This window comes from Pieris brassicae, chromosome 4 (genome assembly GCF_905147105.1).
Source record: "Pieris brassicae chromosome 4, ilPieBrab1.1, whole genome shotgun sequence".
Classification (NCBI taxonomy): Eukaryota; Metazoa; Arthropoda; class Insecta; order Lepidoptera; family Pieridae; genus Pieris; species Pieris brassicae.
This window is the reverse complement of record NC_059668.1, coordinates 14,761,825-14,833,913: the sequence shown is the minus strand read 5'-3', so window position 1 is coordinate 14,833,913 and position 72,089 is coordinate 14,761,825. Positions and strand designations below refer to the sequence as shown.

The following is a 72,089-nucleotide window of genomic DNA, read 5'->3' as shown; positions in this document are numbered from 1 at the left end:
AACTGGTAAACGATAAATAACATTTAAGTATTGCTCACAATCAGCGGTAACTATGCTTCTAGTTTTTCCACGGGCGAGAAGCGTGTGGCACTTTGTAAAAATCGACAGTACCGGGTTGGGCGAATAAATAAAATCGATCATATAACCATTCAATGTATGTAACGTTCACTGAACTTTAATGATTGAATAGGCCACTTCAAAAGGCTAAATCGCTTTTAAAGAAATTAATTCTAAAAAAAATCTACGTATATTTACGCTTATAACGATTCACCTAGTTGAATGTCTGTCTAGATAATTCCATTAGTGGGTGTTCAAACCGCTGCATAATATTTGCTATATATTATATTTTCATGAAAAAAACATCATTAACATCTTACTTGTCGTGATAAAAAGCACAGGACAATCTTAAATCCACCTTTTTAAAAGACCACTCAATTCATACTTTCTTAGTATTTCCTTACATTAATGATTGTGTTTCAGTCACTGCTTCACGTATTCTTTTTCTCCGAATTCAGGCCATGTTTGTGGCTTTAGGATAAAGTCTGTAACTTTTTTAATATCCGTAGCACTGATGTCGCAACCTAGGGATCGCGCAGACAAAAAGGTCTGTCGGATCAAGTGGGATCGGGATCGCTGTTGCTATTGAAAGTTACAGAATACGGGTGAAGGATTTAACAAAAAAATATGTACATATTAACACGAGCCAGAAAAAAAAGAAGTTCGTTCCAGATTCCGATTTCAACAAAAAAGCTAAATCACCTAATGCAAACGAATTGGTACAATATAATCTTATTTAAGTTAGTCGTACATCAATTACAATTGGACATCCAGCGTGAATACTGTTCTAACTTCGGTAATTACTGTACGGGTTAAAGTTCGAACTGAATGGATGACGCCGCGCTTGTTTATTGTTCAGGTGATGCTCCGAAAAGTTTCATTGCTTAAACGCAACAGTTGCATGTTTAAATGTTTAAGTCAAAATCTGTGCTGTTATTGTCACTGGAGTAATTATCAACTCCTCATCGGAGTATGGAGAAAACGCATTGTTGCATCAGGTTTATTGATTTTATATTTTAAAATACTTTTTCGTTAAACTCGAATTCCTCAAAAAGTATAATTTTCGAAAATTATTTAATTCACTGTACCTTCATCGCGTCAAGTTTTATAAAAATATTTATAATGAAATCAGTATTGCTATTGTAAGTTACAGGGACTATGTAGTTATATGCTGGTGTAAAAGGTATAAGTCACGATACACAGCGGTATTTTTTTTGGAAACAAGTACCAATTCATAAACCTGTACTATTGATGACCTGGTATGTACTCATTATTCTATATTTATTATTCTATATTATCATTATTGTATATTATTCAGATTTTGTAATTTGCAAACAAAAGGTCGTAGAAGGAAAGACTGTTATATTTTAGCCGTTTATTATTTTACGCCTGCTCTGCGGCCTTTTTTGCTCATCTAAGGGAGATGAGACGGGGCTAACATGTCAAATCAAATAGCATCCCATACCAAAGCCCATCCCATACTCCAGGGGATCAATGACATCCTATCCGGCCACTTGGCATCTTCTCTAGCGATACCCGTTGGCTGGAACATTAACGGATGCAAGAGAGCGGCTTATGATATGGCCTGCACTCTTTTGACTATGGAGGTCATGGTGTCCCACTTAGTTCAAAGCCACAAAGACACTTATGGGGACACAAAAGGGCCGGTGGTACTGCGAAGTGATTCAGGATCCAAAAGTGTGCCGGTATTTGTTTATACGTTTCTGTTAAGTATAGTTACGTTTTTGCTTAAAATGTTTTTAATAGTTTGGCGCCATCTGTGTATACTTATTTGAACTTTAAGAACATTTTAATTTCATACCATTTTTGTTGTTTACCTGCCATCTGTTGAGTGCTATTTGAACTGCAAAAGATAGTTTTTATAAAATAATGAAATATGTATTTACTAAAAACTAGAGGGCAATGAAATAAGCGTTGCATTTCATTGAATTGGTACAGGACGTGTACGCTTACTCTACTTCTTTATATATATACCTTATGACGTACAAACTAGCATTTTGAATGTCCAACCCCAAAATTATTTCGTAAAATCTTTATTTCTCTTTACTTATAGATTCGACACATGGCTTAAGTTTGACAGGGTGAAATAATTGTCTTCGATAAGTCAACAGAGCATATGAAAAAATATAAAGCAAAAATAAATCTGTCGCTTTCCACATTTTACATTTATAAACCATTTTGATTTTAATAAAATGCCTTATCCGATCAACTCGTGTACCAAAGTGGTGTAAAATCTGTACAATAAGCAAAATTGACCATTTTCAATCCTTTTTTTACATTTTTAGCAAAAACTGTTAACCGAATGAAATGAAATAAAACAGCAACGGATAAATGGACAGGCGTCGAACAGTGTCTAAATGAATTGAAAAGTTTGAATTGATTGGATAATACAAGGTAGAATCGTTAATGGTCTGCCTATTTCTACTACTTTTATCCAAACATAGAAGGTCACTAATGTATTTCTGTAGAAGTAACTAAACTGTTTTAAAGAACAGGGTACAAATGGGCAACAGGCTCACCTGATGTTAGTGAATTCGCCGTCCATGGCACCGGCACCGCATCCGACACTCAATGGCAGAAAGATCGCGAATGCGTTGCTGATATTTTAAGAATTCGTACTCTCTTTTCTTAAAGGGCCCTAAGCAGTGGCATAGCTAGGTAACCAAGGGTCCAGGGGCAAATAATAAAAATGGGGTGCCACTGCTATGTAAACTGATTAGTTTTCATTAAATAAAAATATGAAATATACAAATACTTTAAGCTCATTTTGGTCACTCTACGGTTCCTGGGTCATCGGGGTGCTTTAAATAATAGAGTATTTTTGGTTTACTCTATATTAACCAGTCGAGTGTAACAAGAGAATATGAGTGCAATAATGAAGTGTTAATTGCTATGTATGCAATTTAACAGTCAAAGAGAGTGCCTACGTCTATGCTCTCGGGGTGTACACGTACATGCACTGTAGGGCAGCTTATAAAAATATTAGCTCTAGTCGGTAGCGAAAGTTCCAAAAGTTCTGTCGATCGAGATTTCTGGTATGGATTCGAGGGCCCCTTGAGCTTGAGGGCCCCAGGGCACTGCCCCGCCTAGGCCCCTAGCTACGCCACTGGCCCTAAGTGGAATTAGTTGGGAAATACTTAATTGGGCGGCTGTATTCACATAGTGGTGGTGCGTATCAAACATTGTTTTAAAAACTCTCAGTTGTGGAAATACGGATCGTCCAGGTGATACGGATAAAATTACGTATTCTGCCTCGAAATCCGTAGATGAATCTCGGCTGTAAGCCGAACAACTTCTCTGAGCACTGTCCGTAGTATATGTGATAGAAGTTTTAGAATACGATTAGTAAAAATATATTAAAAATAGGTGTCATTATAATAACCATATTAATAGCGTTTTTACAAGCGCAATTGACACTTTAGAGAAAGGTTATTTTAATAAAATTTGCATATCTTAGACAGAAATCAATCAAAGACAATAATAATAATAATAATAGTAGGTACCTTATATTTTAACAAGCAGATCGCAAAAATGGATACAAACTGAGGCTAAGACCAATAATTTTTTATGACAGGATTATTATTATTATAAGACAAATTAGTTTGCAGAAGTTGGGATTGTCATGGAGTTAACCGTTGTTAGCGGTGACTAGAAACCAGTAGAAACTCATTTACAAAGTACCACAGACTTTTTTAACTGCCAAATCATTTATGGAGATATGTGTTTTTTTTCTAGCATTTTTACATTATTATATCTTATTATAGGTGAATACAAGACATTGTACAATTATACAAGTATCATTTTAAACAGGATTGACAAAAAAATTTGAATGTCGTTCTATTGTGCTGCATTTTGTAATTCCATTTTACGGATAAATATTTGTTTCTACAAATATATCCGGATCTCATTGTTCAGAATACCATACTTTGTTCTACTATACGACCGTAGCTTTGGAATGATTGCGCTGAGAATCGTTTGTGGGTGGGAGCTTATATGAAATCCAGATGGATAGAATATTATTTATGTTTCACAGTAAAAGCTTTATTTGTAATTACTTAATTGGCCTACATAACTTATAACGAAGACACAGATAATGTAGTAAACAGCTATAAGGAATATTAAATACTAAAAAAATCTTGTAAATCAATAAATAATCGGGTTTCCTTAATAACATACGAATTGTCAGTAAAATAAATTAACAGGCGTTATTAGATGTTTTATAAGGTTCGGTGAATTTCAGCTGAACTTACTATAAGTCTTTTTATGTTTAATTTACCTACTAATCCTACATATAACTGCCTTATTTACTTAAATTTTTCATGTTATATAAAAAGACGTTATGTAATATTAATTAAGATAATAATAGTAGTAGAAGAAAATCCCGTATATTCGAATCAAAGTTCGTATTGTGGTTGACCAGAAAACAGACAAACATTTTACTTTTTATGCGTAATAGTGTATATATATCCCTAAGGTCGTAGATTCGTTCCAGCTGTGCACCAATGGACTTTCTATCTATATGCCCATTCGGCTCTCGCTCATAGTAAAGAAACATCGTGAGGAATGTATGCCTTAGACCCAAAAAGACGACGGTGTGTGTCTGAAACAGAAGGTTGATCACCTTCTACGCCTATAAGCAATGATGACGGAACTGATACAGAAAATCTAAGGTTCAGACGTAAACGTTATTTGAATGTATATAGATATGTCGCAGAATTATGGTTACTCAATGGATTTTAACCGTTATAACCGGGTTTAGTTGGCGTCTAGTATATAAATTGTGAGCACTAAAGACAGGAATAATTATCGTATAATATTTAATTTAGATTAATTTATTTTAACACATTAGCTTAAGTTGAAACAACTGCGTTTAGGGCACTGATCTCACGTAGAATCACTATTTGTTAAACTCGGTCCAACTATGTTGCTATATTAATGCAACAGTTACTTTAATAACGTCATTACAAATTAGTCACAGAGTGTATAAGCATCATGAAGCCGAAAAATATCTACTCTTAATAACAATTTGTGTTCCACATACTTATTGATGTGCTCATTACTATTATAGAGAAATTAAAATAGTAGACCTAAAGCATTCATCGCAATGAGTAGTCATCAAAAAGGGTTTTATTCTCTCTGTCTCCAAGCCTGGAAAGGGTCGTTTGTTAGGATAGGCCACCCGTTACACTGCCTAGGTAACGAAATATTTAATGAGTGATAGTAGTGCCTCAATCTTCTACACTCTTGTTTTGTTCGGATAAATATAATTATCTCAAAGTAGTTCTTTTTAAATTACTGAATCTATTCGAGGAATATAAGTTGCTAGTAAAAACTTTATCTTTGGAGGATTTTACTGTCTTAGTGGCAGAGCTTAGGTTTATAAGTGCAAAATCGTTATTAATCAATTAATACTTTACGACTAGAAATCATAATGTGCTGCTTATCTTCTTTTTTGAAATCTTTCTTCGGAAATTTATATAGTAACTTATAAATCCCATTGAGAAGAAAAAATTGTTCAAGTCATTCGTAGTTCAAACCCAGTGCTGTCAATTATTCAGAGGCACATTTTGTAGATATGTTATCAACATTGTTTTAAATAGTAAAATCTGAAAAAGTGTTTAATACGACATCTGCAAGTTGGCTAAGATTTTTAAAAATTGGAACACTTTATAATCATAACAATCTAGAATTATAAAAATTATGAGATCAATTTGGAAATCACGTACACTTATCTGAAGATAGACATTTACAGTGGTACAAATAAACGTGGTATAAAATGTTATACCAAGAATAACTGTTCGCGCTAAAGCGGTGTCAATGAGAGAAGGATGACAATTGTCGATTTGACTTTGACACACGAACCGGAGATGGGAGGTGGTGTCTCGGCGTACAGGCGCAAGGCAGTTAAATTTTAACCGCTGTCGCGTGCGCACTAAATGTAGACCGCATACCGTTTAGCATTTTTTTTTAAATTCATCACTGAAGGATCCAGTGTTCTAGAGTTCTGGATATAGCTTCCGGATACCCAGGTCCATACAATAACTTAGTATAACATCGATGTAACTGTTCATACTAGCGTTATTCCAGCCGAACCAGGATGGTTTAAGTATGATATAACCTAAACTATGACTGGCGGGTTTTTAATGAGCTATTTAAACAATGTTTTGAGAGGGAACTAGTTCATGGAGACTCTGGCTATGCTTACACTTCTTATTTATTTACACCAGTACTAAATTCAACTACTCCTAAAGAAGAAGCATATAGTTATGCCCACATTAGAACTCGCAATAGTGTAGAGATATTTTGGCATATGGAACAACCGATCAGGGGATTCAGAACATCAACAGAACGAACATGTATACAGTATCATTGGCAGTCTTGCACAATATAGCCATTGAATTGAAAGAGGAACCAAAATCAAAATCAAAAGTTTTTATTTCAAATAGGCCTTTGCAGGCTCTTATGAAACGTCTAGTTGCACGGTTCCAAAAAGTTGGTCTCATGGAGAAGAACCGGCAAGAAACTCCATGGACACTCTTTTCAACAATGGTCTAGCTTACAAAGACTCGGTTACAATAGTAATAATCGGCTGAGAAGTTTATATAATGCAAGGTATACAGAGATTCTATACAATTCAAAAGAAAATTGAGTTATCCTATCTCTGATTATGATGATAGACCCTGCCTCCACCACCAACAGTACCCTAATCTCAAAACACAGCGTGTTCTCTTGCTGCGTGGAGCAGCAGTGAGGGCCATATTTATTAAAGAAAACTTTTAAGTTTGATAGGTTTTTAACAATTGAGTTATTTTAAGAAATAAAATTTTTTAATATATAGTTCTATTTATTTTTGAAACTTTTTTATTACATTATACTATTTATTTTAAAGTCTTCACTAGAATGTATGTCTGTAATTTTAGATTTATGTTTACTTAGCTGTGTATCTGGGCCATATTCTTAATTCTTTGTTTGTGTTCCTTTTGAAGACGCAAATTTTCAAGATTTAGGTTTTACTAACAATTAAGTTATTTAAACAAATAAAACATTATTATATCTATTTTTAAGTGACTACTAAAGTCTTCAATTGAATATCTGTCTGTAATTTTAAATTTATCTTTTTTTAGCTGTGTATCTTGGCCATATTCTTAATTATTTGTTTGTGTTCCTTTGGAAGGCACTAATTTTCAAGATTTAGGTTTTGTTAACAATTAAGTTATTTAAACAAATAAAACATTATTCTATTTATTTTTAAAACATTTTTATTACATTATTCTATTTATTTTTAAGTGATTACTAAAGTCTTCACTAGAATGTCTGTCTTAGTGTTATCAGAGACAAATTTCTGGTTTTTTCTTAAGTTTATCAATGAAATGCGACGTTGCCGTCTTGTGCCTATTAAGAAATTATGATCTCCTTATTCTTAGCTTATTCTTAATTCAAACCAAACAATACCTTTAACAATAGCGCTGTAGACCGGAACACAAATTTGATGCAATTTGTAGTAAGCGAACTGTAATCTAGTCTAACTTGTAGTTACTCGGTCGAGTCGCAAATCATCTGTTCGACTCTTCCAATTTGTAAGTTTGTCTCTTGACTTACAACTTGGCAACTGACGAATAATGCTTTCTGTAGGGAATTTATCGTAAGAATTTATTAAGCATATTAGACAGTTCAATATATAACATCGTAAATAGAATTATGCTGTAGCAGCAGCAGTAATATTTTTATTTATTAATCACTTTATGCTGGCTACATTTTTTGTGAGGACCCACAACCATCTAGTGGGCAAACTCATATAAGTTATAAATATAATATTTGAAAAACCTAATCTTTTTAACAATGAAAGATCGATGTATTTGGCATGTTTGTTATTTTATGTAATATATTCTAAACATCCTGAATATCCTTTAAAAGTAATGGCAACAAGAATAAAGTTAGGGGTTGAACTTAGGAGCTCGCCATTCCCTAGCATCGGAGGTCATCATTTCGTGGGAGTGGTAAATATAACGCAACGAAACGTTGGAATGATATCCCTCCTTCGTTGAAAAATCTTCAACTAAAATAAAAGTTTCGTTTCGTTCACGTAATCTGGTTTTATATCCGCCCAAAAATTTTTTTTTTATCTATTTCTCAACAATTACACTTATTTTTAATTTAGTTTGATTTACTATATACTTTTACACATGACTTCATTACTTTCTGTTAACTTTTATTAATATATTTTTTTCTAAGTTATTATTACTGAGTAATGAAATCATTATAACATTATTTTTATTATTTTGCGACTGAGGCGCAAACTAGCTGCTGGAATCTTTGGCGGAATGACCAGCGCTGAGGAACAATCTGCTCCTCAGCATAATGCTGAGCCAGAGCCAATTACAACCACAGCACACACACATTACATTATTAAAACGTACCTTGTTCGTAGAAAAAAAATGGTTATGTTTCATTATTTTTTTATTTTTTTTATTTTGTGTGTTAAAGTAAAATGTTATGTCTATGACTAATATTTTTCGTCCATCAATTCTGAAACAATTTATATTTTTACTGGAATAGAATGCAATTTCATAAATGTGTTTTACGTTGCAGTCTAACACGGGGAGACAGTTGATATTTTATAAGTATATTAAGCGTTTCACTATTGAATCATATTACATAGGGACCACAAAGTTTTCAGTTACTAAACTGCAAAATTATACTTAGTATTAGTATAAGCACTTTAGGCATCAATATAAAAAAAAACTCATTACCGTCCATTAATATCGAATTTGACGAAATTTTGCATTCGATACATTAAATAGAAAGAAGTTTTTAATGTTGTTTTGAAATTAGGTTCGCTTTCAGCAAATTTGCTTCCAAACCAAACAATTTAGTCACATAAAGACAAACTGAAGTGCGAAATCTAAAATAGACGTTAATGGTCTGATCACATCTTAATCTATATCAATTAACCCAGAAAACAAATTATACAATCTAAATATAACCTTATTGCGAATACCAAAGGCTTATATTTCCATAATGTGCAGAATTGTTGCATTGCATGACTAATGTCTATTTAAAATCATACGCTTTGCAATTCAGCTAAAGTTTAAAATCGTTTGTCTTGTCGATGTGGATTAAATATCGAAGTTTATGCTATATTTTGCTCATACATCGGTGTAAAGTTCTAGATATTTTTTTCTTTATATTAATTATTTTTTATCACTTACGTACGTGAGTATTTTTTCTAATTCATATAGCACGAAATATTTAAATAGACATGAAACAAAAAAATGTAATAAATATTATGTGTGTTGTTTGCGTATCTTGCATTCTCCTCTAGTTGGCATAATAATTATGTCGGGCGGTACATATAGATTGTCTTGATATAAAAAGTGCCATGAAACAAAATAAATATGTTTATGGAGCAAAGTCCAGGGTAGTGACTGATATGTAATGTAAAGAAAAGATGACAAGTTGTGTTAGATGGTGATTGGTCAACCGCATATAATCACAAGAGACATGATGCATTATACTAGACCTGTGCGTATTGCACTAACAAAACGCCAATTGCATGAGTAACTGCATGAATAATATAGAATACTAAGAACTTTCATACAACAAATACTTCTTCCGATTTTGAGAGAACATTTATGAAAACGTAACGACAATGTAATTTCTATACAGAGGTAATTTGCACATCAGATCACGGAAAAGATTATCGCTTTAGGCCCCAAGATTGATCACAGGGAGATCGAGATAAGATGGAACTTCCATAAGCTTACGGAATTGGCAACTTCGTATTCAAAATCGAGTTAGATTAAATTTTAAGAACAAATATAATTTACACTTAAGACCGTTATCACAAGAAAATATTATTTAGCCGCTTATTTTAACAACCATACCATTATAACAAGTGAATACTATTTAGTCGTGTATTTTGGCAACTATACCGTTATAACAAGTAAATACTATTTAGCCATTTAATTTGGCAACCAATTATTTGTAATTATTACTGGCCTTTTTCACATTTACTTTTTTATAATATTTTTTAATGGTAGAACATAGTATAATTATTTAAAACGTAGAGTGCGGTTATGAACCCATACATCAAAAGTTTGTGAATTACACGCAGGAATGTTTTTTAAATGTGCTCTTGACTTAGATGACTTATCGATCTTTACACAATAAAATCTTAATCCGATTCTTAACGTTATATAGAAATTTTAAGTTTAAGAGCTTTGCACCTAAGCTTCTGGCTTTTTAAAGTTCTAAGATATACTTATTAACATCGTCGTATCGAGTAACTTACGCTTGGTTCAAAGAAAAATTGTATAGCAAACCAACTGAGGCCAAACCCGTACTAAGAATTATTTAATATTGAAAGTTCGTTTCCATATAATTTCTACATCGTTGTTAGATTAGGAAATAGTGTCGAGCTATAGTTTGAATTCAGATAAGCTGCGTGACAGACGGATTCAGAGCTCAGCTTGAAGCGATGATAGCAAATATTGTGCATTGTATTATATTGCTAATTAATGAATATAGGTAGAAGTTAGGGAACGGTTATTAAATAATAACTAATCTAACTCTTGTATAACTGAGTAACTAAATAAGTGTCTTATATAAGAGTTGTAATAGTTGCAAAAAACATGTGTACAAGGCAAACGGGCAGGAGGCTTACCTGATGGTAAGTGATACCGCCACCCATGGACATTAACATTGCCAGAAAGCTCGCTAATGCGTTGCCAGCCTTTCAAGAATTGGTACGCTCTTTTCTTGAAGGACCCTAAGTCGAATCGATTCGGAAATACTTCATAGGGCAGCTGGTTCCACATAGTGTTGGCAGTGTTGCTACAATAGTTGATACTCTGATTTGTATACCTGCTAGATATTTTTATAGGCTACTGATAAGCCTTCTATGCCTCACATACTGTCGACGAAAGCATGGCCGTTTCTTCACTATACGTTCCTTCACTGTACGAGACTGTTAAATGTACATAGGTTCGAACCTACGACTTCTCGGATGCCGCACGCTCAAATCACTAGATCAACACTATTCAAAACAACGCAATAATACATTAAATGGAATACTAAATTTTTTATGACGTAGGGCTCTTCCGTGTGCATATAATAAATAAAATAAAAATATGTATACAGTCTAATTACCCATTAAATAAGAAACTCTGTATTAAACACACTGCTTTACAACGCCAATACAACAATTACAACGTCAGTACAATTTTATATAATTTTATGTATTAAGTATACTATATAAACTTAAATGGAAGAAATTCAAAGCGCCAGCGTAAAAGGGACTGCTCATAAATTCTACTGAAATCCACACATTCACCATACATAAAAGGCTCGCGAAAATAGTCTAGATTTATGCACTGACTACGCGAAAATATTTCATAATGTATTTAACTTAGAAGTGCATTTTGAATAATTTAATTTTGAAAATATTTATATTACTCGTATTCATTGAAATGTATAATTAAATTTATTTACAGTTCACGGGGAGTTCTTTTATATCATCTTGTTCGAAATTCAAATTTAAAATAATATAATTTCAATTACAACCTGGCACGTCATTAATATACATCGTATTAGTATTTGTGTGGTTTTCATGTATACGATGCGGTGGTTCTATTATCGATGCATAGATTTTTTATCGAAAAATGCAACATTTTACGATAAGGTTGATCCATCATTATCATGACTACAAAAACATGACAGTGTTTCTATAATATTTATTAATTCGTCAAATTATTTTTCAGAGTGCACTATCATTTGATTTCCAAATGGCAATAGCGCACGATCACCTCATCCCTGAGGTTGTTATTTCGATTACCGACTGAACATCAATAGATTTTCTGACACATTTAACACACGCTTATGAAAGATGGGCAACATCGAGAGGAAACCGGCCTTGCCTTAGACCAAAAATCCAACGGCGTGTACAGACTACTAAAAAAACTAATGATCATTACATTCATAATAAAAACGTAAACTATATAAACAAATAACAGAATCTGTAGACAACATAATTCTACGTTTCAACTATTCATATACCTAATACCTGACAAGGAATGCCTGCGATGTCGAGGAAGGATTATTCTTGTTTGTATAATTCAGTCCTTATTTTTAAGGCATAAGATTCAATTTCGTAAAGATATATTTAGTTTGTAAGGCATAAGTCGTGATCTGAGATCTGATAGAACTAAAACATCTGAGCCTCGCGTTGTATGTGAATCCAAATAATATTATTGGAAGCTTGTTTTCTTAAGTTAAAAATAGTAGGTCATATTCAAACCAATATTACAAGATAAAAAAATGACATATTGGTGTTTGTAGAGGTTAAACCTCTAACTTCCAATTTTCTATAGAATGTTCTATAGAGTTACGTGTCAACGTACCTGACGTACATCAACTGAAAAATTCACAAATAGTTTTATACAATTATTGTTTTATTTTATAAATATATACAATGATTAAATTATATTATTTATAATGTGTATGTTATAATCATGAGCCATGAGATATATAAGAAGCACAATATCATAATACACCTTTTTTATGAAGGAGGTAAAAATGCATAACTGCAGGCCCGCGAGCGCATGCAGTTGCTATCGCGGGGTCTGTGGGGATGGTTAACTCTTATCCCTCTGCTATTCAGAGGGGAGAAACCCGATCCACTAAAATTTCCTCCTGGCCCTCTATATCGCCTGCTATACCGCATTGAGTTCCCCGGGGGTCGCACTAGGCATTCAACCCAGGGAACTCAGGCGAATATGTCTGCATACGGGCTCAGCGACGGCGCAGCGGAACGCTGTTGGGCAAAAGCTCCTCGCGTCTTGCACCCGCGCCCCCGCCTCGCCGCCGCCGAGCACAAACCCTCTGGCCATCACCACGCACCTCCCGCTGACGCTCGGCAGCCTCACAGAAGAAGGCGACCGCACGCCATGCCTCTTGGCTACTAAGCATTGCTGCAACAACGCTCGGTAGCGAGAGGTCCGTCCCGACGACCGACACTAGGTCATGGCGTTGCCTCGACCAAGTGGCACAATCGGCTAGGGTGTGCCCCACCGCGTCCTCTGGGGCACCACAATGGTGGCAGATGGGAAGGGTTTCCCGCCTCACCACCTTGTGCAGATACCGCCCAAAGCACCCATGCCCAGACAGTATCTGCGCCATCCGAAAGGAAAGGCGATTCACCCATTCCTGTAGGCATCGGCGAATCGCCTCCACGGTGCGTACTCCCGCCCTAGGCATAGCGAGATCATGGGCCCATCTATCCCTGGCTTGCCTCCTTGCCGGTCCGACCAGTTCAGTCCATCGGTCACCTGCCCTAGTCTCACACTTGAGACGATACAGGTCGCCTAGGGCCAACGCCTCTAACTCCCAGGGGGGAGTGCCAACAGGCACGCCGCCTCGAACGAGACGGTTCGGTAGCATCGAGCCACCCAAACCGCCATCACTCGCTGCGGCCTCCTGAGTAGGGTGCGGTTCCTCGCCCCCAGCCTATCGTCCCATACTGGGTCCCCATACAAGGCCATATTGCGTATGATTCCGCAGTACAGCCTCATCATAATACACCTAGGTAGGCTTATCGTAGCCTTGCCTAGCTTGACATGATAAAGCTTTTGATAGGCAACTGATGACGGCTTAACCGTGACACTCCTGAACTTTAAGAACTATTCTATCGACAAGAACTGCCAAGCCTTAAGAGCTACGACCTGGAAGTAAAGAGCTCAAAATGAAAACTGAAAGTAGCATTAGCACAATAATGTATAGGGATAGTGAATGTGATAAAATTATTATAAAATGCATAACGGGCTCTGACAAAATTGAACACTGTGACCACTTATCAATTAAATCTAGTGCTGAAATGGACGCTCATTTTTGACGTTCAGTGGTGAGTAGTACTCAAAGTGCAAATAACTTCAAATTTCAAAGTATTTCCGGCGCTTTAAAAGGCTGTCTGTGTTCGTAGCTTCGTCACTTTATCTCTACTATTTTCGCGCTATTTTTCAGAACGGGATCTTTATAAATTGCAGGATTTCGAGGCGCTGTAAATAAGACGAATATAAAGAAAGAAAGTGTTTTTATATCTACGTGCTTAATATGCTACGCTTAATAATCTAAATGTTTATAAAATTCTCGTCTCACAATGTTCGTTCCCATACTCCTCCGAAACGGCTCAACCAATTCTTATAATTTATGCATTATTCAGTAAGTCTGAGGATCGGCTACTATATATATTTCAAACCCCTCAGTGATAAGGGGTGTCCACCCCAAAAAAAAAAAAAAATTTTAGCCAAAATTTTTGTTTTTACCTTTTTTTCCTACCTAATTCATACAAAAATACATACAAAGCTTAATTGTCACCCCTCTACGATCAACCCCAATATGTTATTTTTATTGAACTATAAAAAATGTTTCCTGGAAATAATATACATGGCAAAACGACGTTTTCCGAGTCAGCTTATCTTATAAAGTAATCATTCATATCGAATTTACTAACAAATTACCTATGTTAGGAAGTAAGTCAATCTGTCGAGAAAGGCTTATATTAAATTGGCTACGACTATATTCACGCAGGTGGAAACACAATTAGTTATATATTATATGTAATATGTCTGTAATGCCTCAATTTGTTTGGTTACAAATGAAGGGTGAAGAAGGATGTATGTAGTGTTTATTAAAGTTTATACAGCGTTTAATACACTCTGAATTAACTAATTTCTCTTGGATACAAACGCCTTCAATATCTTTACCAAAGAAGATGTTTTAATTTAGTTTATAATAAGGTTTTCTTTTATTCTAAAGTGTACGAGAGATCGGAATCAAAAGTCATTAAATACTACCAAAGAGAACAATTTTCAAACAAAACGTGAAAAACGATCTCAATTTGCATTCCAAAGGGCACCCCCGTAACAACAAAAGGTGTCTAATTCTTAATTATTGCTGAAGGTGTTGCTATAAAAATAATGAGTTTAATTTTTTTTTCATACTTCTTGTTTTAGTACGTTAAATTTTAATGTCAAGCAGAGTTCTGTGGTTTATATTATTAAAATAGTTTATAAAAATAATTTTCTAATTTTAAAATTAAAATATTATTTTAATAAATCTATTGCATAGCTGGTATTTTTAATTTATCGTTAAATTAGTAGCAGAAAAGTTCTTGGATATTTTATCTAACCATACGTTCATTTTTATAAAATGAAATTTATTTGTTAAAATATAAATGTGCAAAGCGCCATCTTCCACATAGGAAAGGTATTATCATCTAAGGGCGCAATCCAGCCACCGATATTAAACCCCTACAGTGAAATTAGGTTCATGTTACGTATCGCGTAACGGCGTACGTACGTAACGCGTTTATGACTTCAGTCGCGCCTTAGCTACGGTTGGGAGCAGTTCTATCAGCTTCTATGTACGGTCAATTGCGAAATTTTACTCCACGCTCGAAATTTTTTAAATCGAAAGACGATTCAATTATTCCTCTGAGAGTAAAAAGTGTAATTGTGACCTTGTGTGACTTTAATTTGTGAAAAATTTAGGTGTCGGATGTTCCCGTAAAACAAAATGTTTGCAAGGTAATTATGTATTGCGAAAAGAAAAGGTCGCTTAGAGTAAATTGCAGCTGTATTCACAGTTGCCCTTTGTAATTGCTTGTTGACTTTTGTGAAGCTCTTTTGATACTATCTAGACCCCTTTGAAAAAAAATTAATTAGAAAGTTTGCCGACTTAGCCTGGAGCAATTGTGTAGGGAGTTCGTCTTTTAATTAAGAAATGGGCAACGCAATCTTTAAAAGGTAATCAAGCAGCCTTTCACGTTCTTGACTTTGTTTTAGCGTAACCAATCATATTTTTCTTAAGGCATTTTTGTCTAATACGCAATAATTTAATTAAAATATGTGTTCTTCGATATATCTTGTTTATATTAAAGGGCAACTGGGGTGTACAATTTATAGGCACTAAAAAAGCCTCGAATTTTCCTTTCTAGAGACAGATTGACAAAGTGACGTCGTTTCCGTGTTACATTTCGCTAACCCTCTCATTGAATTTTACCCCTTATGGAATTCACACACGACATCTTCTTTTCTTACGTTTTACTACAAATTTCAACGTTTAGTACGTATCATAATCTACATCATGTTATCGTTGTAATTTTAGTCGTAAAATCATATAATTCTTGTCGTAATCAAATTGTATACCTGTACTTTATAATTCGTGTGAATATTACTAAGACTGATTTAAACATAGCAATGCGATTCTGGGGTGATAAGATTCCGATATACGATTGCTATTTAATTGTAAAAAATTATAAGATTTGGATTAAGGCAAAGTTTCCGTATTAAATAATATTGATTAGAATTAAATATTATCCTTAAAATCTTAATTACCGAATAACTGAATGTATTTTTTAAAATATATGAGCAACTACTTGCTCTATGAGCAACCAGAATCTAAATAAAATCCAAACAGTAATAAATCGAGGACCCACATAACATAGTCAATTCCGAAATGAAATGAGGGTAGTTGGATAATATTTCCGCGTCATAAGAAAGGGGTCAAACGCGCGCTAATGGCACAAATCATGAAAACGTCAGATTATTTCAATCCTTCGTGAGTTATGCCTCCGCCATGGGAGCTTTTATAGAAATTGTTCATTTTTTAAATTATGAAATTATAACAGTAGCGACATATTCAGTTTAACACTCGAAAGAATCCTGAAAAGATGAAGGTTATTTTATTTTCTATCAAATTAGTGTTAAATTTCTGTAGAAAATAAGTTTAAAATAAATATTGATAATTGAAATAAATTCTTAATTGTTCTGTATATATACGCAGTGCAATCCAAGGCTTTATTCTATTACATTATATTAAGCTGTTTTTATTGCTAATTATTTACGTACCTATGCAATACTAATGAATGCACTAGCACTATTATAAAGTTTACAGGTTTTTTAAAGACGTTTGTTGATTTAAGACATGATGTTGCAAGACATCCGCAAGGATTTGATACACGTAAATGCTAAATGCTATGTCAAAATCTTTACTTTTTTCCAAGATATGCATAAACTAACTATCCATTGTAAAGTGCTGATACTCTATCCATTGTACATTAAACAGTTTTTATTATGGAAAGCTGCAAAACAATGGCAAAATACGAAGAACGGAAAAGTTTTGCCATAAATATCGCGAGTCATTCTTAAATGCTTTATCGCATTCAGGGTGTCGGATGTAAACAGGATAGTCACCCCCTCGTAATAGATTGTAACGTGGGAAATTCAAATTACGCTTACATATCTGATAATATATCTACCATACATGCACAATATGTCCCAGCAACAAAGTTTCCTAATAAATAAGATTTCCTAATATGAAGAAAGTTACTTTAGTTGATAATTGGGATGAATATTTTCGGAATTTTATAATAAAATCAAGAAGAAGATCATAAAGCAATAGGTGTATAAAAACGGAAAATAGAGATGGATAAAACAGCCTGGAGGACGACCTACCCTCCAAGGGGTAGTTCATGCGAGAAAAACGTAACAAACAAAGCTGACATGGCATACTATAAATTTGGACTTAATTCGTAAAAAATACTAGACTTATAAATTAAATAGACGAATAATTGTTATTAATTTATATTTATAATGTATCAATTTTAAAGCTTTTTTATTTTTATTTATCTCAAAATGAAGTTGTAACGGCATAGCGTTGGCCTAAAGGGAAAACTATAATTCTCGACCTCGGTCCTCTGTTTGACCCCCAATTCAAGCGTATTTTTCTTGTGTTTGCTAAATCAACATTGTTTTGTACGGTTAAAAAAAACATCATATCAACAATGTATGACGGCAGAAGAAATATAAATTATACAGATACCGATATCTGAGGCTTTATAAGGATTGGAGCGCCGTTATTATTAAAATTCACAAATGCTCTGTTTTTGGATTAAGCATTTCAAAATCATAAACACGTACCTACTTCATACCTACTTCTACTATTCGTAAACATAACGGTCACCTCTCAAACTATTTTTTTAAAATTGGTTACATATTCTTAATTTATATTTTACTTGAAGTGATTCTATATTCCAAATTGGAATTTCTATTCTAACACATCCTAGTTTATATAGTTTACATATTCGGCATCTCATTTACTGCATTTTAAATAATGAAAAAGTCATAAAGTGAATTCCTACACCGGAATGAAACGCACAATCAACACTTTACGGCTTTTTCATCAAGAATTTAAAACCGAACGGAAACTAGATGTTGTTCTACGCTACCACTACGCTGACCACTTTGATAGCATGTTTGGGTACACACTGATTTATTCAATGCGATTTATTTTCCCTTTTCCTGCTATTTTTCTTTTTAATTTGTTGGGAAGATGGTATACTATACTTTCATCAGTTTATGTACGTCAGTCTAAGAAAAAACTTATTAGGGTACGGCGGATTTGTAATAAACCAGACCATCGATAAATATGATCTCTGTTGTCATGGTCATTGCGTCAAATCCCGGAGTCGTGCGTTCATAACACTGCTATGTACCAAACGATTATTTTTATTAGGGCAATTGACACTTATTCTTAGAAGAAAGATGAAGGTCTCAAAGAATCCTACCAAAAATGTAAGATTTGTGTTAGGTACAGATTGTGAATCGCTTATAAAGAATGAAGATAAAAACCACAACTCTGAAGCCAATATTAACACGTGTTGTTTTAAACAAAAATGTATTTATCAATTGCCATATGCGAGCATCTTCAGAGCCGAATCTTATAATGTATAGTATCTTTTTTGTTTTCTTTTTAATTATCAGTAGAAGGTTTAAATTATGAAGTGGTCAAGACACTTAAAACTACCCTATTATATGGGTTTTATTAATTCAGGTATAATTAAAATGAAACGCCGTTTAATATTAAAACGGTTATGTATAATCATAATAAAGAGCAGTTTTATAATTTATATTTCATACCGATATTTCTGAGACTATCAACGCGTTTCAATGTTACATTAGTTTTAAGTATGTTTCAATATTACTAAGAAATAAAGTGGCCTTAGTAATAATCTAGCTAGCAAATATATAAAATGTTTAGTTTTTCTTATCAAGCCCTCTTGTCTAAACAACAATAAGTCTACTGATAATATAAATTCAAAACCAATTCAAGTTTTCTTAACCCCGAACAATACAAAGCTAAGAATATATAACAACTATTATGCTATTTAAAATTTCCCGTGCTATTGTTGACATTTCGCTCGCGGCAATTTTCCACTCGACTCAGTTCAGAACAAGCCATCAAAACTGATTCTAGACCCGGGTCGTTGACACAAAGAACATTCACAGTAGTCTGGAAAATATTTGGAAATTCGGTGATGTTTTAAGATGGGCCACTTAGACTTTTCATTTCTCTCAATTGAAAAATCTTGCTTTCCAAGGTGTGTGCTTAAGGCGACGTCAAAAGGATTTTGACGCAACGTTTGAGTTAAGTTTCGTCTAGTTATGACTTTTTTAAACAAATACAGCATTTACATATTGTAACTCTTTGGAATATGGCGTTTGCTTGAAAAGTGCATCCCGTGTGTGATGTTCATTCCAACAGAAAATTAAGAGCGGTATAAAATGGAATTTATTCTCGTCGCTGGATTGGATATTACAATATTAATTGATATAATGTACACAGATTCTTGAACTATCACTTATTGCATATTGAGGAACCGTTTCAATCCTAGTCACACACAGAATTTTAATGTTAAGTCAAAATATACCTTACTATATATATTACTAGCTATGTAGCCCTGTAGTTGCACCAGTGTTATTCGGTCGTAAGATAATATAGGCTGCATTATAACTTAACATTGTATATAATTTGTATAGATTAAAGCTACCCATTTTATTTCTGTATTTGCACTTCATATTTGTAAAATATTAGCATACATTTTCCTCCACATATTTGTACATTTCGGTATGTAGTCGAACTTCTAAAACATACTATTCTGTTTTTAAATATTCATAATTAATATTTTTATTAAAGTGATTCATTATTGCAAATTGCAAAAAAAACAAGCGAATTACGTAGTCATAATTCGATGTGTTATTTGAAGTCAATAAAAAAGAACAATGACTGTATCAAACAGGCGCAAAATGTTTAATAACATACAAACCAGGCCGTTTCCCATATTGTGTATTTAATTTATGAAACGTTTGATTTGTCTTGGCAATTTCTTGCACTAAATAGTAATATGCTTACTAGTCCTTGAAGAATCTCTTATACATTCCCGGAAAATGGCTAAGACGTCTTATGAGGCAGCATAACTCTTCATTGTTTCGAAACAATTTCTAATTCAAACGTATTCAAAGACATTTCTATCTAGTAGGATAGACCTTTTCATCAGGTTCCTAACAAAGTTGTATTATGTTTCATTACATTCGCTTCTTGCTTAGTTTGCTCGCAATCTCCGTATTGTGCAAGTTTTCAACTCTATTATGAACTTTAACAGAATAAATGTGAATAGATAAGATATAGGGCAACGCGTTTAGTGAAATTGTTTTTATTAAATGAAGGCTCCGCTTTTTATAGATTTTGAAATTTATACTGTCTTCAATTCACACGAGTGTACCTATAGTTAAGCTAAGTAAAATAAAATAGTTGACTACCCTTACCTACCTAGTCATGGAGTCCCGCGTTATCATACCCTATGACACAATCGTCAGCAGAATATGGAAAGATGGTTCTTCATATTCATTAATATACATTAATTTTATGGTTAAGGTTTATGACATTTTGGTTGGATAGGATTAAACTCAAATTCAAAATAGCTTTATTCATATAGGTATACAAAAACACTTGTGAACATCAGAACAGAAGTTAAATTAATTGTAAATTTACATTTACTACCAGTTCGCAAGTGAAAGGCGTAGAGCAGGCAGTCAAAAAGAACCGGCAAGAAACTTTCCGCCACTCTATTACTATGCTAGGTCTAAAAGTTGTTGTCAATAAAACCGATACCCTCTAATTAGATCAGTTGTTAGATTAGAAATTCTTGTAGCTGTGTATCAACTTCAGGTACTAACGAAAGGTAGTAGGAAATGTGGTTGGAAGACATGGCTATTTCTTCATTTGGGTATAAAACCGTGCCGTATCTTTCGTAAGATTCTCGACTATTGCAAAACATGAAACCACCACAGTCGTTTTATTAAATAATAATGTCCCACAAATCATAATGTTTCTCAAGAAATCAAATCGAGCTGGAAGGGTATGACGACGTAGGATAAGGAATGCCCATCTTCTACCAACTCCATATAGCCCGCGAAAGCGGTAGGGCAAAATGTATTCGATAAGTGTTTTAGTGGTTTTTGTTCAGTTATCTATGAGGATCAGAGAGCATGTCTGGTGAGAGTCGTGTCCCACAAATCCCCCAAAAGCTAGGGAATGCACAAATAGCATTACCTCCTTGGTCATGTCATAAAATGCGTAAAACTTCCTAATGAGATAAGAAATATATAGAACACAAATAAATTGAATATATCAAAATAATATTTTCTCGTAACAAAAATCAATCCGGAAAATATTGCGAAACAGAAACTAATTAATTATGTAAACGGAGTAAGTTCCGAATCGGAAGTTATCATATTGGCTCTGATATTAATATTAAATATATATTTAATAATGATTTTTGTATGTTATAAGATATATATAGTAAATCCGATATTAACAACAAAAACATACACTTCAAATAAAAACTAAATATTTAAAAGCTTTGAAAGCTTTAATGAAGCTTTTGTTTCACTGAATTCATAATGAAGATCCTTAGTTAGGTTTGGTTAGGTCACAATGAAACTCCATATAAAATAGAAAATAAATAATAATAACAATTATATACCATCGTAATGTGTAATAGACCTACTTCGTAAAGATAAGATCAAATGTTTATATAATTACGTCACGTCATTTTTCATTGAGGCGTTAGGCAAAAACTATTAGTTTTCTGATACTATTAATATTTATTTCGTTCGTATACCTGGAAATTAGGGTAGTATAATGCATTAATGATGTCTTAAGCTGTCTAATAAAAGCGATTCCTATATTTTTCTCTAAGGGACAGAAGGCAAACGAGACACCCGCAACGCCCCGGGCCAGCAGGTATCTTACCGACTTATCAACCTATCAGTCAGTCGTATCGTTTCGTAAATACCCCTACTGCTAGGTAGAGACGGACTGGAAAAGCCTTAAAATGTGCTGTGTTGAGGAACGCCAGGCGTCGAGGTGGAAAAGACGCAATTTCGCATTCTGCCTCGATGTCCGATGATGGAATTCAGCCACATGTATTAGTCCGACCAATTCCATGATAAATGCGGTAGAATGTGCTAAAGAACTAACATCCCATCACAGAGACAAAGGATCAAGCTGATCAGCAAGAGAGCAGGGTTTTCGAACATTTGAGCTGCCCTGCATGGGATGCAAGAAAAAGTAGTAGTATTTGGGAGCCGCCCCCTAGACCTGACAACCGTACTCCATGTGTATGGTAACGCAAGTAATAACCCTGAGTGAAGACTTACTGAACACACCAAGTATTTTGGAGGCAAATTTAGCCTTACCCAAACAAACTCATGTCTTCGTTTGGTTAAATTTAGATTAAGTCGACTCCAGCCCGAAACTCGACATAGTAGTTTCGACTTCAGAGTCCAGTTTGTTCTAGTACTGGTTGACAGCTGCCCGAGAAATATTAGCACAGCTGGTATAAAGGGTGTACGCATAGCAACAAACGTTGCTTGACTGCAACGTAACATTGATCTCTACGAGAGACAGTAATGTTCTCTAAATTCTCTAAAGGCTGTGTATGTACACAGCCTTGGGGAACTCCTGTTTTTATGGGTTATGGGTTTTACCCTTCAGTTGAAATATGCACTATGAACAACCTGATGTTCCAATCGGCTCAAAAGCTAGAAATCTATTCAGATAATTTCACTGATAGTCCATAGCTGGAAGTTTTGAAACTGTGGCGGATTTACAAATTTTCAAGGTACATACTGTGAAGTTTTCCCTTGCCTCTAGAATCCAACAATTTCGTTGAAATGGCACGTTACATAATTTTGGGTTTGATTTTTAAGCACACAATCCAACCAGTAGCAGGACTGTGATGTATGGGTCGACAGGGGGAGGAGAGAATCTAAATTTTCGCTCTTTTCACTCATACAAAGTGAGAACTGAGGACGCAGACGTCGTTTACTGGTTGGGGGGTACACTAGCCTTTTTTACTCTGAATGTACAATGAGAACTGAGACGGGAAAGTCATTAGCAAATTTTGTTGCCGACAACAATTCTACCTGTAAAACATCGAAACACCGTCATGCAGAACTCTTTTTGATTTCTAAGAAGCAGCGTAAAAGTTTCGGTTCTCAAATGCCGCCCCAAAAATCGGCCACCCGAGGCTCCAACCTACTGAGAGCTGGTAACTCCGCCACTGGTAAGTGCCGACCCCGATCGAAGGTTTAAAATCACACATACAATATGAGAGTTAAAAAAATCCATTTTAATATTCTGTGATAGCTAAACACAATTTTATCCAGTTATAACCTTTTGGCGTATGATTTATGTGTAAAGAAATAACTGTATTTTTTCCATAAAGATAAAATAATAATTTAAGCAACTTGATGCAGTCGAGTAATGTTTAACTCACACAAACACACCCTCACATACACCCCTACAACTTTATTTCTGTAGTAATTTGCCTTATATATGTCCTTTTTTGTTATGACTCAGTATAAATACTGTGGAATGCAAGCCTGGTTATCAATATCGCAAGCTCTTACCTAGCTTGGAAACTAGTCACTCAATACCTTCTTAATTAAAATAGTTTGTTTCAAATTTATTGATTATTATTATTATTAACTCTTCTAACTAGTTTTTAAGATGACTTTGAAAGGGAAGGATCATCCATTTAAAAATCCCCCTCATTCTCCTTCCCCTCAAAGAACAAAGCGTGGGCGTATCACGATAATCAAATTATATATACATCGTAATATTTTAATGATAAATAGCTATGCCAAGAATTAAATTACATAACGTTATAACGGAACTAACGTCGTTATAGCAATTACTATAGCCGTATTTACATTATATAACTACGTTATGTAACTTGTTAACTGAATCAACAAGCTGCCATATTACTCAGCGAAGTCGGAATTGTTTGAATAGTTTTGTGTAATTTGACGTTCGGCCTAAAGTTTTCAATTTGAATCGAGTGTGGAGCGAGTGATGCTCGTTTGACATAAGCATTATTTAGGATTAGCGTAGCATACAAGATGACAAAAAAAAATATTTTATTGTAAAATATTGCTAAGCTACCAAGCCATGTCCTCGTGCCTAAAGTGGCAACACTTAAGTAGAATAAATAATTAATTGCTTTAATACGACGGAGTGAACGCGAAAATGGCTTCATTGCGTCAGCAGTTTTGGGTGTTAATTAGAATTAAGCCACAATTTTCGCCGCTCGATTGCTTTACATTAAAAATAATGCAAATTGCTTATTGCTTATAATGAGATAATTCTGAATATAAACATTTATTGTAACCGTATCGTAACCTCAAGCAATAAGTAGATTTACATCAAAAACATCATAATATTGTACATGTGAGGTAGGTACACGTCTATACTAAAATGTTGATATAATGATAATTTAAAAGTACATTTACACTTTTAATCATGCCTGTTAAAATAAAAATAAATCAGCAATTATTTAAGAAAACAAAGTATATAACCGACAACTATATTTTTTATTTATTTAGTTATTTTAAGGGCGTAGCTATTAACCCTGAAGTTGTGCGTTCTTGCCTCAGCTATGCACTTGCTTTTATGGTTAAAATTTCCTGAGAAAACTAACACGACTTACATCCAAAATACACCAGCGTGCGTCATCCACAGAATCAAAAACTTTTCTGTAAACACCTAAATCCCAACTAAAAACTAACGAACAAAGTATACAGATCTTAACTTAAAGAAATCTGACTGAGGAGTTGTACAATCCCTGTTTTTTTTTTGAAATTACTCGTCTTATCACACACGAGAAGAGATAAAACAAGATAACACTTAAACACGCTTTAAGAATACGTTTTCTAAACAACAAAACAACAAGCCTAGCTGAGTGTCCAATCTTGAGATCTTTTCCTTGTCAGGAAAACAGAAAACAATAGCTAGTCTATTGTCTCGCGATTTTTAATTAAGAGGAACAATGACGACAAAATACTTTTTTAAATATCGACGCATATAACTTACAGGAAATCGAAAATCCGGGGATTAATTCCTGTCAACGGTGCGGTGACGCTGGTACAAGGTGTGCATTAATAATTATTGGATGCAAATATTGTTTTACATTACACGTTGTTGAATGAAAGCGCACATGCGCAGTCTTCCTTACGATTAATACTATTTTTTATGTAACCTAGGTCGTTTCTTTATAAGCACTTCATCCCGGTACCGGAAGATGATTGAATGAATTATGAGATTCAGCGCTATCTATAAAAACCGATACGAAGTACTTTAAAGCCTCTAACCTTTATTATGAATAATCTAGAGTCCTCTAAAGCCTCATTTTTCGAATGTCTAATCTCAAAGTCATACAACTATTAAACTATTGAGGAGTCTTTGAGACACACCATAAAACAGAAATTCTTACTTGAGGTATGTTCAGATATTATTTTACGCGATGTAAGATGACATTAAATTATTATAACATCGATGTGTATAACTATAGTGTAAATGTCAATATCGAACGTTAAAGTTCCTTCAAGATCGTAATGATTTATCGCTTATATGGACGTCCCATTGCATCTACATTTATATTATTAAGAGGAATGATCAGTATTTGTAACGGATACGTAAACCAAAACCGTAATGATTTCGAAAATTCATTCGCCAATAGCTTTTATTCCGAAGTAATATGTGTAATATTTATTTCTTAAATATTATAAGCTGAGCTAAGATAGGCCGCTAGTAATATATAAAACAGCAAATAATCCCAAAGCAATGTTATATACAACATTTATTAAAATATCACGGGTTTAAAGTTCGCATCAACAATATAGGTGATAAATGGTACGTGAAACAGTATACAAACTTAACAAAGGACTATAATAACAACTAGAAATACAAACTAGTGACATGTGATGATAATTTATGGAAACATATAGCTAATGGCAGACTTTTGTTTATACACTCAGTGAAAGTAAATAAACAATACCCCAAATCACGAAAGGGCTTCGCACCAAGTTATTTGGTACATAATTAATACGGAACAATATTTTCGATACAATTTTTTTAATTAGTGATTTCTGTTTTTAAATGTTTTTACAAAAATAAAAAAATCCAACAATTTAAGTACGTAAACATTGTATATTGTTTAATCAATATATCTCCTTCAATGGATTCAACTATTTAATTTTATATTACGGTATTTATATAACATATTAGATCTATATAAAATAAAATCTGATTGCCATTAAAAACTTCATCGTAATACAATAGAAACAAAAAGAGTTAAAAATATATTTTAATATTTACAACCAACATTCGCAGTGCAATCATTTCTGAAGCTCTAACTTAGTTTTCATAGCTTATAAAAATATCAGAGTTTTTGACGTTGACTACTATGACTACTACGACTATTGATTAAATTCGTTTGTATCAAAGATTAAATCAGAATTAAACTAATGTGCAATGAAATATAGAAAAGAATAATATAAAGAAATATACCGTAGTGGTTATGTTCCTCTACAAACTTTACTTAGATGTCCAAAGCCTAACTAAGAAACCAGGATATATTGTATTTATAAGTTATCTCTACTTATTCAGCTAACGTTTCGAAATTTCTGAGTAATAGCTTTTGTGACAAAGACATTGTCTCGGGGATTTCACCCTGGTATTATTATAATTGACAATTTTCTTCGCCTGCTTAAGATACGCCCTATTTTTAAACTCAATAAAGTTAATAAACTGAAAATGGGGAAAATACATTGCTAAAAATAAATTTTCTTTGGTAGAAAATGTTTATCGATTGCTAAAAGTCCCAATATTCTGTCAACTAATTTTTATGCGATATCGCGGTCATTTTATATAAACTAAAAATCTTATTTTTGGACTGTTCAATAAAACAAATATTTTTTATTGGAGATCATTCAATCGAATAACTTTTTAGTTGTATAACATTATTATAATGTATTGTAATTGCTCACTAAAATTATTTATCGTAAAGTTTCATGACACATGCACTGCTACAATTGCTGTTTGCTTCATAGAGAATAAATGTTATTCAGTTATTAATTTAAGAGTTTAAAAACTATTTTATATTTTAATCAGCACAATAGGCGCTGAAGCAATAACTACCCCAAACAGTATAAAGATAAATCTCTTAGAGACACAGAATGTGAAAAATCTAATTAATTAATTAATGATCACACAGCATTACATAGAATCTATGAACTTGTACCCTAAGTGTGTGCTTATTATTTCATGCTAGGGTTGCAAGGAATAAAGCGCTTGTTAGGGATAAGGCCGCTCGTTGCCTCATAATTTTGGTAACTGGTTTTTGTTTATATATACATATATGTTTTAAGTATTGAATTCATAAAGACTTGTTACAGAAGCAATGAATAAATTATGTTCTACGCTTTCTTAAGTCAGTAATTCGCTAATCAGACTTTGTATGTTTTAAAGAGAGTTACGGTTTATCAAAGTATAACTTAAGGTATATATATGATTTTAATCATATTGTAACTCAGGGTCTGTCAAATATTCCTGTCAGGTAATAAATCCCCCAAGGGCTCGTCTGAAAACCCTGAAAATAATAAAATCGAATTCCGAACTCTTGTGTCACAAACACCTACGAACCGAAAAATATTCAATCCAAATACCTTTTTAAGCCTCTAAAATTGGAAAAGGGCAGAGGTGTTTATTTCATTGTTATGTTTAATTAGTCAAAATATCTTCTTATAAAATCGTGTATGTATTTACTGATTAAATTACTATATTACTTGACATAAGTGTACTAATAAAACATTCAGGATGGATAACTATTATAAGCTATGCTACACAAAATGGGGAAAAAATTATATGCTTTGCCTCGATACCATAAATAAAGCAATACTTATATTTATGTATAATACTAGCTGACCCGGCGAAACGTCGTTTTTCCATGTATATTATTTCCAGGAAACATTTTTTTTTTGTTCACTAAATATAACCTATCTACTATAATAAAAAATAGGGGATGATTGTAGAGAGGCAATTAAGGGTTGTATGTATTATTGAATTCTGTATCATAAAAAAAATAAAAGCAAACAAATCGTCTAAAGAATATAAAAATTGTCTTTTTTTAGTATAGCTTTTACACATATAGAAAACACTTTTAAAACGGATTGAAGCTATGTTTTATTATTATAAACTTATAATTTTACATAATTTTAAATTAAAATTTTTCCGACATTTCGCGTGCTTTGCAGCGTGCGTGGTCACGGCGACTGAAAAATTATGTAAATAATTATTAGTTTATAATAATAATACATAGCTTCAATCCGTTTAAAAAGTGTTTTCTTAAATATGTAATTTTTTTTGGGCACCCCTTATCACTTAGGGGTCTGAAAGATAGAAAGTAGCCGATTCTCAGACTTACTGAATATGCATAAAAAGTTCATAAGCGTCGGTCAAGCCGTTTCGGGGAAGTATGGGAAAAACATTGTGACACGAGAATTATATATATATATATATATATAGATAATATAATATAAACAACTAAATAATCACAACAAAGACATTTTGAAAAATTACTTTACGAAAAAGGTACTTCAAAATTTTACAAAATAACTCAATCAAAAAGTTATAACTCAAAACCGTAGGTAAGACTCCATAAAGTGAGATTTGAAGGTATGCCCTGGCCCTGATCTGGTCACGGAAAAGCATCAATCAAGTTCACACGACACATTTGGAGCTTATCTACCACAGGATACCAGAAACAGTAAACAGGTACCTGAACGAAATGAAAAGCTATTATCCGTTTTTCACATTATGTATCTCCATAAAATATACTTTCCATTAATTTCAAAATATATAATTTTAGATATATCTATATGAAGATGCTTATTAAAAATTAAATAAAATATCAGACAATACTAAGATATAAGTATATGTTTAACTATATAAGATGTATAAGAATTTCAAGGCAATGTTAATAATGTAATTTTTACCATACCTACTACTCATATAGTAATAAAATGTTGTGTTTATATCCGTTAATGTAGTTTTATTTTTATGAAATCATTGTTACTATTGGCAATTTGAATATAACAAATATATATATTATATAAAAATTAAAATTAAATGTAATGCTTTGAGGCATCTCAGTAACTGAAAACTATCAACAAGATTATAATTGGTTTTATAAGCACATTTCTCGACTGAACTAAGTAGTTGTTGTTGGTCCAATTCTAAACCTGATGTTTTTAAGATTTAACTCGCAACTGTTCCCAATACTCTGGCATTGTTTACGATAAAATCTGTGCCGTGTTGTCGTAAAACCGCCGGTGTTTTATATGTGTCACGGATTTGCCATAAATCTCTGTTTTTATACCTAAAGCCGACATGGTATTAAAAAACTTCAGAGTTCAATGCAATTTAATTTTTTTATGTTAGTTGTATTATGTTGTAACGTTACCTCTATTGCTTGCGCGACTTTTTTCTCTTGACAAGAGTAAAATGGTATTATTATTTTTACAAACAACCATTTAAAATATTAAATAAAGCAAATATTTGTTTAATTATGTTCAGCATGTTTTCAAATATTTCGTTGGAGTTTCGTAAACCATTGCAAAACGTAACACTTTAGTATTATATACATTAATATTAAATTGCTTCGGTAATTAAGAATCTTTGATAAATTCAGCCAGCATTAAAGGTATGCTCCTGTACGTTTTAAATTTATTTTAGTTTCCCTATTATTCCATTATATATTATTATTATAATTACTATGTAGTTTACGACAGTTAGATAAATTAGAGTATTTTGTTGTGTAATGTAGTGATATGTAATAAAATATGAAAATATGTACAATACAATATTTTATTGAGGAGTTATTAAAATACAAAGAAAGAGAAAGCTCAATTCATTGATAAAATATTTTCAGGGCATTCACCCATGATGTTAATAAAATAACATTTCATAAAATTGTGTTTTTATTCAGAATATTATTTCCGTTCAGCGAGCCAGGAAGCCATAAAACATTACATATAGGATGTATTTTTCTGCGCTGTTACATTTTGTTTGCTGTATTTTAATATGGCAAGTGTTTCATTTCCCTTTTAATATAATAAACTAATTCTAATTCTTCTAAAATAAAATCTTCGGATATATTTGTTATATTGAAATATATGTGGTTATTCAATATTAAAAATCTACGTCAATATTAAAAGTTATGTTACTGCCTTCGATAAAAACTTTGTTCGTTTTCATCTGCTAATAATTTAAGAAGAAATAACTCTGACAAGCTCCGGAAAAACTGGAGACTTCCACCACTACTTGTCCCGTTTCAATCTCCACAAGTTGCTGGCTTTCAGAAGCTGAAGATCGCTTCTATGTCGATCCAACGATACCTGGGCAGGCCTACTGGCCACTTAAGCTTTCAATTTCAGTAAAACGGGTACATTCATTCGTTACCGTACCCTGAATATTGTATGTTGTATTACACTTGAGAAATATTGAAAATATATAAACATGACAGCGCTAATATTTTTTAATATCTTATTATGATTACCAAGCTTACAATTTTACTATCATTTATGTTTCGGTTTATAATAATAGAAAAGAAAAACACAAGTAACCAGCTTAGTATAATATATAAGTTCTTTATATATATATATAAAGCATAGTATAGTGCATAACATTACGTATTACATTAACTTGAAAACGAATTAAGCGATCCCGGCCGTAGTAGTCCCCTGAGGCACTCCTGAAAATTGCCCATCGTCCGAGGGGTTTGACGGCTCCCTTTAATTATATAATCGTACATCTTCGTTACCTTTTTTATTGTTTCATCTTCATTTACCCTTTGTCCTCTAGGGCATTATTGATTAAAACTTCAATTCAAATTGGACGTATAATGGTTAAAACACACTGTATCTAAATGTAATGAAACGATAATAATTTCCTTTTACCACTTACGTATGTCCGTTATTTCAATATTGAGATATCTTTTATTTATAGGAAGTTAATTATATAATACCATATTTAAAGTCTATAATGATATTTCAAAAATGTTCCCACCAATTGTAATAATGAAAAGTTTGCGCCATTGTAACTTCATGGTTACGAAAATCAATGGTCATCTGATACATAAAATATTTTGTATCACATTAGAGGCTTTATTTATTGTGGTATTTTTTACAATATTGATGACTTATACCTTAGTTATGATAGTTATAAACGTCTGATGATTTATAAACGTAAATAGGTTGATATCAACTAGCTCAATCTGTCTATCTGCACAATCATGTTAGTAGAGTTGAATTTATTTATTTATTTAATTCGCACTTAAGCCTACGCTAAGGCCAATGCGCTTATCCCAGGAACTACTAGTTTGAATTTCGTTTTTTATGTTAAATATTGCGATTATTGCGTGAGACTATTGATAATTACAGCATTATGTTCGTTATCATACTCCTCCGAACTGGCTCGACCGATTCTTAAGAATTTTTTATGCATATTCAGAAAGTCTGAGAATCGGCTCTTATCTATATTTCAAACCCCTAAGTGATAATGGGTCAAACCTCAATTTTTTTATTTTTTAGACAATTTTTTTTCAAAACAAAAATACATACAACCCTTAATTGTCACCCCTCCACGATCAACCTCTATTTTTATTACAGTAGATAGTTATTTTTATTGAACTAAAAAATGTTTCCTATAAAATAATATACATGGCAAAACGACGTTTGCCGGGTCGGCTAATCTACGTATATAATTCGTATTTTTGATAAGGATTTGAAGAAGATAACTATTAAATATAAAAAAACACTATGTCTTTAAAAATGTATTAATTTTACAACAAAATATTGTTAAAATTCGATTTATCACCCCGTTCCCTATTTGTACCTCATATCTCTTTGTTAAGATTTACCAATAAAAACTTTTAATAGCCTAACGTCGCACTACTGCGACATCATTTGCGCTCATGCAATGACCCATCGAAAACGATTCGGGGACCTCTGGGAGGTTAACGGTGAATAAATTCCCACTTCCCATTCACCCCATTACCCTTTTTCAGTTTCACTTAACCGCTTGAAAACGTTTTTTCTCCGCAATTTTGGCCACTTTCAATTTCGACGATGATTTAGCGGTTTCGTGACAGTTTTCTACGGAACTTGGTGGAAATGTAATCATATTTTGCTAAAAATATTAAAAAATTGTAAATATAGTGTGTATTATTATCACAGCGAAGTAAATTTAACATATCCAATTAGGGAAATGGTAGGAGTGAGAAGAAGTGAAGTGGGAAAATGAGTAGGGACTCATTCTAACTGAGAAAAACTTAATGACGGCGTGAAATCTTAAGGAAATTCTCTCATTATAATATCAATCAAGTTGCAGTGACGTTGCCATGAAGATTATGTGTTTGTTAAGATTTTTGAATTGTGAGGTAATAAGCATGCATAATTACACCCACCACACACCACACCACATAACCCTTTACAATAAGCAGTAGTACAACCACTACTGCTGATCTGTGCATAGCTATCATATCCACGGCGCCACCAACACTCAACAATTCTGAACGTGTTTAAAATTGCTGAAGAAGATAATGTTTATAAACGATGAAACGCTGAATCACGTGATTTTACGATTGGATGAAAAACGTTCTAAAACCCTATTTATCAATCTGATAAAAATACCGTTCCTAAAAATACATATTAAAAATAGATAATGCAAGTTATTCCCGGAAGCATTTTAACAGCGACAATATTTGTTCAAAGTCAAAGTAAAGAGAAAATAAAACTCGTACAAATTCCCTCGGTTAGCCTCAAATTGTTTAGTTTTTTGCTGAAATTTTAATTCGGCTCTGAGTGGAGAACTTTACGTCCAACTTTTACGAACTTTAGTTTTCTTCTGAATTTTTTAACTTTATATTTTTTTATTCTTTTTACGCTTACAAAACTGGATAAATTGTACCTATTTTGAAGTTTGTACTGTTATGAAGTAAGTTTGTAGTTTTTGCTTAGTGTTCTTGAAGTTTTATAACCCCTAGCATATATTGTAAGCTGACGACCGAACACAACTTTTTGTTTATACTTAAAATATACACCAAGTATCTATTTGTTTAGTATATATAAGTTTTCTTGTATTTTTCTCATTAATGTGTTTTTTATTAATTAAGGTATAGCTCTTTTATGCTCACCATTGGTTAATCTATATAATAATAGCAAATCTTCGTAATATCATCAAAATCAAAACGCATTGTAATTGTTAAAAATGGATAATTTTAGATGGAAAATATTCTTAACCAGATATAAAATAATAATCTCACGTAATATTAATAATTATATTATTCATAAAGGAAAATGTAAAGGTGACACGCAAACAGTGACTAGCAGTAAAATAAAGTGAGTATATCGGAAAAAAACCGCTCCAGCTATTATCAATCAAATGTAAAACCGTATTCGTACTAAATAGATTATAGCACCCCTCCTCGAAAAACTTATAAGCAATAACTAATTATTTTGTATTTATTTTTTTTTAAAATCACCTTTATAAATTTCAAATCATGTAGTTGTATATATTATATATTGTATATATTATAGGAAAACGAACAACTACGTTCTTAAAGTTTCCAGAAATTGAGCGCAGGTGCTCATTAGTCAAGGGAGAAATATGTTGAAAATATAAGAAAGTATTGCAAGAATCGATTCATATTGGAAATGCAGTTGGTCCCAATGGCATCGAAGCCGGGATATTTGCATACAAATACAATTTTTGCTACCGCTCCGCGGATATTCTTTTATTTGACAATTCCATATTTAATACTTTCTTCAGAATAACGCTTTTAAAAACATACTTCGACTCGTCGGCTCGTCATACTTCTTCTTATTCTTCGCCAAGCGCATCAGCTGTTGTTGTTCTACGCCGGTTATTCCCGTCCATTCTCTGTTATTGCGGAGCCACGACTTCCTCATTCTGCCAGCGCGTCTTTTTCTCTCGACCATGCCCGTCATGATGTCTTAAAGAAGTCGATACCGTTGGTATCGAAGCACATGGCCCAAGTAACTTATCTTCTTCTTTTTAATGGTCAAAGTGAGTTCTCGGGATCGTTTGGCGCAACTTCTTCGTTCGTGACTCTATGGATCCTCAGTATTCTTCAGTAACACCACATTTCAAAGGCGTAATATTTCTTAATGGTTTCAAGGTCTAAACTTCTTATATTCATTTTATAATAATTCTTAATTCCATCAAGCAATAATTTGACTTCTTGCGATAAAAGTTAAGAGAGAAACTTCAATTTCCTTATCGTAATAAAATTTTTATAAAAGTGCATTAGGTTATGCACGATGTTCGCATAAAACAAATTTAACCGCGCACTATCAATTAAAGCAGCCATTACTTGAATGCATTCATAACTCCGACTTTGGAATATAAAATTAAAATCTTTCCTATTAGTATTCAAACGCTGTGCAAAATGATAATTTACTATGGAAAATCGTAGATTTTCTTCCAATTGAATTTATCAGCTGCTGCGTGGAAATAGTAGAGTAGGGTTTTCTCTTGCAATATTACTGTTTCATATTTATATTTTTTACTTTATTTTTTTTAATTATTTTAGAATTCCATTTATCTATTATTATTAAGCTATAATATTCAGTTTTAAAATATATTTAAAATTAATTAGTTGTAAGAATTTAATGTATACATTTGAATGAATTCATAACCTCGTTTTATACGCCACGAGTACCAAGTAACTAGTCTTGCTAAAAAATACTGTTATATAAAAACTTTTCTTTTTTTCAACTTTGTAATTATTTTGAATTTGGAACAGGATATATTATTTGAAAAACTTCTTTTGATTTTGCGCCTTTTTCGTGTTCTTTATCAAATTACAATATGGAATGGTGTGTTTAAGAAAATATGATTGCAGTGATCGCCTTGCACAATTAATGGATCCGTCAGGCATATTCCAAAAACTTCAAGAGTTGGTATCAGGCGTATATTCGTATATCGTAGTATCATCAGTTACAAGAACACTTTGTCGAAAACCAGAAAATATCGGGGCGGCCAAGTGCTGTTAGAACTACAAAGGCTGTTAATGCTGTTAAAGCCAGAATACATATTTTAAACTAAATAATATTATAGTTCTTTCAATATACGTCAATGTGATGTCGTCAACTAGGAAAGACTTGGTGCGAAAATTCGATATTACATACATTCTTAATTACGTAGAATCTCTATTTTATATGATGGTGATATAAGAGCTTGTTTAGGGCCTTTTGAGCTGAACACTGCTAAGAAGAGTCATTATTAAGTCTATAAACATTATACTAAGCCATTTAAATAAGTAGCGCCTGTTCTCAGAAGATAGCAGGTTAAATTTGAGGTCAGGTTTAGTCTTTACAGATAAACATAATCATTTATTGTCTATTAATTTGTACATTTATTATGAAGCTCTTCGAAATTTCTCTTCTAAAAAAAATCTTTTATGAGATCGCTCAAAGGTTAATTTAGATTATTTATGTGTTCTACTTTTGACGTCACTTCTAAGTAATCAGGAAATATTATTAAATAAACAAGCTATTAGAGGGTGTATTTATAAACCTATTTTAAGACATAAATAGAAATTCAATATGTCGCCTCTATAACACTGCCCCACCCACATTTGGATGATAACTTGTTGAAAATTGTACTGGATAAGTTATTTTTTTATATAAACAGAAACCCCTACATCATAGCCTAGCCATGCATCAGGTGGATGTATGACCGAGAAGCTAGACAGCAGAGGAGTGTCGAAATCTCCCCTTTCAACTTCCATTATTAACTTAGAGGGTTGGCATCTCCCGTCGGGCCCGGATGACAACTACTCCGGAAACATCCTCATAATATTTATGGGCAAGTCGGGGCCCGCTACATATTTGACAATTTTGCAGCAGAACTTTTCCAGCTGCGATCTGTGCTCAAGCAACTTGTCGGATAGCCCATCCCGGGATACCCGGATGCCAGTCAGGAGCTCCAGATCGCACCTTTCATCGTTCATAATCGTACCACCCTTTCAAAAGTCGCACAGTCAACAAATGGTCGATTCTGTCGTCACAGTCTCACGCGGGGCTTGTCTTTAGTTTGAGTAAATAGTGTCCAAAAGCCCCGTGGCCAGTCAGGATCTGCGCCATGTGAGGTACGAAATGCCTCGTCTTGATTTGTTTGTATGCCGGGTTTGCATGTTTAAAAATCATTTTTGTGACTGATGTTGTTTGGCCCCCCACATAGCGCTCGTTCCAGGTGTCTTGAGTCTTGTCAGACGTCGCAACAAGGACAGCGGATACGCATGGCATCCTATTTGCGTCCCCATCTCACCGACGGCATCCCCCGCGAGAGCTCGCTCGTTTCCCTATGCCGACGTGCGTATTCACCCAAAACAGTTAAATTTTAATGCCATTTTTATGGCACTCTTCCACGTTCTGGCAAATCCTGGCAATATGGGGATCAAGAGAGCGTCCACCATCGATGGCATTCGGTGAAGAGCGAGAGGCGCTTATTACAGCTGATCTGCCTCCCCTTTGTCAAATATGTTACTTCGTCCGTCAGTGCGGCTGGCTTGGTACACGTACAGTACGGATCTTGCGTCACCTTTTTATTTCTAGTCTCGGTCGCGTCATGCCACTTAATCCATGCCGCTCTCACTCCCGAGGCCGTATTGCTCCCGTTTGTAAATAATTTTGTCATAGAAATGTTATCGATTTCTGACGGGTCATCCAGTTTTTAAAGTTATTTTAAGTCAAATTGGCTGGGTGTGGAAGCTCAGTGTATGGCAGTCGCGTCTCTATTGTCTTAGCATATGTTACGTGCGGTGACACCCCCTTCCGCGCAAGGTATGCGGCCACGGCCTCTTTACCGCGAAGGTCCAGAGGAAGGACCCCTGCAAGCAAGGCCGTTGAGTTGAGTAATGTCGTTTTGTGTGTTTTTGCTAGTTTTTGTGCGAAGTCATGCGATCTTGCTTCTTTTTAATATAAACTTTTTCTACTGCTTGCGCAAATACAGCCGCGTCGTATAGGACTATAGGTTCAATCACCGCATTGTATAGGGCTGCAGTGACTGGTTTAAGTTTACGTATACCATATAATTTTCATAGTAATAAAATGTAAGACATTAGTTTTAACTGTATGATTTAGTTTCGTTTATTAATAAGCACATATTTTTTCTACTATGTTATCTTTGGTATAATACTTAAAACAGATATTCTTTTCATAGACAAAGCTGCGGACGTGTACTACTAATGTCAAATGACATTGTTATAGTATGATATATTATTCCTTTGTACCAATATAAGGCATCTCAATTAATCAGACGCTTAACCCGTATAAGCCTGTTACTAAATAATATTAATTGCCGTCTTAGTACATAATAGATCTTTATTGGGTACAAAATAGAGCCTTTGATTTAAATTCGCCGTTTAAGCGCTGACTTCTTAGGTCTGCGATTTGATAATGAGACCTATACAGAGATTTTATTATATTAAAACATTTTCTGATGTCGGTTCTATATAGCTGGCTATATCTGTATATCTAGCTGGCATGGAAAGCTGAAAACATAAAATGTTTCGCCATAAAAAAATTATAACATAATTAATATCGCTATAAAAATGAAAAGTAGGTATTTATTAGTAAAAGGGTAAAAACGAAAATCTAAGTCAAAGTCTAATCATTTATTTCAATTAGGCCTTCAAAAACGGTACTTTTAAAAGTTACAATTACAAATGAATTGCTCTAGCTGCCCCTTCAAAGGGTTATAATTAGTCTTATGGAGAATAATAGGAAGAAACTGCATACTTACTATTTCAAAAAAGTTTTTACAATATTTTGTATACATTGATTTGATAATTATATGTTAAGACCATGTAATCTAATAGGCAAGTCGGCAATCAGCCTTCTGAGCCTGATGCACGCTGTTGACTTTTTGGATCTAAGGCAAGCTGGTTTCCTCACAATGTATTACTTCACCGTTCGAGCGAATATTAAGTGCGCACATAGAAAGAAAGTCCATTGGTGCATGGCCGGCGAACGAACCTACGAACTCATGATTGAGTATCGCACGCTGAAGTCACTAGCTCAACACTGTGAAGACCGTATACCCAGAATAAAAAAACGTTATGTTTTTTAATAGCAGAAGAATAAAAAAATTGTCCAAAAAATATGGAGTATAAAATAACATTACGAGCTATTCCCAGATCTACAAATACAGAAAAAATCATAAGAAACAGTACCGTTTGAACGAAGAGTTTAGTTACAAACACTGAACACGATAATTTTATATAATATATAGATTGAGCCATGTGTGTTCAATTACATACACTCATCTTTAATAATTTTCTATAACTCCCCCACTTACATTACACTGCACATAGAACTAATTTCTTATATATGATATTAGTCTGAGTTGATATAGCTTAATGAGAACGTTATAGACGAATTATTTATATTATTATAAAATTACAAAATGTATCTTAGTCCTCTTATCGACAAACTTCCAGCGCTCCATATCCCGCCATTCCTGGTGGATACACAGATAACTTATAAAACAACTACTGTGTAAATATAACTAGGCTACCTGCAAGGAATGACTTATAAGGCCTATTATTTCATACAATCGCGATGCTTGCTGCAGCCATTAAGTATTTTTTATATGTCATCTTAGAAAGGTCTAAATTCGCAATATCAGTCATGTAAATACAAAAAACATATAACGGACAACGTTACATAGCCATATGGGGTCTTAGGGAATTAATCGCAAATACGATCCATTGTTTACTCGGTTAATACGATGTATAGGATACGTGTTCCCTTATATTGAGATATTCGTAAGTGAAGCATTACAATAATGATGGAGTGCAGTGTTACGGAGATCAATCAGTCTTTAGTAAATTGGTACAAAGAAATCTTCTACGGTATCATCCTGTTTCATAAATGGTTATAAAAGTATTTTTATTATAATTGTAATAAATACATATCTAATGCGGGTGATGCATTTATTTTTAAAGAGGAAATTTGATCTGCCCAAACCCAAAGTGAGACTTACATACGTTTTAATATTGATTTGGATATGAAATTAATTGGAATGGACGTATGGTTTCTTGTTATTCAATTTTTTTACGTGATAAGTAAACAAGCCTACGAAACAGCCATAAAAGGCAGCTAGCCCATGGACAGTTACGTTAGTGCGTAACCGGCCTTTCAGCGAGGAGTATACTTTTTTGTTTACTATGAGTATAATATGAGATCATGTCTCCCAGGGACTTCCTCCTCAAGATTTCAGCCACGGAGGTGATGAACTTGAATATTTCGGATTTTAAATATTCATTATCATTACCACAATAAATATACAGTTCAAATATCAGTCTAAATTTAATTTATAACTTTATTCATTTTCAAACATTACAAGACTAAAGAAACTAGTACGAAAGAATTAACGAATAAACTAGTTAAATTATGTGATAAATAAAGCAAAGCTTATTTTCTGTAACCCTAATTAATGTAAAATAGAAGAATTAATGACAGTAGTTACCATCAGCAGTTTTAGCGTCTGGCTCAACACCAAATAACATTGGAGACCTTCCAAGGGTTCTTGTAATTAAGTTAATTTCATTTGAAAATTATGTTTTCTTTGTAACTCGGAAATTGGTCTCTATTGAGAAGATTGCTTTAATAATAAAGCTAGTTCAAAACAATTTGACTATGTGACTACAAAGATTTTTTTGAGCTCTTTTAGTTTTGTCATCTCTCTTTTGGAAATGATGGAATGTATCCGTTTTACTTCCATACCATACCACCGTATTAACTATCGCTAAACCTGGCTAACTTGCCATTATATGTAGATACATATTTCATAATGTGCAAGTTCACCTTCGCACATTACAAAATAAAACAAAAAATATTATATTGGCTATAACCATGAAAGCAACACGTTCTGATAAATATCGGTTTTTAATTTAATATACTTTATTTATATACAGGATCAGTAATAGCTTGGTGTGACTTTACCTTGAGATTGTACGCTTTATAGGATTTTTTTTGTTAAAAATCTGCATCTCCTCAAACAAAAACAACACTAGGTTATTTCTGTAATCTTGGCCAACTTTTGGAAGAAGCTCCTTATTATTTTTACTTAATAATATAGCCATCACTTTTAAAATATACTTCGTTTAATATGAGAAACTCGCACATTTTGATTTATGATCCACGCAAAGTGCATGGTAACATGTTTAAAACTAACTTTTACTTACTAACTTGTAACGTAAATTTTCCCGTAGCAACGTGCTACGAATAAATGCATTTCAGAAAGTTTTGGAATATTTGAAGTTATTTTAGCGGCCGCAACTTTTTTTCGTACTATTTACATATGAGCCTAGCTCGAACTAGTATTATTATACTATACTATAGAAAGAATTGCTTTCGGTGTTTTATTTTATTCCTAATGTCGTCAGAGACTTTAGTGCCTAGGTTTCATGATTGTTTTGTCGTATTAGACAGCGTCGCCCTGGTGTCTTACGTTCTATTATCCGGATATTGCAAGTATTTAAAGTTATCAGAGTAACGAGTTTTGTATCTGATGCGATGAAGTACTTTATATAAATTCGTAATTCTTATACGTTACAGATTTAATAAATAAGTGCGTGTTAAGAGGATCCAATAATAGTCAAATAAAATAACGCTTACAATTATAGTTATTAGTTGAATACCTATTCTTAATATCAGTGTGTAAACTCGTCAAAATTATACGCTACCACGTTTCACAAATTGTACAATGACGGTTTAATATCCGAGACTTGGCCAGTACGGGCTCCGAATACTAAAGCAAATATACTCATATTTGAGTGCTATTTCCTAAGCATACTTTACATTGTCATTGCCTTACCTACTATTAATACCTATTTATTATTACTACCTATATAATTTTGCTAGTTTTTATAAAATAAATATACCTTGCTAAGTCTTATAAGAATACATTAAAATTCTTCATAATTTTAAGTCCTTTTGAGGCGAAAATTCCCTTATTAATTTTCCTATCGATTGTACAATGAGCCTAGCCAAAGCCAAAATATAGAAATAATTATTATATAATTTAATGAATAAAATGTAACAAATTGGCAGGATATCTGACCTATATATCTGACCTTTAATTTTAACTAATTTATACGGTATTTTTATTTTATAGGTTGGCAATTAATGTAAATGTTTAGAATACATAAAAGGGTCATTGTCAGTATTATAAAAAAATATAAAAATTCTGATGCTGTTTGGTACCCTACCTAAATATTTTCATAGTAATTGCTTAGCCTTTCCACACTGGGTAGTTACGCATTTAATTAAGAATTATTTTCAACTTTTGCGCATTGAGAAAGGCAAAACTTAGTTTTCTGGAATTTACATATTTCTTTTATATCTCAGACTGTAATTTGCAGTGCAAATTACAAACAAAGTTTGCGATATTGAAAATAGATTTGAGACTATTAAATTGTAATCTTACGTACCTTATTCCATCTACACTTTTTTGCATAAATTACTGGAAAATAATAAACAAATGACAGTCAGCTAACGGTTCATACAATCATATCTAATAAACTTTTAGATATTTGTTTACGGCTCTTATAATACAATGTTATAAATTTTGTAATATGGGCCGACAATTTCATAAACGATCACGTCTCCAAACAGGCTAGTGACAGTATTATCGGCCTTGAAGTAATTGATACTCTGCTTTTTGTAACGATCCGTGTTCAGTACACACGTAGCTACGAATAGGTCCGTAGTGAAACGATTGACTAACTATATTATACAAAATATTGAAAGTGCATATTAATTATTCATATTATATCGGTCGCATTGAAAAACTTATCTTAATTCACAATTATGTATTCAGCTATACATATTTATTGATTTATATTATATGATAATGCTTATTAGAGTTTGAAACAATTATATTAGATAAGATAAATTACATGGTATACCACACAGGTTGTATGGAAATTTAGAAACCAAAGTCTTCTTTTATCCAATTAGAGATTTCGAATGGTTTTCACCTGCTATCGGCACCGCAATTCGAACTGCCTAATGCCAGCAATGATTATATGTGTGGTCCTTAAAATTAGAGAATTTAGTTCGAGATATTTTAGTAGATAACATTTTTGACGCTATGGCACGATGTTAGATCCTATATTTGAGCCCGATTTATAATTAGTTGAAGAGTTTTTTATCGAGTCATCTATTTCTCTGCTAATCATTGTCAAAAAAATATTCAACAGTCAAATAATCGTTGTACATTTCAATAAATTGAAAGACTTAGAATTATTTATGGTATTACTTAGGTATGTAGATTCTGTCAAGATATTACGCTGTATTATGCATACAAATGAAGGGAAAATCGTGATAACGCTTACATAATAGATGATGTGACGTCAGTTCCAAATACGTCCTGAAATTGCAAAGATTGTGATGTCATTTTAGATTTATTGTTTAAAAACGAATCTTCGATACACTTTTAGTATTAAATCAGTGTCGTAAAATAAAATAGGTTGGCTGTTGCTGAATTATTTCAAATATTAGGGTGGCATAAACTTAGTCTTGCGTGATTTATAATACAAAAATGTAGTTTTAATAGGTTTATAGATTAGTTACAAAATTTATTTATTAATTAAATTTATTTTGAAATTAGAAAACTATCTGATAGTTGAAGTATGAGAACCACACGCGCGTGCTTATATTTTGAGATGACTGTTATAACTAATTTATGGAAAATGCAGATAATCGTTTTTAATTCGGTTGATTTATTTTCTTTGTGTGTAAAAAATATAGCTTGTATTTGTATCTTTTGTATAAAAGAAATAAGAAAATCTTTACTTCGGTATCGCTGCTACTTAGATATTCAGGTAGGATATTAATGCTGTCGAATATCAACTATCTATTACTAAAAATACGACCTCATCTCCTTCCGATAATTTTTTCTAGTGTTAACTTAAATATGACATAAAATATTCTCGCTATATTGGAAAAATAAAATCTACTGGTATATTAAATTACCCTCTACGTGCGAATGCACGGGCAACATATTACGTTCTAAGATTAGTTTTCGATTGGTCCAGTTTTGTACAGAGATAGACTTTTATAAATAAAAATGCTTTCGTGACAGATATTCAGAAATTACTACCAAAATGTTCGTGTTATAAAAATATTAATTATTAGTCTATCCAAGTAATTAGTTATAATCAAATCTTACTGTCATTCAAAAAAGTAAATTAATTTTGTTCAACTTGTGATGTTTTATCTATTATTGTATACATGAGACCGTGTTAAAAAAAAAATGTTTAATGCGATGTTGGTGGTGTAACACAATTGTTTTTTACAAAGACTTTTTTTTTAAATTTTCGGGGGTTAACCACTATCGGCCCTATCACCCGACATAATTTGCTTACATATGTATATACACACATATATATATATATATATATACATATATATATCCCGGCAATGAAGGTGTCCGTGGGCCTCACCTTGCCTCGCGTTACATAAAAAGAATGGGTTATAGATGTTACAGAGCAGTGTCGGCCTAGTAGTTTCAGGGTGACTGTCTTCACTGAGGTCGTAGATTCGACCCCCGGCTCCAAGCACCAATGGACTTTCTTTCTACGTGCGCATTTAACATTCGCTCGAACGGTGAAGGAAAACATTGTGACGAAACCTACTTGCGAAAAAGTCGACGGCGTGCGTCAGGCACAGAAGGCTGATCACCTACTTGCCTATTAGATTAACAAATGGTCATGAAACAGATACAGAAATCTGAGGCCCAAACCGAAAAAAAGGAATTGTAATTTGGAATGTTCCTTACCCATTTTGCATCGCTTTTTGTAAATCCCGACAATAAAATATAAAAAAAAAACTGATCTAAAGGCGCTTAATTGACTATGACTTCGTTACATTGTTAAAAAAAATCCTAACTGGCTTTAAAGGAATTAGGCCCGATAATTTTCTACAACATGGCAAAGTGTTTTTATTTTATTCAAATACATTTACAAGGATTTACAAAAATCGCAGCTTTGAACACACGTCTGTCATGATCAAATCAGTAAATCAGATAAAATCTACCACCTAGTACAAGTCAATGAAACATTATTCATACAATTTCGAAATACAATTAGCGAAATTACTGCATTTCCGTTTATAATGAAAATTATTATATTAGTGATTTAATGGACCATTAAATTCTGAGTATAAAATTTAATATTCTATGTACGGCATAATATAAAAGGCTGCATATTTAATTTTATATTTATTATGTATAACTTGTAGTAATAGTTTAATAGACGTATTCAGTCCTAGATAAGACAAAGAAAATAACTTTAAAAAATACTCTTTAAGAAACTTTTGCAATATATTTATATACATGAGTAATACTGGCATGAAAATAAATACAATCACCGGACACAGGATATCACCTAAACAATGACTCATTCGTTGTTTCCATTTCGGTTAGAAACGTCGCGTATTAATTATTGTGACCGAAAAAGTGCAACGCGCTGACGCAGCGCCGCGATCGCGTTACGATGAATCGTTGACCTAATATTTGTTATTGTGTAATAAATAAAGGCGAGGTTTTGTCTTTATAATTTTAATTATTATATTAAATTTATGATGTCATCTCCAAGTGTTTTTGAAATTATAACCCAAAACGAGCAATTTCTAGTGGCTGAACTGAAAAAGGAAAGAGCCCGATGCTCGGACCTGGAAACTATTGTCTATCAACTGAAGGAACGAATAGCTCAGCTCGAGAAAAAAATAGAGCAGCCCTTAACACAAAGGGACGAGGCAGCCGCTGAATCAATTCAGTATGCGACGGACGAAGAAGAACTGGCTAAAGAAACGGAATGGGTGCGACAAAAAACCAGAAAGAAAAGGAAACTAAACACCTCCCCTTCCCCCATGAAAGAAGTTACTTGTAATAAAGTAACCAAAGAAAAGCCTAAAAAAGAACCCCTTCCACCCCCGATTATTGTCGAAAATGTAATTGAATACCAATCATTCTACGATTCCTTACTTAAAAAAGAATTGAATAAAGACTCGTTCACAGTAAAAATGATTAGAAATGGATCGGTGAAGATTAACACTAATAGTGAAGCTACCTACAGAGTGATCACAAAACATCTTAAAGAAGAAGATGCCTCGTGGTTCTCTTACGAAAACAAGCAGAGCAGGCCAATAAGAGTAATGGCAAAAAATCTCCATGCTTCTTGCAAGCCTGAAAGGATAGTTGAAGACCTTACTCGCCAAGGATTTAAAATTTTAGACGCAGCCGTCAAATACAGCTGGAAAACCAAAGAACCGCTTAACATGTTTATTCTGTCTTTCCACCATCAGGAAAACATAAAAAATATCTACGAAATAAAATCCATACTTGGCTGCAAAATTGATGTACAGCCACTGAAATCACCGAAATTGATTCCCCAATGCAAGAGGTGTCAGGCTTATGGGCATACACAGAAATACTGCTCCAAGGAGCCGAGGTGTGTGAAATGCACTGCAAAGCATCTCACAGTCGATTGTAACAAGCCACAAGACGTGAAACCGAAGTGTGTTCACTGTGGTGAGTCACATCCAGCTAATTACAGAGGCTGTGTAGTAGCAAAAGAATTACAGAAAATGAGAAATGTCTTAAAATCAAAATCAATGATAGAAACGGACAAATCGGTAAAACCAGCAAAATTAGTTTCCAAAACTGTTTCCTTTGCCCAGGTAACTAAAGGTCCTAAGACTCCATCCCCAACACAACAAAATGAGATAGCTAGCACAGGCATGGATGAAAAGATTAACACCATACTTTCATTATTGACATCCTTTGATGAAAGACTTAAAAAACTAGAAAGCGGCACCAAAATAGCTGCTCCCAAACGTCTTAAGCAATAATGGCTTTAAAAATAATGGCATGGAATGCTAATGGGCTTTTAAAACACCAAAGAGAACTTCAGATAATTCTTAAACATGAAAACATTGACATCTGCTTGGTATCGGAAACACATTTTACCAGGGAGTCATACATTCAATTTAAAGGATATAATGCCTACCATGCCCTTCACCCAAGTAATAAATCCAGTGGGGGAAGTACAGTTATAATAAAGGATAGCTTAAAACACCATGAGGTCTTTAAATATGAAAAAGAGCATATACAGGCTGTGGCTGTGAGCCTATCAATGAAGCGGTATCCATTAACAATATCATCTATTTACTGCCCACCAAGACATGCACTTAAGTACGACCAGTACAAAACCCTGCTAGAAAGTCTTGGAAATAGATTTGTGTTGGGAGGCGACTTCAATGCAAAACATACCTACTGGGGATCAAGATTAATATCGACCAAAGGAAAAGAACTGTTCAATGCTATGAAAAATTTGAGATGTGATGCAATTTCCACAGGAAGGCCCACATACTGGCCAACAGACAAGAATAAAATACCAGATCTTATAGATTTCTTCATATTTAGAGAAGTATCACCAAATGTTCTCCAAATAGAGGAAGCCTATGATATGAACTCAGATCACTCACCAATCTTACTCACAATTGGCGAAGACCCTATAAAGCGAAAACTGAATCCATCTCTCGTGAACACGCATACGGACTGGGACAGCTTCAAAATTTATCTTGTCAATATGGTAGACCTTAGAGTACCTTTAAAGACTGAGGAACAATTAGATTTAGAAGTCAATAGATTTACAAAGAACATCCAACAAGCTGCTTGGAGTAATACTCCAAAATTTAAGAAAAAGGTATAAAACAACTACTTCCCAGAAGAGATTAAAAATTTGATAAAGACAAAACGAACTCAAAGAAAAAGATGGCATTCCACAAGATGTCCAGAAGACAAAAAATATCTGAATAACCTCACTAAACAACTGAGGAGAGAGATTAAAATACATAAAGATACTTCAATAAAGAGATACCTAAACCAATTAACTTCTGATGGTTCCACCGATTACTCCATCTGGAAAGCGATAAGAAATATCAAAAAACCTACAACACATATTCCTCCCTTACGAGAGTCTAATGGGAATTGGGCTGCAAGTAACATACAAAAAGTTAAGAGGTTCGCTGATCATCTAGAAAATATATTTCAAATCGATGAAGAAGATTTACTTAACTTCGAAGAAATAACGTCAGAAGAGCTGAACATCCGTCTAGTCACACCAAAAGAGGTCTTAAGTGAAATTAAATGTCTAACTAAAAAGAAGGCACCAGGTTTTGATCTAATTACGGGTGAAGTCCTTCAGCATCTCCCCCGTAAAGCCGTAGTTAAATTGACAACCTTAATTAATGCCTCATTTCGACTTCAATATGTTCCCAATATGTGGAAAGTTGCGGAAGTTATAATGATTCCCAAGCCAGGAAAACCTCCACACGAAGTCACGTCTTACAGGCCAATCTCACTGTTACCTGTTATAGCAAAGCTATTTGAGAAAATCTTTCTCAAACGTCTTAACCCTATTATTGTCAAAAAGCAGCTCATACCAGATTACCAATTCGGTTTTAGAGAACAAACATTCTACCATAGAGCAAGTTCATAGAATCACAAATAATATTGAAAAAGCACTAGAAGAACAAAAAGTCTGCTCCACTGTCTTTCTGGATGTAGCTCAAGCATTTGATAAAGTGTGGCATCGAGGACTTGTTCATAAATTAAGGAAATTACTGCCTCGTCAATTTTCAAATATCCTTGAGTCATATTTAACACAAAGAATGTTTAGAGTACGACAAGATGATGATTATTCAGAACTAAAAGAAATAAAAGCTGGGGTGCCGCAAGGGAGTGTATTAGGTCCGGTCCTGTACCTCTTATACACATGCGATATTCCTGATCTAAAAGATAACGTTATCGCGACCTTTGCCGATGATACTGCTATCATGTCTACGGCGACTACTGAAAAGGAAGCGGTAGTAAAATTACAAAAAGCCATAAATATTGTTGGCTTGTGGACCAAAAAATGGCGGATAAAACTAAATCAGTCTAAATCAGTTCACATAAACTTTTCCAACAAAACATCAAATTACCTGCCAGTATATATTGATAACGTCAAAGTGCCGTTCCAAAATTCAGCTAAGTACCTAGGTATGACGCTAGACACCAAACTCCGATGGAAGGTCCATGTTAAAAAGAAACGCGAAGAGTTGGATCTCCGTTACTCTAAATTGTACTGGTTGCTCGGAAGGCATTCCACGTTATCAGTACAAAATAAATTATTGATCTACAAACAAGTCCTGACACCTGTATGGACTTATGGTTGCCAGCTGTGGGGCTGTACCAGTAATAGTAATATCCAAGTAATCCAACGATTCCAAAACAAAGTGCTCAGGGGAATAGTCAATGCTCCCTGGTACATTCGCAATTACGACCTCCATCGGGACCTTAATGTAGAGGACGTCACCACATTAATAAAAAAGGCTGCTGGAGCACACGAACATAGGCTCCACCATCACGTGAATGTCGAGGCTATTCAACTCCTTGATACCACTGACCTAGTGAGAAGATTGAAAAGGATAAAACCATTCGAACTAGTGAATTAGTGTTAGTGTACTTTAATATTAAGTGCTAAACAGTGAATGAAAAAATGAAAACACAAGAACAGAGTGTCTTCCCTTTAATAGAGACTATAAGTAGCGTTATTGGACACTTACTTATTACAATCCTTTTTAGTAAATTAGGTTAGACTTAAATTACTTATTAGTCTTAAATTAGGCTAGATCGTAATGTTCCATGATGTCGTAGTAAAGACACATGTATATTAAAAAAAAAAAACCTAAACAATGACGGAGTAGGAACTCTAATGCAGAAATTTGGTATGAATTGACGTCTAAAGACGGGAAGGCACAGTCAGGTACCGATTATTGACTAGAAAGATGAACATTGACTAGATAGCACGACCTAAATATTAAAATTGGTGATCATAATTTGGTCAATCATTTAATTTCGACTTTGAGTCTATTTTGTAAAGCCTTTTGCTTGGTCGGCCGAACGGTCGACAGTTTAATCAAACTGAAGATCGCACCAACCCTTGCCTGTATGTTTACCCGAATTTCAAGTTCCGTGACATTTCTTGTACTCTTTCCTCAACCGAACCTAAACCGAATACAAAGTCGAATGTCTTTAATGTTGATGGTCTTTGATATTAAAGTACTAGTAAATTACTTTTAATAATGTTCATTAATATGGAATCACTATTTACTATCGTTAATTTATAAATCAAATTTACTTTAGCATAAACCAATTTTCAACCAATTTGACTTTGACGCAGTTAATTTATAAGCCCTATGACATATAATGACAATGACAGCTGACAGGAAGTACAGTGCTCCGACATATCTAAATTCAATAATTCTTCTTCTACTGTCTCAGAGAACAATTTATTAGTCATAAAGACATATTAATATTATAATATATTATATATATATATAAGGTTTAGGCTATAGATATATAAGGCTAAACCTTATATTAGGTCCTTACTTATGAAATTGGCGTTTTGTATGGGTGGAACAAAAAGTCGAATATTTTTAAATATAATATATTTAATTAATCAAAGTATGAACCATTGTTTTCTATGCACTTTTGCTACTCATAGGTAGTTCATTGATCCCTTTACTAAAAAAACCAGTCGGACGGGAATCAATAAAATCTGCGAAGGCGATTTGGACTGCCCCATCAGAAAATTTTATTAAATTATTTCCCTTGCAAGAAGTTGTCCAAATTTCGAAAAAAAATGGTAATCTGTTGGAGCAAGGTCCGGGGAGTACGGAGGATGTCTTAGACATTTCAATTGAAGCTCTTCTAATTTGGTAGCCGTCTGTTGTGCAGTGTGTGGTCTAACGTTGTCGTGAAGTAGCAGTGGCGTGGAGAGATTGACCAGCCTAGGTTGTTTAGCCGCTAGCTTTTCCATCATGGTTTGCAATTGCTGACAATAGACATTAGTTGTAATAGTCTGGTCAGTTTTGAGAAAACTGCAATAAACAATACCGGCACTAGTCCACCAAACGCTTACAAGTTACTTTTTTGGGGTTAATTTTCGCTTAGGGTAGGATTTGGCTGGCTGGCCAGGATCCAACCATTGCGCTGAGCGCTTCCGATTATCGTAAAGAATCCATTTTTCATCACAGGTAATGATTCGGTTTAAAATACCTTCATTGTTGTGCCGGTTCAGTAACGTAACGCAGCAGTCGACGCGCGTTTGCCAGTTTGCTTCAGTCAATTCGTGAGGTTTTTTCCCACCTTTCAAGCTTTTTAATCTTCCCAATTTGCTTCAAGTGAATTAAAACAGTTTTATCACTATTATCACACCGCCATACACATTATTCACCCTTCGAGTCGTTTCCGCAGCACTAGTGCCACGGCGGAACTCGTACTCGTAAATAATGCGATACTTTAAGTTTTCAATTTTGTAAAATGAGTGACGCAAACAGAAAAAAACAGAAGAAAAAACAAATGAATGACGGTCATCGAAGCACAAATACATGAGTAAATAGCTGTACTGTAAATTTGAATTTGAAATTCCTAACCAAAGAGGAGGTATTTGAGGTCAAAGTGGCCAGTACGACAAAACGCCAATTTTATATGTAAGGACCTAATATGTCGATCGCTTATATACAGATATAAAGCCTAAACAATTATAATAAATTAATAAGAAATATTAATATGTGTCCCGTGACCAATTCGGGGGTTTATATATTTCGAAGCATATTTTTTTTATAGTTTATTAAAGATCAAAGTAAAATATTTACTGGAACGTAAAAAATAAGTATAAAAGTATAAAAAAGATATTATAACAATGGAAAGAATTTTACGGCAACATTCTAGTGTTGGAATTGTCTCAAAGAAAATTTTCAACAAATTGACTTCTTTCCATTTAGATTTTCTTGCAAAGTGATATAATAAGAAAACTGGAAGAGTGATTGTCTAACTTATTCTTGTATTCCTCAAAATATTTGCTCGATTCCGAAATGGTACTTTATTAAAAATGGTAAAATACTCTATTTGAACTGGGATCGTTTTGTTACAAACCTTTCGTTTAATTGGATAATAAAAGAGTTTGATGTAGTGAATAAACAGGAAAATAAGCATATGGATCATTATCATATGCTTAGAGGCGAGAAACTACGTTACCGATTTATAAGTACGGTATTTCCCTTAGTCAATCTGCCTTAATGGAGAAACTATCCTCAGTTATTACAATTTATGTTGCAAATATATAACGTATATCTCTTATATTATGTTACATAACAAGTACACATTATAACCCTATCTAACAATTCTCGGACCTGAAGTGGGATCACGTTACACAGTTGAAGATCCTGTAACATTTGATCCAACATCTCTACTAAGAATTACTGAAGGATTTGCGTAATGAGATACCTTTCGTTTTGTTTTAAACTATCATTTGTTTTACATTATTATTCAAGGTTAACTAAGTAAAATTTTAGTTAGTTTTATGCGGTTTATACGTGTTTTATAATTTTATATCATTTTTCGAGTTTAACATCATTACAGTAATTTTTTTTACAAATATAGTTAAATATTACTCAATCTGAAATTGTACCATTCATACATGAAATTCTATTATACTTTCAACGACTATTATTTCAACGAACAATATATTTAAAGAAACCAAAAATTTTAACCTCATTATTTTCATTTAATGAAACGAATACTTGATCCAAAAATATAATAGCTTTTCATACAATTTTGTTCACAATTTATTCAATAGCCCGAACAAAATCTTTTAAAATATTCATTTGTTTCAGATGACGGCGAAAGCTGAATCAATAGGGATTCTAGTGGCAAATCAAATACAAAAAATGAAAATATGACAAAATATGTTCCCGCCAAGACCGTTTCATAGGGCGCGGACTAAATTTAGTGAAATGTGTAGTGATAAAAAACATACTAAGACAAAAACAGAACTTTCCAATGCCTATTACCTCATTATCATATTTCTAATACAATCAGTTAACTCAAACACAACAAATATGAACGGTCAAGGTGAACAAAACGACGCACCGAGTGACTATGATCAAACAATGTATAAAGTCAATTTTGATAATCCATATTACAATAGTGAAGACTTCCTAGATAAATTTTATGGACACGAAAATTCGTATAGCAACTATGGTGATTATAAACGGTATTACTTGAATCCATCAAACCCGATCCCTAAAGCGAAGGTTAAGTTTAAAATTAGCAGTAGAATAGTTCAGACTAAATACGGAAAGTTACAGGGCATAGTGCTTGCAATGGATGAACATAGATATTTGAGTCCAGTTGAAGTTTTCTTAGGTGTTCCGTACGCTACTCCGCCTGTGGGTTCAAATCGGTAAGTCTAATTAAAAATATTAACTAAAGCTAGATAAACTGTTAGCAAGCTATACTTCAGTTACGAACATGTAACTGTAGTGCAATTTTTCATACAATATTAAGTTATAATGTGTAGCGTAGAAGTTTACTTACTTAGTCATAAAAATCAATCAAATATTACCTTTTAAACTAAAATACTAGTTTATCTCTAATCATCACAGCGTAAATGCAATTTGACAGAAAAAGACGAAAGTAGACTTATTTTATTGAACTCCTAAATCGCTAACACGGAAGTATCATATCACACCAACTTACCTCTTAAAACTTAGATATTTATCGAAGGCTTAACGATTGAAGAAGTTCCGAGTTAAGCCTTCTTAATAATTAACAATCCATTAATGTTTACCAGGTTTAGTCCAACAAGAACGCCGTCTCCCTGGGAGGGTGTCCGTGTCTCTGACAGGCCTGGGGCGGCTTGCCCACAGAAGTTGCCCGACTTCGAAGATGAAAGAATTCTCTTAGAGAAGATGCCAAAGGGAAGACTAGAATATATAAAAAGACTGATGCCGTATCTTAAGAACCAAAGTGAAGATTGTCTGTATTTAAATATATTTGCCCCATTACAAAGTAAGTACTCAACCCACGTTGAACTCATATTTTGAAAATATTATAAATTCTATTACTTATATATGTAGGAATTGTGTATGCTTGGAAACAGGCAAGCTCAATTTGAGTTAAAGGTGAGATTTTGTACCGGTACTTACCGCGAGCTATGACTCCCCTTATTTCAAATCCAATTCACTTTTATGTACTGGAATCAAGCTTAACGTTGAACCTCGCTTCTGAATCTTACCCTAAGCGGATAGTCAGGGTGGAGATGTTTTTAACACTATGTCGAGATTAAAAATAAAACTTCCCCTTTCAAACGCTATTGATAAAATTGAAATCCTTTACGTTCCTTTGGTTTAAAAGGGCTCAGTCTACAGACATAAAGAACTCAAAACTCAAATTGTCACCGCAATTTAATTAATTTTACATATATTATGTACATTAATAAATCTGTTAAACCTTTTAAAGTAGCCTTTAGAACCTTTTAATTATAAAATATGATTGAGTAAAACATTCCGTTACTAATTACTACCAATGAAAATGTATGCAAACATGTTGAAAGTAGTTTTTTTCGTACGTTTAGATTAATGAAACTTTACAGTATTTTTAATATGATCTAATAATTTTAAATTAAAGTGCCCTAACTTGTTTTATTTTTAATTAGAATTTGTAAACTTTGTTCGTGTATTTAATAAACGGAAAACACGTAAAATATCGTTTCTATTATGTAAGTTCAACAAATAAAAAATCGCGTAATTATTTTTAAATACATTTTAAAGAATAACGTTGTTTGGCTTTAGCTTATGTTGATTTTTTTAAAATCCTCATAGTACTAAATTAAAATCTACATTAAGTTAACCAGTTTTCGAATGGTTTCATAATTAAAAGTAAAATAGATTATGTGATTTTTAAAATATAATGATAAATATTAGCTGTATTATATTTTTATTTAGTATATGAAATGTAGCAAACATATATGAGTGTAACACAGTTTTATGTATTCATCATCGACTGTTCTATATACTTTCAGTATTTTGTATCTGACACACAAAGTTGATTATTGCGTCACAATACTGGTTACTGCTTGCTTGACTTAAACCACACGAAATACTATATAATATTTATTAAGCAATTTTGTTTATTGTTTTAGTGGACGAAACAAAATTAGCACTGCCAGTTCTAGTGTATATACATGGAGAGAGTTATTCTTGGAGCTCAAGTAACCCATATGATGGCGCAGTCCTGGCCAGTTACACCGATCTAGTTGTTGTTACACTTAACTATAGACTCGGAGTTCTTGGTAAGTTGGCCATTGTTAGCTTTTATTTAACAATTAACTCACTCACATGTTAAATATGGCTTTGATTGATAAATTAATGAATCCCATCCCAACGACAAATAATTTTATAGCCTATATTGTTTCCTTTATTAGCCACGCTTTTGATGATGAATTAATTTGACAGTTTTATTCAGTAAAAAAATACTAAATTACCTTTATTTATTAGCTTGTGGTGCATTATTACTTCATTATATATGAATGAAGTGGTGGCTACTGTAAGTGCTACGTAAATAAATGAACATCGACGCTGATGCTCGAACAAAATTGGATCAAATTACCTTATAATTTTATTTAGGCAACCTGGTATAAAATTGTGCAGAACAGAAGAGGGAAGAAGCCGCAGTCATCTCCAAAACAAATCAATGGCACTTCAACCTTTTTAAGTCTGGGCCTCAGATTTCTGTATCTGTTTTATGATTATTTGTAAATGCAATAGGCAAGTAGGTGATTAGCCTTCAGTGCCTAACATACGCCGTCGACTTTTTGGGTCTAAGGCAAGACGGTTACCTCACAATGTTTTCCTTCACCGTTCGAGGTAATATTAAATGCAGACATAAAATAAAATCCATTGGTGCACAGCCAGGGATCGAACCTACTACCTCTGGGATGAGAGTCGCACGCTGAAGCCACTAGGCTAACACTGCTCTTACAGCCGTCTCTATATCATGTGAAAATATATAAATGTGTGGATTAATACATCTACATAATAACTTTATATAGAATACCTACCTACTTATATATAAAGTCGGTCAAATCAACAATACCGTAAAATCATCATTGATTTTGTCACCGATGATAAACAATTTCACCCAATAAAATAGCTTACAATATCCAGATCATGAAACGAATAGCCGGAAGGAAAAAAAACAGAACTGACAAGCGCGTTAACTATCACAAGATTGTCCGAACTATTTACCATTACTTACGTCCTTTCAGTAAGATTTATCTTCGTCTAAGTAAGGTTTCATTATAATACACGATTTGCGGGATCAGTTAAGTTGGCAGGATTCCCAATACCCCAGAAAGTATTACGTTAGGTATCGATCGATCGAAGCGTATAGCTAGGCGACTCCTCAGTGATTTTCGTTAAATATGAGAGAACTGCCAATGCGTTTAACACCGAATTTAAATATTATTAATGCATTATACATAAAATATATATTAGTAAAGCCTATATGCTTTCTATATGAGTCCATGTTATGAGACAATATAGTTAGAATATTAATTAACACGATAAAAAGTAGGAAGTGTGTTAGCCGAGGCGTGGGTGAATTACATTGTTTGTTAAGCCAATGAAAATAAAATCTCATTTGAGAATTTCACTAAAGGAGAATGTGAAACTACCTTTTGTAATGCAAGAACACGTTACAGGTTTCCTAAATGCGAATCCAGCTCCGCACCTGAAGGCGCGGGTCGCCAACTACGGCCTAATGGACCAAATAGCAGCGTTGCACTGGGTCCAACAAAACATCGCATTGTTCGGCGGTGACCCGACCAACATTACACTAATGGGCCACGGGTCAGGCGCAGCTTGTATTAACTTTCTGATGATTTCACCAACTGTCATGCCAGGTATGTCGTTTTATTCGAATCAGTGTTGCTTTTGGTATGTAAAAACAGTCTCATTGCAACCTGAAAGTATTTTTTAGTAGACAAATAAACCTTGAACATCTGAAAGTAGCAATGAAATGTTTGTAAATTATTTTTTTCATCTAACAAATATTTTTTCAAAGATTTCATTTTAATTAACAGTTAATAAATACTCATGAATAATATCAATCTATTATAGCGCCAAATGAGTTGTCACGAGCAATAAACATATAAACATAAAGTTCTATAGCTACAAATAGTCTGATGAATGTAGCATTTTTTTCACCGACAGGTTTATTTCACCGTGCAATACTTCTCTCTGGTTCGGCACTAAGCTCTTGGGCAATCGTAGATGATCCAGTCTACTATTCCCTAAAACTAGCTAAATACATGAATTGCTCCATACCAGAAGATCTTGCAAGAGACCATGAAATCATTGTAGATTGCTTACGAGAAGCGCCAATAGAAGAACTCTTATCAATAGACATATCAGCACCAAATTTCCTCACGGCGTTCGGACCATCGGTAGATGGCGTTGTGATAAAAACAGATTTTTCGAAAGATTTTCTAACTGTGCATGGATCAGGTGATTTTCCTAGTTTTGGCCCGCTCAATAACATGTTACCTAACGTGCATAGTAAGAGAAGTGATAGTGGAAGAAGGCTCTTTCAAAATAAATATGATTTGATGTTTGGAGTGGTCACTTGTGAGGCGTTATGGAAGTTTTCAGCGAATAATATTCAGAACGGTATTGAACCGGAAAAAAGGGATCGAATGTTGAGGTAAATATTTAATTTTATTACGGTTTTTCTACAGTATTCTCCGTATTTTTTACCAATTTTAGATTCTTGAGACATTTCGGATAATATAAGATTTTCCTCCTTGGATCACGTCCAAGATATCACTCCATAATTTTATTAAAATCAAAAGTGCAGTTTACCTACTTTCGTATGCACTATAAATCTAGTGTCAATTTCTAGAAAATTATTTAAATAATGAATTGCTTTGAAGCTGGTCCCAAGTTAGCTTGTATAGGAGATAAATAGGAAAATAGTACTATGAATAAAATCATTTACTCATTTCTTTACAGGACATACGTGAGAAACTCCTACACATATCATTTGAGCGAGATCTTCTATACCATAGTCAACGAGTATACGGACTGGGAACGAACGGTAGAGGTTTGTTTATTTGTAGACGCAAAGTGTATAGTACATTAGGAATACGTAATCACTTTGCAATCGATTTGGTACTGATTGGTTAGAACTCACGAAGACCTCAAATAGAAACAATAATCAATTACCTGTCTGGGACTATTTAAACTCAATCAACGGATGCACATAGGCTACGTTATTTTATTTGTTAAAGTACTCTCTCCGATCTTATTCATAAACGATGAGGCCTGAAAAGAGGTTTTCATGTTTATTTACTTTTAAAATGACGCGAGAGTGATAAACATACAATACCCATTAGCGCCTTATTTAATTTCTAGTTCTTTTAATATACAGTTAAGTGATAAAACTGATTTCATACATATTCAAACAAAGAATATGAGTATTTTGCAGGTAATTTTACATTCAAAAAAACGAATTGTCAAGATGCATGTTATGCATGCAAGTTAGAGAGAGGGTTTGAGATTTGTAAATCTCAAGAAATATATTATTTACATCTGTTCATACGCCATAGCTTAAAAGATTTATGTGCAATTCATTGCTCCGTACAAAACATGTTTTAATTACAACAGTGAATGTTATCGTTATTGAAAATTCAGCAAGCGGAAAAGTGTTTTAAATTTTCTTCATTATAAAATGACAGATTTAAGCAAACCTTAATTACAATCTGAATTAAAATTCAAAGCCGTGAAACGCCATCAATATCTATGAAGCTGTTATGAAGAGTCCGGAGACGAATTATAAGAGATGAATGAATATTATCCCGTAACATAGTCTTGTCTTGATAAATTTTCAAGCATTTCTGTATTTCCCTCGGTAATATTTTAAATTACCTCATTAAGAGAGTTTACAGTTGTTTACAAGAAAATTGAGACTTTCGGTTAATTAAGAGTAATTAGTCAGTGATCTCGAGCTGTTAGCCATAATATTATTACAAGAAATTAATAATTTCCGCGTAGAAATGCGGTAAAAACTTCGCTATTTCTTCGTAACTGAACCTTAATTTTGCGTAAAATATAGGTCAAACTTATTTCATGTCGAACTTAACAAATATACTTAAAAGCTCGCTTGTATTGAACTTTCAAATATTTCAGTTTTTAGTTTCGGTAGCTTGTTGTATATAGAATTTAATGAAATGGGGATTGTTGGGTTTTTAAATTCTAAATAATCAATATAGTACATAAAGTACTTGCTTGAAATGATATTTCCTTAAGTGTATCCAAATTACCTATATGTCGAAATAATTTTAAAATTTAGAAAACTAGAATAACTTAATGTATATCTCTACATACGATACTTCTCGTATCATATTCAAGTTGATATCCTGTTTTAACATGAAGTAGACGACTAACATTATCTCATATTACAGTATGAACTAAATCCATTATGGTATTGATTTAAGTTGCCATATATTTTGTGAAACTTAATACAATAACATAAGGTGAGCATCGTTTACGAAGTACTGATTCTTTTAATTGCGACTGGTTTAACAGAATAATGGTTTCTGACTGTAATTGCATCAACCACAATCAAACAAAAATGTTTCTTCATTTGTTTTATTTTGAGTAAGCTTAATTAGTGAAGAATATTTATAATTTTTATAAGAATACGACGAACATCACCTTACATAGTAGCTAGCGATGGTAGAAAAATATTAACAATTTACGTAGCACAGATGACACATTCGTTCCCATCTATCGCCGTTCATACGGCTACCATTAATATCCGAGCCTTAATACCTGCTGAAGCCCAGACCAATTTTCTCCCACATTCGCCGTAAAAAAATAAACGGGATTTTTCTTGATCAAATATAATCTGTGGCAATATCAGAATGTTTACAAGATTCGTTTATTTCAGTAAATAGATGTTAGGGTTAGACCTTTTCCCATGGAATTGAAAAAATATACTTATATTAGATATAAGTTAAAAAAATGAATCCAGCGAGTTTTATCTCATACCTTTTTAGGCACAAATTTAACGAATAAAACAAATTAATATATTTCTTAAATTAATTAATGTATATTTTATGGTCGAATCGGTCATTTTATGAAATTAGCATTGAATGATTAACATTTACTTCTATGATATAATCAGATAAAGGCAACTTTTAAAATGGGTAAACGTTGCTAATTAAATCGCAAAATAGATATTTGCTTTATATCGCGCTAAATTTAAGTTTATTTAGCTTATTTTAATCTTACGAATTACCAGTACCAGGGATTAAGCTCACATCAACCATAGATGTTGATGTGAACTTGACAAACTGAATTAAACAAAAGACTTAATGTTATGAAAGACCTGGCATTTTAAAATGGTAATATTTTTATATTTCAAATATGAGGCATTTCATGTGACATATTCACATCAAACTGTTACATGACCTTATCCATGAACAGTATGTCAGTCTAATTACACCATTTTAATTGAAGTACTCTTTCAAAACGTATTAAAATAAATTTTAAGAAGATATTCAAAAATCATAGAAATAGAAATAATAAATCCATACGAACTGACATACATTGTACATTCGAGTACACTTTTTATCGATATGTAGGTGCGAAACGATTTGTTTTGTTTGAACGTTTTGTTTCACAGTATGTTTGCAACGGTTTAAATGTAATTTACATATTTAAACTTATTCATATTTCTACTACATATTCTTTGAAATTTCTATTTTGTCTTACTGGCTGATACTGTTTATTTTTACTAGTAAAACAAAATTTTAAATTGCTTCACGACTTTGTAAATTTATACACTACAAACAACAACAAAACAAATATCTTTATAATATTACACTATTTGAATGAATTCCGAGTCATCGCTCTTTCAAACTTATTTGTTTGTATATAAATTAGCTGTTAAAGCATCATAAATGAACGTACTACTTCAGTATTAGCTCCAAAATATTACAGCCACTTTCCAACGACCAGATGAAATTCTGCCTAATTTTCATTCACATTCAGTTAAGCCATAAAAAATAAACACGCTTTTTCTTGAACAAATATTGTTTGAGAATATCAAAGTGCTTACGGGATTTCTCTATTTTGCAAATATGACATGTTTTAGTTATTTTTTCTCTGTTTTATTGTTTACGACGTGATCCTTATGTTTATTGAGAATGTAGGAAACTAAATTATTGTAATTTTTTATTATTCAATAAATCGAAATATTATAAGTGGAATATCTATCTCCACGCAAGTGGTATGCGTTTAAAAATATAGGTTTACCTTTATCTATTACTATGCAAAAGTTGATATGATTCAATGCAGTTTTACTTGCTGAATAAGAAATGTGCCAATTTAATATTATTTATTAAATTGTGATAAATGGAAAAATTCACGTATTTTTTACAGAATCCAATAAACACTCGCGATGCCACCGTATCAGCGTTATCTGATGCACAGTATGTGGCACCACTTGTACAGAGCGGAGACCTGCTCAGCGGAGGTCCCAAGCCTTCACCAAGCGATGAAGATGGTCCTCGAAGACCTACGAAAACATACTTCTACGTGTTCGACTATCAGACGAAGGATGGTTACTATCCCCAGGTGAGAATTGTTATGAAAATGTAATCCAATTTTAATAGAAACAAAAACAATGCCACCGCGGCTTTAAATGATAAAAAACAACATCAAACAAGTACAGCAGAAATATCTTCTCGTTTACCAAGAAAATAATCTAAAATAATTTCTCTGTAATCACAAAAATGATGGTGTATCGCTCAATTTCAGGCTAGAAAAAAATATTTTATAAGCTTACAGGCTGTAAAAATAAATTAATTCTTAAGAGGCTAATGAAAATTCAACCAGCTCTGAAACAACTGATATTAAACTCTTATTTTGCAATTTGCTTTTACGGTTCATTACGTTTTGATATTACAGTAGTTCATTCTTTAATTCTGTCCTAATTAAATAAATATTACATGAATTTTTGATAAATAAACCTTTTTTATTTAATGCTGCTGCTTTTTGTTGTTTTTACACGTAACTTCTAGTGAAAGTAACAAATATATATATTTTTTATTTGTTTACAATAAATATTGTTGTTACCTCAAAATTTTTAATAAGACAATTTTTTTAAAGTGTAAATATGATTTTGGTTTCTTTTTACAAACAATATCCTCTTATGTAAATTAATTCATGAACTTAACTTTATTTATGTATACTTTGTTACCATAATATACATAATTATACAAACAAAAGAACAAAAAGTAAGTAGGTTACATAAGTTATTAGGCAACAGGAGGCCTTATCGCTAACAAGCGATTTCTTCCAGGCAACCCTAATATGGGACAATAAAAAAGGAACACCTACAGAGGGTAAAGTACAAGAAGTGCATAATTATTTAACAAAAAAAATCAAAATAACATGCAACTACAACTAAAATAAAATAAAATCCAAAGAAAACATATAAATAGTAATATCTATAAAAAGACATGTAAAAGCTTCGCCAAAGATTAATTGACTCACTATTAATATATATAAGTAGTAGTTAATTACGAGCCAGAAGAAAAATGATCAAAAAGAAGATTTTTAAATAAATTTAGAGACTGAGCTCGTCTGATATAAATTGGTAAGGAATTCCAAACTTTGCACAGTGAAGGAGGAGTGATATAAATCAATTTTATGAATAGGAGTTTCAAGAATTAGATTATCTAAGCAACGCAAATCAGAACATTAAATGTTGCTTTGAGTAACTAGGAATTTTAGGATTAAAAAGAACATTATAGAGAAGTTGTAAAATGTGCATCTTTAAGCTTTCTTCGAAACTCCGAAATATGATCAAATTTACGAAGTCCAAATATGAATCTGATGCAAACATTCACATACGTTGCTATGTTGAAGAAAAGAAAAATATTTTATTAATATTATATTGCAAGGTTAAGCCGTCCATGAAAGTTTATTTTATTAAGAGTCAATTGTTTTTATTTCATCTGTATTTTTACTTGCTGGTAAATAATCCAATTCCTATGTATCAAAATAAGATGACAAATATATCTTATTACAAATTACGATGTTTGTTCTTCAAATAATTAAGATGTCCATATCAATTCGAATACATTTATTCATATACGATTTATGTACGTCAATATTTTTTAAATCAAATTACTCTAAATTTACATTTAGTGTCAGCTTCTTAGGGTATAGAAAAAACAAGCACAAATGATGCAAGACGCTTTTCGTCACTCGTTTAATCGCCGTTTTATTTTACTAGAGGGGCTTCAATCATGACATGCTCCACATGTCATGGAGTGAAATAATACGTTTACAAACACATTTATAAATTGATTAAAGTTATATACTCATTGCCTTGAACATACAAAATTGCGTAATTGGTTGTAAAGTTGGACAAAACTTGCATTTCGTTGTACAGTGGTTGTTGAAACTAATTTAAAAGCGGTAACGGCGTTCGGATTAATTTTAATGTCTGGCTTTGCTTTGCATTTTGATTGTCTCATTTTGAAATTAAACGAAATAGTTAACACGTGTTTTCGTGTTTAATAGAATTTAAATGTGGTGTAATTTCATGATTATTTTATTATAGGTAAATTAGACAATTTTCATTCATAATTCATTCAATCAAATCAAAATTTTGCCTTTGGTTTAATTTATTTTGAGTTTTATATCTCTTTTTATACATGTCTGTTTATTTTATTTTGTAGTGTGAGACCAATTTAATCATTATTATTATATTACATTTTTATACTATTGAAGTTATACTTCTTATAGAGTAAATTTTTACGATGCGCGCGCACCGTATTAAAAAAACCGACATCCTGAAGTTAGCTATAGTAGACATTTTTTTTTGCAGTTATACTTCTTTTGGCGCGTTATGGAAAAATGATTAGAGTAATTTCTTCTACGTTCCCCGATGCAAAATAGTTCGTCTAGTGAGAAATTTACTCTGTGAGATATTTTCTAACTTAATTATTTTTGTATATCTATATAAAATATAAAGCTGTTCTACTATCACATGTCGCGTTACTTATGTTTTATATTTTAATAATGAACCAATAAACTATTTTAGCTTTTTAAATTTATACACATGCTGTTTTAAATTCTAAGAAGTTATCAGCAAAACAGTTCGTCTAATTTGTCTTGACCTCTAACTCATGTAATGTGAATATGATGAGCCTTCTGTGTCTAATATCCGGTGTCAATGTACGGTCTTAGACTGGTTTCAAGTCTTGATTTGGAACAAAAAAATCCATAGCTTCACACCGGCAGTAAAACGCACGAGCAAGATTGAGAACCTTTACCAACCAAAATACTAACTGAAGTACTATTATTTAATTTAATTAATGAAAACTCAGTAAACAGATACAAAAATCTGGGCATCAGACCTCTCTCAAATCTAACTAAAAACGACGATACAATATGCATTATATATATATATTATGTCATGATAGGTATAAGGAAAAACTCAACTCCTACTTGATAGTATAGGTAATTTTAAATAAGACCTTGTTATTAATAATAGTATTTCTAATTAAAGCGACATGGAAATCTTTTTAACCAGTCATTTTAAAAACACCTCGCAATGTATGTCTGCTTTGGTTTACCATGGAAAAATAATGAGTATTTATCTTTAATATAATATAAAGTTAAAACACTAGTAAAATGTTACTACAAAATGACACCTTAATTACTTTGAGTTTAGTAAAACTTGAAACCCGACTAATTAATAGCAAAATATTTAAATTTTCTTATAATCAAAGGTACAAAGTGAAAATGACTGGTAAAATCTTGTAAATTTATAGAGCTAATTTATGAAAACTCTTGGATAGAATCTTTGATGCTTGTTCCAATTTACACGAAGTGCTGTTACTTGCATAAACATACATTACAGAAAATTATTTGTAACATTATCAATACTTATGGTAACTAAAGCTTTACTGTCAAGGTAAAGCGTACATAAGTCTTTCAACCTCGTTGACGTCATTCGTCAGAAATTCTATTATGAATCAAGTACAAAAAAGAAAAAAACATACATTTAAACAAACATTGTTTTCGTATTGAATCGGGTTAAATGGTAATAATAGAATAATGTTACCAACCACTACATTAGTAATTTTCATCAATTAAATGCTTATAATAAGTTTAAAACAAGTATTATATTCTCTATTGTTTTGGCCTAGTGGCAACAGCGTGCGACTCTCATCCCTGAGGTCGTAGGTTCGATCCCCAGCTGTGCACCAATGGACTTTCTTTCCATGTGCGCATTTAACATTCGCTCGAACGGTGAAGGAAAACATCGTGAGGAAACCAGCTTGCCTTAGATCCAAAAAGTCGCGTGCCTCAGACACAGAAGGCTGATCACCTACTTGCCTATTAGATTAACAAGATCATAAAACAGAAATATGAGGCCAAGACGTAAAAAGGTTGTAGCGCCATTGATTTATTTTATTTATTGTATTCCCTAACATTACTTATGTAGATTTATTAAACTTGCCTATTATTGTCTGAAAACATAATTCTTAGTACTGGTGATGCCAGAGCTGATTGCATCGCTCAACGATTAAGTAGCGCAATGCAGCGAGGAAATGTAGCCAGCATTAAAGGTACACTGCCCCAGGGACCAAACTTTATAAATTTATTTTAGTTTTGTATTTATTAATATTACGTTATTATTATTATTATGTAGGTAAAGTTACTATTTATAAAAATGAAAACAGAATATTATTTTACGATTATCACGTCATTTCAATTGTTACGAGGTTTCGCTATGTGTCTGCGTCTATTTTTATGCATGATGACCGCACATAACGGCAGCAAGATACAATGTTTTGTAACTCAATTATGTCGCCATTGTTAGTATGATACGTGTATTAGTTTTGTCTAATTTAGGAATACTGACCGTGGTCTATGTACTAAACTAGTATTATTCTTATTATTATTCTATTATTCTATTATTCTATTTATATTTTATTAAGACTCCGTTGTATTCCAATATAAGAATTAAACATAATTATGTGAAAAGGATGGCAACTGGCGGCCTTATCCCTTTCAAGCGATCTCTTCCAGACAACCACTGCAAACCAGGCAAAAGGCAAAAATACATATTACACATAGTTATTAAAACTAAACAAAAAAAACAAACTTACTTAAAAAAAGGATACATGAAAAAGGAAAAGTGCACATTTATCATCTTAGTATTCACTTTAGTTTTTTCACATTCAATTTAGTTCACAATTTTTTTTCTAATATTTCACAGAATCTCTCACTCATGTGTGTTCACGTTTACAATATTATCTAAAGCTAGCGTCTCCGCCTCGAGGAAAAGCTAAGAAAATGGGAAATGTATGTAAACATCCCGTCAAAGCGGTTATGGAATGTTTTATATCATAATTTACTGAGTATGATACTGAAAACATATCACTGAAGGCTAAATTGTAATGTAAGAGAGATAATATTGTTAATACCATTTAAATTAGCTTTGTCTATATAGTATGGACTTTTCATAGGAAACTAAATATTTAATTCTTTTGAATCGGATCTCGGAACTTTGATAAGATTGATAAAATTGACTCTAAAGAAATAAGTTAATAATCGCGTTTAAATGGTGCTTTGACTTTGTATGATAAAAAGAAGTAAAGGATTCTTATATAATGTGTTATATTTACTGCTAATGTTCCATATTGAGGCATATAATTTTGATTAATTAATAATTATTTAAAATTAAGTGTAGGTACTGATCTGTATAATTATATGCGTTAAATGTATTTTCATTTCTTGCTTAAAATTATTTAAGACAACCTATAATATCTAATATATTTTCTTAGATTTATGATTTAACTTATTATTAAAATCAGTTTCAATCAAAATTGTAATCCTGAATTGGTAATACAACTGATATAGATTTTAATCACGTAAACAAACTTTTTAAAATACAGTTGATATATGTAATATACTTAGAAAAATAACATTTGTAGAATAAATAGGTTATTTCCTTCTGAATTCCTGCTCTAGCGGTTAGGAAGATATTATGTGATAATAAAATTTTAATTTTCCTTATAGAGTTTTCATCTAATACATAAATTCTAACACTACAAACAACATTGGGACAGCTTTACAACTTTTAGTTGAAAATAATTTATTATAAAATTGTGATATTCATGCATCTATATTGATTTTATTGCAGAGAATGGGTGCAGTACACGGTGAAGAGTTGCCATATATCTTCGGTGCTCCTATAGTTCAGGGATTTGGGCATTTTCCGCAAAATTACACCAAGTCTGAAGTAGCACTATCTGAGTCTATGCTGATGTTTATCGCCAGCTTTGTGAAAAATGGGTAAGTTTGAAGTGAGGATAGTTAATATAATAGATTGATAATTCGGGATATAATTAATGTACAGTAGAGATCCATTTCTGATTAAGACTTACAGGTAGCGCAGGCTATTTACATTTGGTAAATCATATTTTAAATTCCTCATCCATCCCATTTTATGGCATATAAAGACTAGGTAACTACTACCATAACACTTAGCCGCTACAACAAACTACATCCCATATCATATTAAAACTGATAAATTTATTCAATATTCCATAAAATAATAGGAACCCGAACGACAACACTCGGCAAGAGGCATTGTTACCGGCCTCCCGAGAGAGGAACAAGTTCCGGGGGATTAATTGGGAGGAGTACGACTCCACGCATCAGAAGTACTTAGAAATAGGTCAGTATAACAACAAAACAGATTAAAACGTATATTGTTTAACGGCTCTATAGTTTTTAGTTAAGCCCTCGTTTACTTTATTATTTACCGTATTCCACAAATGCCCAGAAAACCGCAACAAGTTCCAAGAAACAGGAATTCAAAGTGACGAGATTAGAACCTGACGATTATAATTTGATTTCTTAGTTAAATGACGTAAAATACATAAACACACTTTAGGAGAAGTACTTAGAAATAGGTCAGTATAACAACAAAACAGATTAAAACGTATATTGTTTAACGGCTCTATAGTTTTTAGTTAAGCCCTCGTTTACTTTATTATTTACCGTATTCCACAAATGCCCAGAAAACCGCAACAAGTTCCAAGAAACAGGAATTCAAAGTGACGAGATTAGAACCTGACGATTATAATTTGATTTCTTAGTTAAATGACGTAAAATACATAAACACACTTTAGGAGAACACGAATCAGAAATTATTTAATGTATTATATGTCTTTGACTGCCCTTACCTTCTTAAATTACTTCCAATTATTCATACTTGTTATACCGTTAACATGAACTATTTATAATTAATCTGCTATTAAAGACTATTTAATTATAAACTTAAAGCTGTCAACTCACTGACCTTTCATTTTGTGAATTTCAATTAAATTGTAAGGGCTCGACTCCAAGAATAAATTAGGAAGCTTGACTCCAAGTATCTAGAAATAGGTCAGCGATTCTAAAAGGCTTTCGGATTGATGCACTCGAATTGAACGTGCTTCCTCATAAATGAAACACCACTTTCTCATCTTTAATGAGTTGAATCTCTAAGAACTTTATAATTATTAGGGCGACGCTTGAATGTCAGTAAAATTTCCAACGAATAAAAAATATTTTTTTTACTATCTGTTATTTATGTATAAAAATAAAAAAATATTACTTTAAGAATACTTTAGAAAAGATTCTCTTTTACTTACGTTACCAATTCCCATCTCCCATAATGCAATTCAGTATAATAAGAAATATGATTCTTTATTTTCCTAATGTTTTTTATTATAGATATTTTATAAATAAAACATTTTACCTTAGTATATGTATTAAGAATGTGTGTATATATTTATGCAATTAAATGTAAATAAACAGTCATATTATTAGATTTATTTATTATTAAAAGAAACAAAAACGTGCTGACAAATCGTACAAGTTATCATTATTCATGTTTTTACTTTTTAATGTCTTTACTAACCTATACAAGGTTAAATAGTTTTTGGAAAGCTTATAATTTTTCAAACTCTTTTTGTTCGCAGGTGTAAAATCACGTCTTAAAAATCACTACAGAGCACATCAGCTATCTGTCTGGCTTCGTCTCATTCCGGAACTCCATCGTGCGGGAATGGAAGATGTCGCGACGCGTCATAATTTGTTTCGAAATCACAACGATCAAGACTTATATGAAGGCATCGTTAGACCAGACCCCCTAGCTCGTACGGATAATGAAATCAAACGCAACACCACATTTCCAGATACAGCTTTGACAACAGCTGACACAATTATCGCGACCTGTGTCACAATGGCACCAAGCAGAGATCTTCAGCCATTTAATAGCAGTGATAACTCACTTGCAAGCTTAGAAGCTGCTGGCTACGCGGCTTACTCTACAGCACTAAGTGTAACCATAGCAATCGGATGCTCCTTGCTAATCCTAAATGTCTTAATCTTTGCTGGAGTGTATTATCAACGAGATAAGTCAAGATCGCGTGGAAAACAGCAGCGGTTTAATGAAAAACATTTCGAAACAATATCCGGGAAACATTCTCATTACCATATCGATCCGACCCTTGCACCAAGCCTGGTTGTGGATGTTGAACGTCAAAGTAGAAAGAAAATGGACCAAAGCTTGTCAAACTTGAATTTTAAGGGCCCTTTAGATGCAAAGTCTCCCAGTCCAACTTTGAGCATAGATAATATGATGTTACCCAGTAAATTAGGGAGTAGAGGAAGTAGTTTTCGTTTGCCAAATGCGTATCATGGTTATGCGACGTTGCCAAAAAATATTGGACCACGCCATTTCGGTAATGGTTCTGGTTCACCGAGAGAAGAAAGAGTATCTCATGCCACCTTGAGACGAGGCAAAAATATACATCCTCAGAACTTACCACAAGCAGCGATCGATGAAATGAGGGTGTGACATTGTAAACATTGTATATAATTAAAGATTTTATTAATCCGTATTATGATTATTAAACGATGAGAGATGAGCACTTGGTTTTATTAAGACATTTAAAAATATTACTTGCACCTTACGTTAATTTTATTGAGATGAACGCAATTTTTCTATTTATTGTTAGTACAACTTCCTAGTCACCTATTTCATTAAAATTAAAAATAAAGTTATATATTTTACGAACAAACATTTCAAAATAAATATATACTTATGTTAGGCAACAATAAATTCATTGAGAAAACTCCTTAGAATTTGTAGTGTCTCACAATCTGGTACAGATTTCGACACAACCTCTATACGAACTCGGCTTACTGAAATTATCACATTGTACGGGTGGAGGTCACGTAGACAACATTCATAGGATATTCAACCATATTGCAATGTATTTTGTAACTTAACTGGAAAGCCGGTAGGATATTCCTTACAATACCTTGTGGCCAAGATAAACAACGTAAGACGCTGTTTAAATTCAAGTATACATTTAGTGATGTGACAAATTACATATACTGGTCTAATATCGTTCATCGTGTGCTTCGTCAAACGGGAATTTATGTTTCAAACACGTTTTACACTCTCTTAAGTGGAAGAATATAAACGGGTAAGGCTTATAATTTAATAACAGAATATTAATTTTATTTATTATACATTAAGGGACTGATTATGTAAACATGTTTTGATATTTACGACTAAATAACTATTGTCGCTTGCATTTATTTAGAATGACCTCTCCTCACAGTCGGCAGCATCTTTGCCGAGTGATCCACTGTGACACTCCAGTACTACCAGTACGACTTGATACAGTAGTTATTAATTCGTAACTGCTGCACATCTCTGGCTGCTTCGGTTAGAGCGACACAATTACAATTAAAAATCGAGCTCTGTGTGCCTAAGGATAAATGTATGTTGATATTGACATCAAGAGATAATATACCAGCGCCGGAGCCACAACCTGCTTTTTATCCATAAGTATTATTGTATTGCGTAGCTAAATCATGATATTTCCTGTTGAAATTAGCGAACGTATCACATGGAGCTGTTAAGAGCGGTTGACACTCAATTGCCCTGTCGAGAATAGCTGTCTGCAGTAGTTGTTACCCAAAAACCAAGGTGCATAAGGTCCACCTCCATCACACATCTCCATCGATGCTGATGGCGTTGCTTAAAGGCTTATTAAAAATATAATTTCGACTTCCATAAATATTTTTTATATTATTCCAAAGCTTTTCCAATAACCGGATCGTTCGTAATACTCATCCTGGCATACGAATCATTTCTCAAAAACTTCTCTATGTCAAAACTCATATTAAACTTGAGAAAACTTTCATAAATTCAGTACGATTATCGAACTCATAGCTCCGTGTCAACAAAAAATAGTTCCGAGTTATCGATATATGAGACGTCAACAATTTTATGATCCGATAAGAAATTTATGGTGCGCTAAAATTTTTGGCGTATTATGACAGATTTTATAGACCAACAACTTTGTACAGACACATTTCTTAAAGTTTAATGTGGTATTGAACTTGTGCTATGAACTTTAATAAAAATGCGGTACTTATTACTACTGTACAACGGTAAGACCGTTTTCATTGTATACATGTAAATATATACATTTGTATTTAATTATACGAAACAATAATTTGTATACACGACGATATTCAACTTATATTCTGTGTAAAAACCATTTTATAATATTGAGAGAATAAAATATTAATTTTCTCTCAATAATTAAACTTAATAAATTGGAATTCAATCTAATATTGGGAGAAAGGCAAGGGAAGGAGCCGAAACGGGCCAGCCGGCATCATTCCGGAACCTCTCCTTTCAAGCTCACGGCAGCATCATTGCCGAGAGATCTACTGTTCCCTTTAATCCACTGAGGGGTAAGTCTATTTTCCAGGGCTATTGCTTACCTCTCCACTTTAACCATAACATTATATTTAAGATTTAAATATTTATTAAACTCGATAATTATTTATATTAGGTATGTTATTCGTAGGTCAGAGAACGAAAGTATAATTACATTTAAAATTATCATAAAATAACATAATCGTAAATGAAATGGTAAAGCTTTATCCTAATCACTTTATAAATAAATATAATTTATAAAAAGCCTTTGTAATCACACAACTATCGACACTGAAAATAATTCCATCCCTACCTCATGTATCGGTCGTCTTCATATCGCAATCTCTGGCAAAGATTAAGTGACACTGAGGATCTCGCTTAATAAATTGAGACGCAAGATGAGAGACCAGATTACAATATACAAGAAAGTAATAAATGCTGCTGTATACATAACATTATATAGTTTAGGTTTTTTAAGGTAATATCCTGTAAATATGCTATATTTAAACATAATTTGATTTTCTATAAAATTGTTTCTCCTATTGGGCGTTAGAGTACCAACCCTGGGCTCGTTTGTTACGTGCGTTTTAATCACGGCCGTACAATTTACTTGACTGACTTAAGCTCCTACGTCTCCCAGGTAGAGAAGATGATACCTAGCGTACACCTAGAGAACCAGCCTGATCGGTTCTGGACAAGCTCTTTTAATTTCACTTCACGTCATTTCATTCGCCCCTGCAATGGTGCCTCGTTTCCAGGTCTGTTTTGGGCAGCCACGTTTCCTTTAATAGCAGTGTACTAATGGTATTTAAAAATATGGCAAGAAAATCGGAATGTTTCAGACAAAAAAATTCTACGGCGTGATGCAGGTAAAGAAGGGTGATCACTTCTTACTTATTAAGAAAGAAACTTTATGAGCTCACCGAGTACTGTTATAGCGCCAATTGTTTTTTGCTAAT

General features: G+C 33.0%; 2 protein-coding genes across 3 annotated transcripts; one reads left to right on the top strand and one right to left on the bottom strand.

Moving 5' to 3' along the window:
- Positions 1 to 12,867: 12,867 nt before the first annotated feature.
- On the bottom strand, positions 12,868 to 13,515 carry LOC123708377. The gene has a single exon (XM_045659051.1). It carries the CDS (start codon positions 13,513 to 13,515, stop codon positions 12,868 to 12,870), a length of 648 nt encoding a protein of 215 aa, XP_045515007.1.
- Positions 13,516 to 15,471: 1,956 nt separating this feature from the next.
- On the top strand, positions 15,472 to 69,255 carry LOC123708488 (neuroligin-4, Y-linked-like). 2 transcript variants are annotated; one of them, XM_045659224.1, is made up of 11 exons: positions 15,472 to 15,659; positions 52,137 to 52,705; positions 53,096 to 53,313; positions 54,446 to 54,595; positions 56,006 to 56,206; positions 56,517 to 57,006; positions 57,315 to 57,399; positions 60,750 to 60,944; positions 66,538 to 66,689; positions 66,956 to 67,074; positions 68,366 to 69,255. In XM_045659224.1, exons 2-11 carry the CDS (start codon positions 52,209 to 52,211, stop codon positions 69,244 to 69,246), a joined length of 2,988 nt encoding a protein of 995 aa, XP_045515180.1. In that variant the 5' UTR covers positions 15,472 to 15,659; positions 52,137 to 52,208; the 3' UTR covers positions 69,247 to 69,255. The 2 variants fall into 2 exon arrangements, with proteins under 2 accessions (XP_045515180.1, XP_045515179.1); XM_045659223.1 differs by having other exon boundaries at positions 57,315 to 57,405.
- Positions 69,256 to 72,089: the final 2,834 nt, after the last annotated feature.

Excerpts from the sequence above, each read along its gene's own strand:
- LOC123708377 (XM_045659051.1), bottom strand. The coding sequence starts at position 13,515 with ATGCTACCGAACCGTCTCGTTCGAGGCGGCGTGCCTGTTGGCACTCCC.
- LOC123708488 (XM_045659223.1), top strand. The coding sequence starts at position 52,209 with ATGTTCCCGCCAAGACCGTTTCATAGGGCGCGGACTAAATTTAGTGAA. Across the intron at positions 52,706-53,095 it reads CCGCCTGTGGGTTCAAATCG|GTTTAGTCCAACAAGAACGC; the intron begins GTAAGTCTAATT and ends AATGTTTACCAG. Across the intron at positions 66,690-66,955 it reads GCCAGCTTTGTGAAAAATGG|GAACCCGAACGACAACACTC; the intron begins GTAAGTTTGAAG and ends ATAAAATAATAG.